Source organism: Arvicola amphibius, chromosome 11 (genome assembly GCF_903992535.2).
Source record: "Arvicola amphibius chromosome 11, mArvAmp1.2, whole genome shotgun sequence".
NCBI classification, from domain to species: Eukaryota; Metazoa; Chordata; class Mammalia; order Rodentia; family Cricetidae; genus Arvicola; species Arvicola amphibius.
In genome coordinates, this window is record NC_052057.2 from 105,932,336 (window position 1) to 106,004,222 (window position 71,887).

The following is a 71,887-nucleotide window of genomic DNA, read 5'->3' on the forward strand; positions in this document are numbered from 1 at the left end:
CTACTGTGCTACTGTTAGTGTACAGAGTGGTTTACACACACGAGCTTGTAAAATCACTCCAATAGCTCGTCAAGATCTCTACAGCATCCTCAGGATGGATGGAATTCATGAGGTTTATAGAGTCCACTTCTTCCTTTAACCACGTTAGCAACTCAGCCAAAAACAAATAAGCTTCGTTTCTGCTATCCCACAATTCCCCTACTTAATGCTCCCTTCTCACAGAGAAAGAAGGCATGAAATGGGAAAGCTATGGGAAGAAAGTCACATATGGGAGCTTGGGGAATCCCTGTGAAGGGTACGATAATGTTCACGGAGGACCACAATCTAGTTATATGAAAAGGCACGTTCCAGCTGGGTGTGGTTGTGCACATACAGTACTCACAACACTTAGGAGGTTGAGACAGGAGGATTACATTGAGCTCAAGGCAAGCCTAGGATGCATAGCAAATTCAAGGTTAGGATGGGGAACGTAGGAACAACCTATTAGAAAGGATAAAAGGAAGGAAGGAAGGTTCAGGACATTATGGAACTGTTTGTACAGAACCTATTATGCTTGCTGAATGACATCAACTACTAAGTGTCAAGGAAATAAAAACACACCCAAACACCACAAAAGCCTCTTGAGAGGCTGTGAAATCTATAAAACAAAAAGCTACAGTGAATAAATGTTGAGAACAAAAATACCATTAAAAAAGATAGGAATGATTAGGTACATGCTGGGTGCTGGCTTTCATTTCAAGGTCGTTGTTTCAAAAGCAGGAATGATGGCTATTTGGCTAAGTGTAAAGATCATTTTCAAAGACTGAAAAGAATGTGTTTAGTCAGAGACCAGCTCCTCTCGCCAAAGGATTGAAAATGGAAAACAGATGGGGAGGAGGGGATGGCTCCACCTAGACAGGACAGAGATGGCCTTCCGTGTACATTAAAGAGGGCCCGGGAAGAGTTTCAACAACGAGAGAGTTTCTGGGTAATTAAAAAAAAAAAAAAAAACCAACTGGGAAAGACATCACAAGCAAGCTGTCCACCCTGTTTCCTAAATCAGGATTTCTCATTAACCTGAAGCTCAACCATTAGGCTGGGCTAACTGGCCCAAGAGCCATAGGGATCCTCTATTCCCTGACTCCCCAGCATTGGAATTACAAGTATATACCAGCATGCTACATGGGTCCTAGGTATTAAGTTTAGCTCCTCATGTTTGCTCATTAAGCATTTAATAGACTTGGCTCCCAGTTTTGTACATTTGATGATGTTTGCTTTTTTTTTTTCTTCCTCCGTTCCTTCTTTCTTTCCTTCCTTTTTTTTTCTTTCTCAATATAACTATATCAGTTACTGTTTTCTCTTAGTAATTGCAGGGTCCCCTGCATTATGGTGGTATTTTGTTTGTGCTGTAACAAATAAAGCTTGCCTGAAGCTCAGAGTGCAGTGCTAGCCACACTAGTTAGCCTTAAAGGCCGGGCAGTGCTAGCACATACCTTCAATCCCAGCACTGGAGAGGCAGGGGCAGATTGGATCTCTGTAAATTCAAAGTCACCCAAGGCTACACAAGACTGAATCAATCTAAAAGAGAAATAATAAATAAAACTCTTATGTGAGGTTTGCTGTTTCTTGTGACTTTGTGGTTTTTCCATGATTCCAGGCTGCCAGGAGACCTTGCTCTTCAGAGCTGTAACGCTTCCCTAGAAGACACTTCCCCCTCAAAGCTGAAACACTCCGGCTGGGGCAGCCTTCCCCTTCCCAGCTGTAACAACTCAATCGCAGAAGCCTCCCCCTCAGAGCTGGAACTCTGACACTCTACCAGCCACACCTGGATCTGAAGCTGTTCTTATACAGAGTGCAACAGCTCTGCAAAACCAGTGAATTTACACTGCAAAGAAAAAAAAAATTTACAAATAGCATTATTAGGTCAATTTAAAAAAAAAAGGAACCTGCACTTTTCCATTTAAATTTTTAAAAAAGTTGTGCTCTGAAGTTTCTTCCAGGAAGCTACAGGTTTATGTTAAATTTGTTCAGAATTTACTTTATGAGAAGATGATATTCTCATTGCAATAGAACGCTCAGCATATTCTGGCAACACATAGATTAGATAATCAGCTGTAAAAGACCAAAAGCTGAAATGGACACCTACCCCTTCCCCAGAGTCCATCAAGGCCTACTGGTGTTCTGGAACATTCCTTCATCTCAACACAAAACACAAATCTTGTACTTTTGTTAATTATTCTGCTAAGCACCCTCAGGTAGTGACTCAGAGTGTTGTCTGATATGGGGCCCACGTGTACGCATCTCCCCCCAAAATGCTAGATTGTTAAATGAGAACAAATTAATTAGCAAATACACGTGATTTAAGCAAACAGCTAGGTATGTTTTTTAGCTAAAGAGAGATAAACCAAGTATATTTGAAATAAATTATGTGTAAAAGTCAGCTTTGCCGGACGGTGGTGGCGCACGCCTTTAATCTCCGCACTCCGGAGGCAGAGGCAGGCAGATCTCTGTGAGTTCGAGGCCAGCCTGGTCTATAAGAGCTAGTTCCAAGTCGGGCGGTGGTGGCGCACGCCTTTAATCCCAGCACTCTGGAGGCAGAGGCAGGCGGATCTCTGTGAGTACAAGACCAGCCTGGTCTACAAGAGCTAGTTCCAGGACAGGCTCCAAAGCCACAGAGAAACCCTGTCTCGAAAAACCAAAAAAAAAAAAAAAAAAAAAAAGAGCTAGTTCCAGGACAGGCTCCAAAGCTATAAAGAAACCCTGTCTTGAAAAACAAAACAAACAAAAAACAAAACAAAAAACCAAACCAAACCAAAACAAAACAAAAAAAAAAAAAAGTCAGCTTTAACTAAAACTAAGAACGCTTTTGGAATGAGGAAAAAGAATGTTGCAGGTTGGGGTCTCAGGGAGACTCTTTTAAACACACTGAACTTTAGCAAAAAAAAAAAAAGATCTATTTCACAATGTATTGCTAATAATTTTTAAACTCTCTTGCAAAACTGATGAGAAAAATCAATTCAAATAAGAAAAAGGAATGTTGAATTGCATAAACAGTACTGTTTAAACATAAAAAGGAGGGATGTCAGGCCTTTGCCCTAGTAACTGTCGATGACATCGTGAAACCCAAACCCATTTACCAAACCTTATTTAGGTGGTTAAACCAAGGAAGGTTGTTTCCAGAATGTTCATGACAAGGCTTTGGTGATTATAAGAGCTGAGATTCTAGAAGTTAAGAATCATGTGTATAAGCCAGACACGGTGGTGTACTCCTGTGATCCCAGCCCTGGGAAGCTAAAGATTAGACGTTCATTCATTTTTAGAGTTCTTTAGCCGGGCAGTGGTGGCGCACGCCTTTAATCCCAGCACTCGGGAGGCAGAGGCAGGCGGATCTCTGTGACACCAGCCTGGTCTACAAGAGCTAGCTTCAGGACAGGCTCTAAAGCTGCAGAGAAACCCTGTCTCGGAAAAACCAAAAAAAAAAAAAAAGTTCTTTAAGGTCTTCCTCAGCTACACAACAAGTTCAAGGCCATCCCGAGTTCAGGAGTTCCTGTCTAAATAAATAGACAAACTATCTGTGAGATAAATATAGACAGCTCAGAGGTCTGTACACTCGTAGATAAACACTAGGAGAAGCAGGAACATTGGTCACGTGGGTTGCTCCTTCAAAGGAAGAGATGAATAACCTGCCATTCACCCAGAAGGCTGGGAGCAGACCTGGTTAATAGCCTAGTGACCTCTAGGCAGTGTGTCCAAGACCACACCCAGCCTCCCCCAGACCCTTACCGTGAGTTTGTTTTGCTCAGCCTGTCTATAGAGCCCATCTCTGGGAAGACGCTCTGTACTTTGCAAAGAGTTTCAATGCAGTCACAGCTGATTGTCATTTAGCTTACTTTGTGCTTTATTGTGCACATGGGATAGTAGTGTTAATAAGCATCAGAAAAACGGACACCAAATTGTTTTATGCTCAAACGTGGCTAAAATAAACGATGCAGGGTCAGACTCCCAAACTTTTAACTAGCACTGGCTCCTTGGTCGTGTTGGGTTGAGCTACCTCCTTGTCTCCCTCATGACCCTGCTGGCTGTTATATACATGCACAACTCAATGACTTCCCAAAACATTGTAACAAAAGTAAATTCACTGCCAAACCATGAAACGCTCCAATCCACTTTGATATCACTGGTAGTGATTAAGTCTGAACTGTTTAATTTTAATGCACACACTACCAGCATGTTTGGATTTGCTTGCTTTGACCAGAGACTACACTTTCTTTTCATTATTAACTGAGCCCTTTCTCTGTCCAGGCCCACTTCTTGGTGTTTAAAGGATGTGAGTGAGCAAAATCCACTAAGATACCTGAGTTCTTGCAGGAAAGATGACATTAAGCAATAGGTGTGGTTGGATGGTGGGGGCGCACGCCTTAATCCCAGCACTTGGGAGGCAGAGGCAGGAGGATCTCTGAGTTCAAGGCCAGTCTGATCTACAGAGTGAGTTCTGGGACAACCAGGGCTGTTACATGGAGAAACCCTGTCTCAAAACACAAACAAAAAACAAGCCGGGCGGTGGTGGTGCAGGCCTTTAATCCTAGCAGAAGTTGATGAATGCAAGCTGCTGTCCAGCTCCTTCTCTACACTTACGCAGTACAGAATCCCAGCCAAGAAATGGTGCCACCCACAGTGGGCGCATCTTCCCACTTCCATCTAATGTAATCAACACACACACACACACACACACACACACACCCTGAGATCTAACCTAGATAATCCTTCATAGGAGGCTTGTCTCCTTGGGGATTTTAGATCCTGTCAAGTTCACAATTAACACCATTACTGAGGATCTGGGGCTTTAGTTCAGTGGTAGTGATTACTTAGCATGAGGAAGGTCCTGGGTTCAATTCTCAATGTTGCAAAGAAACTAAAATAGAGGAAGAAAGAGGAGAGTAAGATAAAGAGAATTAGGAACTTCCGGAGAGGAAGTGTTGTCCTCTGTCATAGTGAAAGGATGATTAAGGTTTGGAGTAGATTGATTGAAAAAGTGGCATTTAAGCAAAGATTGGCAACACAGAGGAGAAAGCAGGTGAAGGAAAAAAGAATGAAATCCCTGATGGGGATGGGTCCACACGGTCCAAGGGACAGAAAACTGTGGAGGGTAACTTGGGAAAGGTGTAGCTTGAAAGCCAGGAAAGAAAGGAGCGGAGAAAGACAAATCTTGGGCCTTCTAGGCAATTTAAAGGACTCCAGATTTACACCCTCAGGGCATCCACTAGAGGTTCTGAGTGAAAGCTAATTCCTTGGATTTACACTATAAAAGAATCTTGGGGAGGGGGAGAAAAAAAAGAAAAAAAAGTAATAATAATCTAACCAGCAAGGTGCATACCTTTAATGCCCAGCACTCAGGAGGCCGAGGCAGGTGGGACTTTGGGAGTTCGAGGTCAGCTTGGTCTACAGAGCGAGTTCCAGGATGGACTCCAAAGCTACACAGAGAAACACTAACTCTAAACAAATCAAATCAAATCAAAACAAACAAACAAAAAAGAATCTAACTGTTGTGTCTGGAATGAACAGTTAGGAGACAAAAGTAAAGCATGATAAGTCCATGAATAGAGGCCATGGCGTGACAGAGACGACATGGGGTCCTACAGCATGGACCTCAGCAACCTGACAGAGCTCCGAATGTCCAACCTGCCACATACAGAAACCAGGACTGGATTTCCATCATGGCAGTCTTCTTGGAGGGGGTCAGCTGATCCCTCTGTGGAGTTACAAGTATGTGTCACTACACCTAGCCTGAGAATTTTGTTTGTTTGTTTGTTTGGAGTGGGTTTTTGTTGTTGTTGTTGTTGTTGTTTTGAGACAGGGTTTCTCTGTGTAAACCTGACTGTCCTTGAACTCATTCTGTAGACAAGCCTGCCTCTGCCTCCTTGAGGGATGGGATTAAAGGCGTGTGCCACCATCATCCAACCCTGACCTTTTAAGGCTAAATTGAAATTGTTTTTAAGTGTATTTTTGAGTTGTGACACTCCTCAGTCTAGAACTTGAGAAGAGGCTTTATGTCTATAAAATGTATTTCATTAATAAATAATCATCTTATGAAATGAGACTTTGCTCAATGGCTAGGCATCTAATTGTCATTATTCTTGCCAATAACAATATTCTTTGTGTTTTAAATCTTACTTACTATTGAGTGTTATGTCCAGATCACAGAATCCCCTCAAAACTAACTAGGAGACTAAGTCCTGTATGTAAAAGCAAAGAGCCTTGGTCTCTCCAGGTTTGTCTGAAGCAGCAGTTGAGAGCAGGGAGGCCCAAATCTAGTCAGGGTAGGGTTTTTATCAGAGTAGAGGTTGGGGGGAGATGATTTCCCTGAAAGACTGACATTTGTCTAGGGGTCTTGGCAAAAGGAGAAGAGGTGAGTCTTGGGCTCAGGGACATCTGGTGGTCTTATCTAATGGTTGGAATGTCAGGCACTTAATTCCCTTTAGATGTAGGCCCTCCCTGGGTGGTGGCAGCTTACAACTTCTTCTGGAACCTTGGCAGCTCTGGAGTCTGGGCCGGATGTGTGGCCAGGCTGCTGTGGACCCCACATGGTCTGGGCCCCATTATGTGTGGCCAGGTTGCCCTGGGCCCCACAGGGTCTCGCTCTAAGAAAGGCCACAAGCCACAGCAGCCACACTCTAGAAGATCCCTGAGGGCAGGAGGACTCAAGTCCAGGTGTGTTGTTCAGGTTAGATACAATGAGATCAAATGAAAATGCAAGAAACGGAGGAAAGTTACTTTTTATAGATCTGGAGAGACTGGGTGCCAACAGAAGACCAACAGGAAGTTGGGGGCACTTGAGCTGGGTAGGCACATGGTAGCGTGTGGGGCTATCTATACTTTTTTTTTTTTTTTTTTTTTTTTGGTTTTTTTCGAGACAGGGTTTCACTGTAGTTTTTTTAGAGCCTGTCCTGGAACTAGCTCTTGTAGACCAGGCTGGTCTCGAACTCACAGAGATCCGCCTGCCTCTGCCTCCCGAGTGCTGGGATTAAAGGCGCGCGCCACCACCGCCCGGCCTATCTATACCTTTGTATAGTCCAGGTGTTAGCCCTCAAGCAGTCCCACAGGGATTCGTTAAAGAAGATCATGCAGGTGCTGATCTGTGTGTATCCTTCGGTTTCATTGGGGCCACTGGCTCTTGAAGCCGGCTTTGAGTCAGTGCGATGAGGAACAAGTGAACTCATTTTCATTCATACGGCTACGCGAGGAGGGGGAGTTTTAAAGGAGAACGAGGATGGAGAGGCGTAACTGGGTTTGAAATAACTTACATCAGGCCTAAAAACCTGACAAAGCAGCCAGCGTATTACACGAATTCAGCTCAGCTTCCGTTTCCCCTGAAGGAGCTCCAGTAAAGGCCCGCTAGGATTCAGAAGGGAATCAGCTCAGCCTTTGCGGGTCACCGCATTGCCGACTGAACGAGTTTTGTCATCAATATCACTATAGCTGAGGAAAAGTTAGTTAAGAAAAGATGGATTTTAGCTGGTATTTTCGGAGGACTCGGTTTGTGGTTGTGTGATCATGTGACCCTGTGTTCCGCGCCCGGGGTGAGGCAGAATAGCACGGTGGCACGAATGTACTAGTATTTAACATTTTAATTAAAAAATTGTTTTGAATTTGGCCCAAAACAGTAGAACTGTTTTTTTTTTTCCCTCTGGCGAATCTCAGGATTAGCATGACAAATGGGGAAAGAAAAAAAGAACTAAGGAAAGGAACATGAGGAAGATTGACTGGTCCTAGGTGTGGTAGAAGGGAGTTTATTGTGGCTATGTGGGAGAACATAGCCAGAGGCAGGGACATCTGGTAGAGTCCAGAGAGACACAACCCTGAGCCATGTGGGAAGGGAGGGGAGGGAAAGGGAGAGAGCATAGAAGGGAAACCAGGGAAGCAGCCAGGAGGCCCAAGACCAAAAGGGTCAGGTGACCAAAATGGTTGGATTATATAGGTAAGGGCAGCTGGGGCAGCTGCAGGGAGGGTAACCTCCAGGTTCCAGGCCTCCTGGAACCAATACTGCAGTGGCCTCTGAGTGCCTGCATGGCTGAATACTTAATCACTTACCTGTGAGTCCCTTCTCAAAGCAGTCTTTCCTGGTTTAAACTGCATATTCCTGTCCCCACCCGCCCCCACACTCACTAAAAAAACTTACTCTGCATTTTGCTCCTAATTCTCACTGTAAAGCTGGCTAAATACAGCCAGTAATATCCATGCCAAAGTCTAAATGCTATACTGTCTTAAATTTCCTTTGCCAAAGTGATCACTGTGTGAATTAAATTTAACATCCCACAAAACTCTCAGGATGTACCTCAGTAAGCAAGTGAAGTATTCTTTTTTGCTTTTTTCTTTTTCTTTTCTTTTTTTTTTTTTTTTTTTTTTTTTTTGAGATAGTGCTTCTCTATGTAGCTTTGGAGCCTGCCCTGGAACCCACACTGTAGACCAAGCTGGCCTCAAACTCACAGAGCTCTACCTGCCTCTGACTCCCGAGTGCTGGGATTCAAGGGGAGCGGCGCCACTGCCAGCGAGGAGAGATATTTTAAATGGGCCTATCTTCTTGAGGTCACCATGCTGGGGGCTGGGGAGGAAATGAACCATGGGCAGACATCATATAGTAAACTTTCCCTTTCCTGACCACAACTGATCCTTTTCACGTACTCAATTATCACCTGATGCGTTATATACTTTTCTCTGGGTTATCTGATTTTTCTTTTTATCCCACTACAATATAATAACTCTGACATGACTGTTTAGTCTCTTTCTGTATCCTTGAAGAACAATTGCTGGCACAAAGAAACTCAAAACTGAGTTGAATGACTGAATGTTTTTCAGGTCTCACACTTTCATCCTGGTATTAAAAGACAGAAAACAAAGGGGACTTGGGAGAGAGAGGAGCACCTCACCTTGCTGGCTAAGAATAAAAACCCCACAAGCAAGACCATGAACTGTTTACAGCAAAAACACCCGCCTTCACTTCCTTGTGGTTTATGTGGAGAGTTTCTTCGAACTTTTCTGACCTGTGTTTTTATCTTATCAGCCCGTCGACCCATGCACTTCACTTCATAAACCATCTGACAATCTCATTTCCCAAAGTAGTGTAGAGAAAAAGAAGAGGACTAAAACATTTTACTTGGTCTTTTTCCTTTAAACAATGACACTTCCAAAGTGTTAGTTTTCAGGCATCTGCACGGCCTGCCCTTGGGTCTTGATAGGATAGGATACGATAGGATAGGATATGTCCTCAGCTGCAGCCACTTAGAGCACCCCCTGTGCACCTTAGCTACGTTCCCTTTGAAAAAGTGGGCCTTGAACACCTCCTATTTCTCTCTCTCTTTTTCTTTTATCTCTTCCGCTACTCTTGTCCCTAGGAACTGGACTCTGCCCCTTCTCTATGCCTTTTTCTGTGCCTTCTCTCTCCTCTTCCAATAACTTCCCATGTGAGTCCTGTTGTGTGGCATGACTTCACTTGGTGGCATTTATTAAATTACAACACAAGCTTCAGTTAAGCTTCGGCTATGTAGTTGAAACCCTGTCTTTTTTTTTTAATTTTTGATTTATTTATTAAGCATACAATGTACTGCTGGCAAGGAAGGCACCAGATCTCATTACAGATGGTTGTGAGCCACCATGTGGTTGCTGGGAATTGAACTCGGGACCTCTGGAAGAGCAGCCAGTGCTCTTACCCTCTGAGCCATCTCTCCAGCCCGAGACCCTGTCTTAAGAACCAAAGCCAAATTGCAAAGTGGTGGTGGTGCATGCCTTTAGTTCCAATATTTGGGAGGTATAGGCAGGCAGATCTCTGAGAGTTTGAGGCCATCCTGGACTACAGAAGAGTTTCAGGACAACCAAGCCTACACAGAGAAACCCTCTCTCGAAAAACCAAAGAAAGAGAAGAAAAAAACAAAAAATCTGAAGTTTAACATATTGGATATTGGGTGCTTCTTTGACTGCTGGATTGTTGTGGGGGTAGGAATTGGAATAAAAGATTCATTAGGAGATTGGCGACTGATGATGTTGTAGAAGTAGAAATGAGGAAAAATGGCTGAACTTGAAGGTACAGATTGGAGAGTAAACTTGGTAAGACTGACAATGGTTTGGATGTGGTGGCTAGGCAGCAGGAGTCAGGGACAAAAGGAACTTAAGGATAGAGGCTAAGCTTTGGTCTGAGTACCTTGAGAGATGGAGATGTCACAAACTTGGGGACACTAGGAGAAAAGAAACAGGTTTGCAGGGGAAAGTCCATAAGGAAGTCAATTGCTGTTTTATTTTGCCCCCCAGCATCCCATTACACTGTAAACAATACTGCTTTTGCCTTTGGCTAACCCTAGGGCTAATGGCAGAGATTCCAGCTACCAGGTTTTCAGAGCAAGGGTTGAGATCACCTGATGACTAAGATTAGCTCCACAGGAAGACAGGAGGCAGAGAATTAGACAGTTATCACAGTGCTGGGATGTACCTCATCAGCTCCGTGGAAGGATTATAGCCTAGCTTCTAGAATCCATGAAAATCCGAACAGTGATACTGTCTCGTCTCGAGGATGCTGGCTCAGAAGGGTTGTTTGTAATTGTCCTCACTGTGGTCTGATTGTGACTGCTTTGTATTCATCTTCACTTTCTAAGTCTAACAGCGGTCACTGAGGTCACTGGGCTAGTAAGAAGGAAGCAGCATACAAGTACCTATGGTATCACTTACTATTCTGGTGACTGGGTGCTTAATACTTGACACCTCTGCACTCCAGTCTTCTTATCTCTGTGTAAAGGAACACGCGGCTAAAGCTAAGTACTTAACTTTAACACTAAGATTTACACGCAGCATCCCACTCTCTCCAGTCACCAGCGGGATGAGTGACATCTCACTTTTACTGCCTGGGAACTAGATTCATGTCCACCCATTCCTCTAATGTTTACCTTGTACCTACTACAACATACTAGGCTAATTTTGTAGGCTCTGGGAGGTATGCTGTGGACAGAACAAAATTCATGCCTTTGTGCAGCCTGGGGGGTAGGGTAAAGGAAGGGATGACACGCATGCTAAATAGACACACTGTAGTCATCAGAAAGTGATAATGTTACAGAGAAAAGTAGACTTGGTCAATGGATTCTGGAGACGCTGCTACTTTTAAGTGGGGTAGGCAGGACAGACTTCACCAAGAAGGCGACATCTGAGCAAAGATGAGAAGGGCCCAAATGCAAAGGTAACCGCTTGGGGGTGAGACGGAGAGCAACTGCTTAATATCCACCAACAACCCCACAACAGGGAGAGGAAAACGAAGCAGTGAAAGGCGTGATACAGCTAGGCCTCCTTCTCAAATCCGCCTATCTTTACAGGTCGGGGATCCCAAGGTTAGTAAGAGAACGCAAAATTTCGCAAGCAAGCAGTCCGGCGCTGGAGTCAGTGTCCCAGGATCAGAGAAGCAACCCGCATTACACACGCCCGGCCCGCGGCGTGCACCCCATCAGGGCGGGCCCCAGGCAATCCATCCACTAAAGCTCCGCCCGCTCCACTGCCCTCTAGGCTCCAAGCCCCAGCTCCGCAGCAACTCAGCCCGGTCTCCACGTAGCCGTTCCCCGGCTACGGATTGCGCAACTCAGGCCGCTAGGCGGAGCCTGGACGTAGGCGGAGCGACCGAAGGCGGGCGGACCGAACCAGGCCGCCCCGAACGCCGCGGCCAGGTGATGTGCGCCTGCGCACGTCCGCAGCGCGCCGCCGGCATTCCAGCCCCGCCCATCGCCCGGCCTCCAATTCCCGGGCGGAGTTCCTGTTGACGCCTGCGCACTGCGTCGCCGCACCCCGCGCCTGCTCAGATCGCCCGGGTCTGGCCCCATCCTCCGGGTTTTCCTGGTGGGGGAGGGGGCACGTCTCGGCGAGTCACGGTGATGGCGGCCACCATCCTGTGGTGAGGTAGCGGATTCTCTGCGGTCGTCGGGGAGTCCCTGGCGCCTCCTGCGGGCCCGGTGGCTGGCGCGTGAGGAAGCACCGCGGCCCGAGCTTGCGGGGAAGGCGGCGGGACCGGCGGCGCGGCTAGGGGACGAGGGGCCCGGGGCGAGCGAGACTCGGCGGGGCGAATGTGACAAGCCCCCACCCCCACCCCCACCGCCTTCCTCCTGAGAGCGCGAGGATTGCGGCCACCCCGGGGCGTCCAGGCCCCGGCGCAGGCACCATGCAGGTCACTCTGAAGACCCTTCAGCAGCAGACCTTCAAGATCGACATCGACCCGGAGGAGACGGTACGCGCGGCAGGGCGAGGGGAAGCGCGGGCCCGGGTCGGAGGTGGCGCGGGAGGGGCCTCCCAGGGGGGCGTGAGGTCACCGCGGGCTTTGTGGGCCAGGGACCGGGAAGGCCTGGAGGCAGATGGCGTGGAGCAGCACCGGCCCGCGTGGACACTGGAGGCCGCGGCCCGGAGCGCGTGGTCGTGGGGCCGGAGGGGGAGGGGAGGCCTGGCGGCCTGGGCGCTGGAGCCTGGCCTGAAGTGCACACACCGGTGGGGGAGGGCGATCCAGGCGTCGCCACCACCCTCCCACGACCTGGTTGGGTGCGGAGATCTAGGGGCCGGTTGGTTACCCAAGGTGATGGCCTTCACTGTACCTGGTTTTGTCTGCACCAAGGAGAGATGGTGGGGGGAAAATGAATTCTTATCCCCTTAGAAGAAACCCTTTTATTTATGTCTAGCTTGGGTAGTTTTTACGTACCCCCCCCCCATCCGCCGGACCCACACCCACAGGTAGATCATGCTCTTAGGCCTCGTTGGTGGTGAAGAATTTTTGCATTAAACCTTCAGATCCGGATTTAAACGGTCTCTCCGTCGTCTTGGGAACCTGCACGCTCCTCGGATTCCCAGAACAGTAGTATTTGAAGGAAAGGGAAAAAATATAAAAACTTTGTGTTCTGCGGTTAAAGCCGGTTACACTTAACAAGTTCACGTGATAAATTCCGATGCTGTCTCTAGTTCTGCCTATAAAAAAAGATGTACTATATTGAAGTTGATACAACTTTATGTCAGGAATCTAAAAATGCTATGCGTGTAAATTTCCTCATGTGCTATGGAATTGTAGTAAGCCAGCAAATGACTGTATATTTGTTTTGTTTTATAAATGACTGATCCTATTTTGGTTGAAGATCCACTGACGTGGTGTTAATTAAATAGAGCCGAGTTCTGTTTGTGGCGCTGTACCTCGTTTACTACGACGTGGACAAATTACCCTGCTCCATTTCTGAAACAGGAATAATACCAGCAGAGATGTGAGGATTAAATGGCATTTAGTTGGTTCATAAATGGGGCCTACTATGTAATTAAAGTATAGATACGTGTCTATGAAGACAGTGTTAGGTTTTACCTATCTCATCGAATATTCTAAAGTCTCCTACATCTTTAATAAGAAGCCGAGAATTCTGACATTTTTGAAATTGTGGCACGAAGTGATTCTATATGCAGTAATTCTTGAAGGTACAGAAAATACCACTTACATATGAGAACTCTGCCGTCTCTTCAGAAGCAGTGGTTATAAACCTAGTGGACTGTGGCCCAATAGAATAAAATTCTTACCAGATTTTCCTTTACTACTGAGAGTACTGAATAGTAAATGAAGATGAAAGTGTGGGCTTGGAGAGATGGTTCTGCGGTTAAGAATACCGGCTGCTCTTCCAGGATCAATTCTCAGAACCCACATGACAGCTCACAACTGTCTGTAACTCTAGTTCCAGTGGCTCTGATACCCTCACACAATATATGCAGGCAAACGCCAATAATGCACATCACGTTAAAGAAAAGGCCGGCAGTGGCCCACCCTTGATCCCAGCACTCAGGAGGCAGAGACAGGCTGATCTCTGTGAGTTGGAGGCCAGCCTGGTCTACAGAGCAAGTTCCGGGACGGCCAGAGCTGTTACACAGAGAAACCCTGCTTAAAACAAAACAGATGAAAGTGCAGGGCTGGGGAAGCAAGCGTGTGTGAGTCCCCAAGGTCCATTACCAGACCTTGAAAAACATGGCAGCACAGTTGTCAGCTTAATGATGTTAAGCAAAATATGTAAAATGCCTACTTGGCTTTGGTTCATTGGGGGTGATAAATGATGGGATAAGTCATGGTAACTTTTTTTGTGTGTGTGGTTTTTTGAGACAGGGTTTCCCTATAGTTTCTAGAGCCTGTCCTGGAACTAGCTCTTGTAGACCAGGCTGGCCTCGAACTCACAGAGATCCGCCTGCCTCTGCCTCCCGAGTGCTGGGATTAAAGGCGTGCGCCACCACTGCCCGGCCTCATGGTAACTTTTTTGAGCTTAAAATACTAATTTGTTCCAGAATCACTAAAGCAGAGAAAAAAGTTTTACTTTATTTTTTTATGCCTGAATTTGTTGTAATTTTGTAGTAACTTCATAACTACTGAAATAGACGTGTGCACGTGCGTGCGTGCACGCGCTATATAAAATTTGTACCACACTTTAGGCCTTCCACGTGTCTACTATTATCTTGGAGCCAGTGCAGTATGAAATTCCTAACTGTGCTTATTATTTACAAGTTTATTTCCAGGGGATACAATATTTTACACTTTTAGAAATACATGTTTGGTGAGTTGTTATTGACTTATTCAACTTTGGTTACTAGAACAAATGATTTGTTGATGTTAATGTAATAAAAACCAGTATTGCAAAAAAAGTTTTTTTTTTTTTTGGTTTTTCGAGACAGGGTTTCTCTGTGGCTTTGGAGCCTGTCCTGGAACTAGCTCTTGTAGACCAGGCTGGTCTCGAACTCACAGAGATCCACCTGCCTCTGCCTCCCGAGTGGCAAAAAAAGTTTTTTCAGGCATGTTTTGATTCCATATTCCATGCTGCCCCCTTTCCTTTGTGCTGCTAATCCAGTACAGGTACTTTGGGCTTTATGCACACTAGACAAGATTTGGACCATGGCCTCTTTATTTACATCTATAGTGAGTTTGATTAGCAGACACACATTTTCTCTTTCCTTCCTTTATTTGTTAGTTTATTCATGCATGTATTTGAGACATTGTTTCACTATGTGGTCCTGACTGACCTGGAACACACAGAAAAACACCTGCTTCTGCCTCCTCTGCTGGGATTAAAGCTATGTGGCCACTGCCCAGCAGGGTTTAGAGATTAGTTGATATCATTTTGTTTTGTTCTGGAGACAGGTTTCTCTGTGTAGCCCCTTCTGTCCTCACTTTGTAATCCAGTCTGTACCTCAACTCACAGAGATCTGCCTGGCTCTCTGCTTTTTCAGTTCTAGGACTAAACGTGGGCACCACCACACACAGCTCAATACAGTGTTTTAGAATTTAAGTATAAATAAAAGTGAAGATTATTTTAACAGTGGATGATACTAAATACTTTGTTTCAAAAATGTGACCAGAAAAAGTAAATCAGCTTGGGTTTTATAAGTAGATGGGGCAGATAAAAGTTCCTAATGACCTAAATTCAAACCCCTAGGCCTCTGTGGTAGGAGAGAACTGAGTCCCGAAGTTTTCTTCTGACAGCTCACTCACTGTTTTGGACACTTTAGCACCCCACCCCAATGAATGAATGAATAAATGAATATGTTTTAAAATTAGGATTTTAGGAATGTCTACAATTTACAGTTGTCCATGGAACTGGTTTCAGGTTTGCCCTTAACTAGTTTTGATTTAGAAGGGACCGAGGAAATTACGTAATTTAAGGTGCCTTATTCAGGAACTCTTGGGAATGCCAAGCATGGTACCATTAATCCCAGCACTAGGGAGGCAGAGGCAGGTGGATCTTTTGAGTTCAAGGCCATCCTATAGTCAGAATTTTTGGCTCTTCTGTCAGCTCCCAAATCATGAAATAGAGACTTATTAATTATGAAATTTTAAAAAGTATTATTTATTTATTTTGTATACAGTATTCTGGCTGTATGTTTTTGCCTGAACACCAGAAAAGGGCACTAGATCTCATAGTAGATGGCTGTGGCCACCATGTGGTTGCTGGGGATTGAACTCAGAACCTCTGGAAGAGCAGTCAATGCTCTTTACCTCTGAGCCATCTCTCCAGCCCCTAATTATGAAATCTTAGTTTTCATAGGTTGGACTATCATTGTATCCTTGGATAAATTCCATTTAGCTGTATTTTTTTTTTTTTTAAGACAGGGTTTCTCTGTACCTTTGGAGCCTGTCCTGAAACTAGCTCTTGTAGACCAGGCTGGCCTCAAACTCACAGAGATCTGTCTGCCTCTGCCTCCCGAGTGCTGGGATTAAAGGCGTGCGCCACCACTGCCCGGCAGGAATCAGTATTCTTTTTCCACCATGTGGGTCCTGAGGATCCAACGTGGATCATCCTCAGCAAGCACCTTTGGCTGCTGAGTCCTCTTGCCAGCCCCTGGTGCAATGTCTTAATGTATCACTAAGTGTTGACAGTATGTAGCAACAAGTTAATACTGTAGTCTGCTTATGCTTGATGCTAGTTAAATATTTTGAGTAAGATGAGGTAGGGTGCATGGACAGAGGACTTAAATCTGTGATCTTCAAATATCAGAACTTTAGTGTGAGTACATTATAAGTAATAATAAAACTATGTATTTGTATTTTCTTTTGCTTTTCAGTTTGTTTTTTATGTATGGTGCACACATTGTGTTAGGCTTTTAAATTATTTTCATTGTGTGTCCATGGAGAAGTGCACATTTCACTGTGTGTGTGTGTGTGTAGATCAGAACTTTGGGGAGTTGACTCTACTTTTGTGGGTTTTATTCTAGGGATAAGACTCAAGTTCGCTAGGCTTGTGTGCTTTTATCTGCTGAACCATTTTGCCAGCATTTGTGTGCTTTTGATAAAATAACTAAAGATATTTATATCTCTAAATTGGTAGTTTGCTATATAGTGATTTACAAAGAATTACCTCCCTTTGTGGTTATTGCATGATTTTGGAGGTTATTATAAAATAACTGCTTTAGTTTTTATTCTGTATACAATATTTGCTAGCCATTACTTTTAGTGATTTCTGTTTTGGTTTATTTATTCAATAATCAATGTTTTCTAGATTATTTAGACATGAATAGTAAATATGTTGAATTATATTACAAGGGTTCTTAGCATATAGATAGGGAAGATACAGTAAAATTAGAAAATCTAGTTTGGGTTTTCTCACAGCTTTTACTTTCTGTGCTCACAGTAGGCTTTTTATTTTCCTTATGCATTCAATAAAGATTTTCACTGGTGGATACATTCTACTTATAACTGAAGTGTGACATTGTGTGTGTGTGTGAGATAAGTGCTTTGTAGAAACTGAAATTGGGTGAGATGGTGGGTGTGATTGATGGTCCTCGACTAGGTGGTACTTCACAGTCTGTAGGTCACAGAAAGGCCTTTGTGGAGAAGGTGATGTCTGAGCAACAAGCTGAGATCTGAACATAGCATGTTGTAAGATAAGGAATCTTTTCTATGGAGAACCTTTAGATTACAGACTTTAGGATTTTAAGAATGTGTTGGGAATCTAAAAGACCCAGTGTTTTTGAGGTAATGGTGAGGAACTGAGAGTTAGACAAGGGCTCAGAACAATTACGCTGTTGTAGGATGGGATTTTTCAAAGATAAGAAGCATTTTGAAAAATTGTGGGGTTTCCTCTTGGTTTTTTTGTGCCTAGTCCAGCCTCAAACCTATGGCAGTCCTATTCTACCTGAATGTCAAGAGTCATATGTCTCCTTTTTTTTAAGGTTATCTGTTCTTGTGTGGGAAATAGGTAGTGGAGTGGACAAGAAAAAAAGCAAGGTAGGGGCTCTTGAGGGGCTTTGCAGTAATTTTAAGCAATTGAACCTTTGACCAAGATTGGAGATGGACTTGATAATTTAATTTTGGTTTACAAGACAGTTTCTCTGTAGCTTTGGTGCCTGTCTTGGAACTAGCTCTTGTAGACCATGCTGGCCTCAAACTCACCAGAGATCTGCCTGCCTCTGCTTCCGAGTGCTGGGATTAAGGGTGTGCGCCACCACTGCCCGGCTGGGCTTGATATTTTGCTAGGTAGAATTGGAAGAATTTTTTTTTTTTTTTTGGTGTATTGACACTGTGAATTTGGTAATGTAAATTGTGTGAATACTTCTATTCTTTCCAGAGATGTGGAAGACTGAAAAGAACAGACTTGGGGGTTGATGTAGGAACAATGAGGTGGAAATGTCATTTGTTGAGGCTGGATTACAGAGAATTTTAGATGGGAGATAGCCATTGTGCTCCTTCCTTTAATTTATGTGAGTAGATGAGAGCTCTGTTGTCATTGCAGGGCCTAGTCTTTGAGAAATGTGAGCGGTATCCTTATGTTATCCTTTGTAAGTCATGGTGACTGAAGCCTTGGTAGATAGAGATGCTGCAATAGTAATAGCATGGAATTTAGGATTGGATTCTGGCATGCAATAGTAATAGCATGGAATTTAGGATTGGATTCTGGCATGTCTTAATATGTGGAGAAATAAAGCTCTCTCAGAAAAAAGTCTGGGACAGGAATAATCTTAAGAGTTTTGGTGTTTTCAGACAGGATTTCTCTGTGTAACAGCCCTAGCTGTCTTGGAACTAGCTCTGCAGACCAGGCTGACTTACAACTAATGGAATCCACCTGCCTCTGCCTCCGGAGTGCTGGGATTATTAAAGGTGTGTGCCACCATGCTGGCTAATGTAAGAGTTTTAAGAAGAAAAAGGGGTCAGTTATATCTGTTTCAGAGATGAAAAGGATAAAAACAGACCTGATCTTGGTTTGGGTGGTTTGCAGGTCTTTGACCCTAGTGAGCACTATCCTGGTAGAAATGGAGCTAGAAGCTGTATCGAAGTGGATGTCATGTGCAGAAGTAGAATAGTAGCAATGGACAGATAGTATTTTTTATCTTTGCCATTATCCTTTTCCCTAATTTGTGGTTTTAAAAACATGAAGTTGAACGTAGTACTTCTCAGCTTCATAACGTGGAGGTAGGCATTATTTTAAAAGGAAACCCACATTGCTGAAAAAATGTGGTTAATATATGTCATGAAAAGTAAATGACCGTTCATTTGATTATCTATGAAAGATGTCTTGTACCTTGGCCTTTTATTTGTCTGTCTTGTATGCAGTGGTCTGTATTCTGTCTCAGCTTCAGTCCCATTATTAGCTCTCCACATTCCTGGTAACTGCCACTTACCCCAACCCTAGTGTATTAGTTACTGTCTGTTGCTGTGACAAGATACCCATAAGGAAGAGATTATGGAAGAGAGTATTTTGGTTTATATATAGTTCTAGAGGGAGAGTTCAAAGTGGCCAGGGATTCCTGGCAACAGAAGGCCAGAGCAGGAAACTGAAAGACAGACCCCAATTCACCCCTTGCCGGGAGAGAGTGAACTGGCAATGAAATGAGGCTATAACTTTTTCCCCTCAAGGCAGGGTTTCTCTATAACACTCCTGGCTGTCCTGGAACTGTTCTGTAGACCAGGCTGGCCTCAGTCTTACTGAGATCTGCCTGCCTCTGCCTCCCAAGTGCTAGGATTAAAGGTGTGCGCCACCACCGCCTGCCTAGGCTATGCTAACTCTTAAAGCAACCCCCAGAGATGTACTTCCTCCACAAGGTTCCTGAAGGTTCCATAACCTCCACAAACAGTACCAATGCCTGGGGACCAAGTGTTCAAATATCTGAGCGTACGGAGCGTTTCTCAGTCAACACTACACACCCAGTAATGTTTTTAGCTTTCCACTCTGTTTTGATTTCCTGAGTCTCACTAATGAGATTTTTTTTAAAGGATAGAAATTTCCTTTTCACTGCCTCTCAGACCTTTATCTTGTCACTTCTATGATTGCTTATCAAGAGCTGGTCACATACTTGGAAGACTCAGCACAGGGCCCAAACTGAGTTGGGGTGCTGCCAGGTAGCTGATTTGTGACCTTGGATAGGTTACCCCCCTGTGTCCTCTGTAAAATGAGGACAACAGCACGGGAAGTGTTACCTGATAGCCTTTTGAAGATGCCGTGGATTTGAAATAATATGTATATAGTTTGATGTCAACAGTGCTGGGCAGTATGGTCCTACTTCTACACCTTTGTTCTCTATTGGGAATTACAGAAGCTCTAAAATTCACTTTGATGTTTCCACTTGGACTTGTGAAGTCAGACAAATACCTAGTTGCATGAACTTGTCTCAGACTCTTGAATGTAAACATCAGTTCTTACCTGACAGTCATTGTAATCCGCTACCTCTTCCACTGCTGCAGGAAGATTTCATTTTCTATTCATTATTTTCAGCTGAAAATACTAGTTTTTTTCATATTGATATTTTTGATAGTACATCTACTTACTTGTTACTGGTGGTTTTCTTTTTAAATTGTAGGTGCCTGTCTATTATGGATGTACCACGTAAGGTTAATCTGCATTTTTCCCACTGTATTCTATCTTCTTTCTTCTGGAAAGGACACATATATTAGGCACCTTATGTGACGGTGACCACATATATCCAAGAGAGCAACAGCAGCATAAGGAGGGGTGAGATATTTCCTCCATGGTTTCAGAGGGTTCATCCCATGGTTACTGGGCCTCATGTACTTGGGTAGAACATCATGGTGGCTGGAGCTTGTGGAGAAGGAAGCTGTTCACCTCATGGATTCAGGAAGCAGAATAGAAATGTCCCCAGTGATTTTCTCCCTCCCTCCCTTCCAGAATCTTCCAAGATAGTGCTGCCAGTAACAGACTGTTTTTTAACATGTGAACCTGCTGGAGCATTTCATACTTGACCCCAGCATCTCTGCTTCTTTGGGTTTTCAGTTTTAGAGTATGCAGATGTCCATCCCCATCATAACAAAACTCTCCTTCCCCTTATCCCCTTTGAACTGTGGCTCTATTTCTTGGTTTCCACCTTACAATAAAACTCAAAGAACAGGGCTGGAGAGATAGCTCAGCGGTTAAGAGCATTGCCTGCTCTTCCAAAGGTCTTGAGTTCAATTCCCAGCAACCACATGGTGTCTCCCAACCATCTGTAATGAGGTCTGGTGCCCTCTTCTGGCCTGAAGACATACACACAGACAGAATATTGTATGCATAATAAAAAAAACTTCAAAGAACGCGTTCTGTTTCACTATTTTTATGTCTTGCTCTCCTCCTAGTAGTGCCCTAGACAGTATTCTTAGAGAAGTGTGTCTTACTCTTGCTCTCCTCTTGTGCACTTGTCTTTTGTCAATGACTATAGTGTTTTTTTAAAAACATTTTAGAAAGGGAATATTATCAATTACCTGCTTGCTTTAGAATTGATATGAAAATCAGGTAATTTGGTGCCTAAAAATATATAGGAAAGTGTGGAAGAAGTTGTGCTATGTTTAAAATAAAAATCTACTTTCATGAATTTTATTTTGATCAATCTTTCGTTATCTTTTCTATGAAAAAGCTTGTGTAAATGATACTCTTTCAACTTTACATTGTCAGTGGCTTTGAAAGGCATAAGCTAGAACCAAGGTCTTGCCATTTCAACTTGAAAATTACATTCCCCCTCCCCCCATAGGCAATGCATGAAATTTGCTTTTTAAAGGAGTGTGTTAAACTTAGACCTCCTATAGCAGGGTGAACCCTGCCAAATGATGCTGTACCACCTGTTTCTTATAAACACCTGGGCAGTGAAGCCAGTTTCACTGTGAATGAGTTCTGTAAACTCTTTAATAACATCGCGTAGGCTCATCCAGGCAGTGGAGGTGGATCTGCTCTCATGACTGAAAATTAATCTGTGTGTGTGTGTGTGTGTGTGTGTGTGTGTGTGTGTGTGTTGGTTGGCACCAGCATGCCCTGGTGTGCATGTAGATATCAAAGGACAACTTGTTCTCTCCTCTTACCTTGTGAGTCTCTGGGATCTAACCCAGGGCTTGCGGTTGACCACTACATCCTTATTTGCTGAGCTATCTTTTTGGTCCAGGCAGGGTCTGCTACTATTTGCAGGTGTGTTGCACACTCAGGCTAATTGGCCTGTAAGTGCTTGTGTGTGTGTGTGCACGCTCGTGTGCTTGCACATATGAGAGAGAGAGAGAGAGAGAGAGAGAGAGAGAGAGAGAGAGAGATTAATTTTCTTACCTTCCCCTTCTTACAGTAGGAGTGCTGGGATAACAGACATGTGCCCACAAAGTAGAACTTCTGTATGGATTCCAGTAATCCAAACTCACATCGTCAGGTTTGAATTCAAATTATACTTGTGTAACAAGCAAGTCCTTTTACTCTCTGAGCCATTTAATGAATGCTATTTTAATTTAGATTTTTATATAGTGGTAGTTGTCTTCTTTGCCTACTCTTTTTTTTTCTTTTTTTGGTTTTTCGAGACAGGGTTTCTCTGCAGCTTTTTAAGAGCCTGTCCTGGAACTAGCTCTTGTAGACCAGGCTGGCCTCGAACTCACAGAGATCCGCCTGCCTCTGCCTCCCGAGTGCTGGGATTAAAGGCGTGCGCCACCACCGCCCGGCTCTTTTTTTTTTTTTTTTAAGATTTATTTATACAGTATTCTGCCTGCGTGTATTCTTGCAGGCCAGAAGAGGGCACAAGATTTCACTCATTACAGATGCTTGTGAGCCACCATGTGATTGCTGGGGATTGAACTCAGGACCTCTGGAAGAACAAGCAGCCAGTGTTTTTAATCTCTGAGCTATCTCTCCAGCCCCGCCCACTTCATCTTTTAATCTAAAAATGCAATATTTTTTTGTATATTGTTAATAAGTATTGGTAAGCAATACAGCATTTTATTTCAAGCTTTAGTTTTCTCTTTATTTTTCTTTAAATTTTTTAATTTTGTATACAATATTCTGTCTGCGTGTATGCCTGCCAGCCAGAAGAGGACACCAGACCTCATTACAGATAGTTGTGAGCCACCATGTAGTTGCTGGGAATTGAACTCAGGACCTTTGGAAGAGCAGGCAATGCTCTTAACTGCTGAGCCATCTCTCCAGCACTAGTCTTCTCTTTAAGTAATCTAGGCTTGTATAGTAATTTAGGTGCAAGCTTTTTTCCTTAGTTGAATTACCTTTTTAGAATCTCTTTCAAGTAGTAATCATCACTATACTAGGTTTGTTTTCTTTTTTTCCTTTTCCTTTTTTCTCTTTTTTTTTCTTTTTGTTTTTTGAGATAGAGTTTCTCTGTGCAACAGCCCTAGCTGTTTAGGCCTCGAACTCACAGACATCCGCCTGCCTCTGTCTCCTGAGTTTTGGGATTAAAGGTGTGTGCCACCACCTCCCAGCTCTAGGTTTCTTTTCAAAAATAAATTGTGCAGCTACTAGGTTTTTTCCTCTCACGATTTTGTAAATGTTTCTCATTTACTCAACACTGCACAATGTTCTAATGAATGTTTGTAATAATTATTATTCCAGCTTGATAAGTGTTTAAGTTTGTTTTCAGGTTTTAGTGACAAAGCTGTGTATGACTGCCTTGGAAACACAATGGGAGAATCTCATTTGCATTGAATTACTGGCTTAATGTTAGGTACATTGCCTTTAAAATGGCTGTGTCAGTGGTCATAAGTATTAGCAGCATGTTCACAAATACCTTCCATATGAGTACTTGCCCACTGGAGGAGGATTTTTTCCAAAGTGGCTGCCTCAAATGGCTAACTCCTTGATGCTTGCTATTGACTAGAAACTTCAGTTTCTTCCCATATCCCATACAAATCTCTCCTGGCTGCTTGGGTGTCTTCAGGACTTGGTGGCTTGCTGCCATTTAGCTAGCCCAACTGGAGATGTAGTGTAGGTGAGAAGAGCTAATTGTCGCCTAGCTCAGCTATATGCAGATAGTTATTTCCAGACCACTCCCCAGCCCCAAACAAAAATTCTCCAGTATATAAGTCCCTCCTTAGATGAATCTCACTGATGAACATTCTCCCTGTACTCTAAGTCTCGAGATGGCTTGAATACCTAGTGTGATAAATGCTCTGTTGGTAGTGGTTATACTATGTTCTGTGAGAGTAGAAACAACTATTTTAGTCATGGGAACCTGCAGGTGTAAATGGCTGCCTTGTTGTGGAGCTCTGCCCTGACTCATGGCAGGTTCACCACTAGCTTAACCAGATTTTCTGCCCTGTCATTGTACTGTTTCCTTACAGGTGCAGGACTATTTTGTACTGCTTCTTCATTTGCATTCTTTATTTTCCTGCTTGAGTTGCATACTCAAATGGTCGTTTTTTCTTTGTTTAATGATGAAAGTCTTTAGTATTACTCCAGTTGTTTTTGTTGTTTGTTTGTTTTTCTGTTTTGGTTTGGTTTTTTGAGACAGGTTTCTCTGTGTCACTTTGTTGCCTGCGCTTGTACACCAGGCTGGCCTCGAACTCACAGAAATCCTGCCTCTGCCTTACTCCAGTTCTTTCTACAGCTAAGTGGTTTAGTGTTTTTGTAAAGAACTTGCTACTAGACTCTTAATTTTTAAATTTTTTTTATTTCTTTCAGTAAGTTATTTAGCAGTAAATAATGAGCCCTCTTTTGGTGTATATGCATATACAAAATTAGAAAGGAGTTTATTTCTTAGGCCTTTAAAATACATTCCACGGTCTTAGTTTTTAAATATTATGTTGATCCAGGAAATAAAAATATAGTTTCTAGCCTGACGGTGTGGCACACACCTTTATAATCCCAGCACTCGGGAGGCAGAGACAGGTGGATCTATGTGAGTTAGAGGCCAGTATGGTCTAGAACAAGTTTCAGGACAGGCTCCAAATGCTACAGAGAAACCCTGTCCCCAAACACAAAACAAAAAAATTTCTTGGGCTAATAAGATGACTCAGTCAGTGGGTTAAGAGCTTGTCTTAGTCAGCATTGCTGTGATGAAATGCAGCTCACTGATTGATAGCTGACAGGATTCCAGATGAGATTACAGGTGTGCACCTCTGTGCCTGGCTCTATTTACACCTTCAGTTCAATTGCTCAGAGTAGTAGAGGGATAGCTCAGGAGTAACGAGCACTGGCTAGTCTTCCAGAAGACTAGGATTCTATTCCCAGCACTCACATGGTGGTTCACAACAGTCTTTAACTTCAGCCCCGAAGGACTCTTAAGTGCCCTCTTCTGGCTCTGGTGAGTTCTTCATACATACGGTATACAGATAATACATGCAGGTGAAACACTATTACACATAAAAATAAATTGCACAAAGAAACTCTTGCTTATCTCAGATTGAGCAAAGGATCACCAGCCTAGACAGTTTTCAAAAGTATTCTAGGAAATTGAAGTGAATGGAATCTCCAGGTTGATCTTGTCCTTGATTTTTGTGTCTTTAATATAGTTCCACTAAGGTATGAGGAGAGCCATGTTTGTCTTTTTAACTTATAAGCCTCTCTGCTTTCTGGTCAGGTCAAGGAGTTGGTTAGATTCGCTTTCTAGTTCTTGAGCCTGTGGCCACATAATTTTATGAATTGAAATGCTGTAAAGTTCACCCATTCCAAAACTCCATTACAGATGCAACTGATACTGAGGGAGGCCAAGTTACTTATTGAGAATCATTTAAGTAGCCCAGTGGCTCTCAGCCTTAGTTAAACTTGGAAACACCTTCAGGTGGGCTTAAAAACACTGTACTTGAGCTGGGTACTGGTGGTGTACACCTTTAATCCCAGCACTCAAGAGGCAGGCGGATCTCTGAGTTTGAGGCCAGCCTGGTCTACAAGAGCTAGTTCCAGGACAGGCTCCAAAGCTACAAAGAAACCCTGTCTTGAAAAGCCGAAAAAAAAAAAAAAAAAACCCACTGTGCTTGGCTGGGCGGTGGTTGTTCTTTCGTTTTTTGTTTTTGTCTCAGCTCTCGGGAGGCAGAGAATCTCTGTGAGTTCGAGGCCAGCCTGGTCTACAGAGTGAGTTCCGGGACATGCTCTAAAGCTACAGAGAAACCTGTCTCAAAACCACCCCTCCACACACACAAACCCAAACAAACAAACAAAAAACTAAACCTGTGCTAGGGAAATGATGTTATGTTGCATTGGTCTTCTGATTGGTTATAATGAATCATTATAATATATTTGCCTACAACATCGATGATTCTTATTCCAACTGAAATATTTTATTTCTTAGAACTCTTAGGTTAAAAGACTTTTGGTTTTGATCGCACGTTTTGTTTCATTTGCATGTTTGTCATGAGGAGTTCAGAGAACAGCTTATGGGAGTCATGTCTCTCCTTCCATGGGTCCTGGGGATTAAACTCAGGTTTAGCTGCAAGAGTCTTTACCTACTGAGCCATTTTGCCAGCCCCAAAAGGTGCCCTCTCGCTCTCTCGCTCTCCTCCCTCTCTCTCTCTCTCTGCAGGGCTTTATTATGTATGCAACTCCAGCTGGTCTGGCACTCACTTTGTAGAGCAGGCTTGAGCTTTGTCTTAGGGTTTCTGTTGTCATGAATATGAGCAGAAGCAAGTTGGGGAGGAAAGGGTTTATAAATTTGGCTTACACTTCCACATTGTAGTTCATTGTCTAAGGGGGTCAGGGCAGGAGCTGAGGCAGAGGCCATGGAGGGATGCTGCTCTGGCTTGCTTTTCATGGCTTGCTCAGACTGCTTTCTTATAGAACCTGGGACCACCAGCCTAGGGAACGCCCCACCCACAAGGAGCTGGTTCCTCCCTCATCAGTCACTATGAAAAAGCCTATGGAGACATTTCTTGATTGAGGTTCCCTCCTTTCAGCTTGTTGGTCAAGTTGACATGAAGCTAGCCAGGTCAAGCCCCTAGCGATCCACCTGCCTTTAGAGTGCTTTACCACCATGCCCTGCAAGAAGGCATTTCTGTTTTGTTTTGTTCTGTTATGTTTTGAGAGAGGGTTCTCTGTGTGACAGCTGTCCTGGGGATTTGCTTTGTAGGACAGGCTGGCCTTGAACTCATTGAGATCTGCCTTCCTGTGCTGGGATTAAAAGCTGCTGAGCCACCATTAGACCTTTCTTAATCTAAGTGATAAGTTTATACATTTTATGACACAAAGCTTCAGAATCTTGGAGTTTTTATTTTAAGTTGGTTAAATTAAAAAAAAAATGACTATTTGTGGTTTTTCTCTGGTGCTGGGGATTGAATCCACCTATCACGCATGCTTTAGATCTATGTATGTGGAACATGATACAAAGTTCATGCCAGAGGCACCTAATAATTCAGGGTAGGTCTTTGAGTAAAATATTGGGAAGACAGAACCTTTGAAGCACTAATTAAAATGTCAGCTGCTATGTGGATGCCAGGATTTGAACCTCTCAGTCCTCTGGAAGAGCAGCCTCCTAACTGCTGAGCCATCTCTCCAGACTTCTGCACTAATAAAAATGTATTAGAATTTCTATCTTGCATTCTGTTTTCAGTGTATATTTTAATTTTTAAATTTAGGCTTAATTTTCTTTTTATTATTTTTAACTTTTCCTATAGGTAAAGGCACTGAAAGAGAAGATTGAATCTGAAAAGGGGAAAGATGCCTTTCCAGTAGCGGGTCAGAAGCTAATCTATGCAGGTATTAATGCAGTTCTGAAATTCCACTGCTTTGCATATTTGACACTTTAGAAATGTTATCTTAATGCCGGGCGGTCGTGACTCACGACCTTCATCCCAGTGGTGGATCTCTGTGAGTTCGAGGCCAGTCTGGTCTATAAGAGTTAGTTCCAGGACAGGCTCCAAAGCTACAGAGAAACTCTGTCTAAAAAGAAGAAGAAAGGAAGAAAAGAAAGAAAATTGTTATCTTAGAAATTACAGTATTTTTGAATTGACTTTGTCAGAAACATGATCGTATAGATAATAGTGGAAGTAGTTTTTAAATTATGGTTTGATATTCAGTCTTCTCTCTGCACATTTGCCGTCTGTGTCCATGGAGTGATTGTGAGTACTGTGACTGACACTTTCAGTCTGTTAAGAACTTGTGCACTAGTTGACTAATATATACGAAAGTTGGAGAATGAAGGCTTGTTTCATACATCAGAAGATCTTCATAATAGGATTAAATGATAGGAATCCCCCCTAAAATTGAAAAAAAGATTATATAGAGTATTTTTAAATTCGTAAGAAAAAGAAGCCCCAATACAAAAGCACCCAATTACAAATTTAATTAGCCTCACTGACACTCAGGAAAATATGTTAAAAATACTCTTGATGGCAAAATTTAGTAGAGGAAACTCATTTGTTCCCTTGAAGGTATCAGTCATTGTAGATATCAGTGAAATGTGTTTGTTTATTATGTATACAGCATTCTCTGTGTGTATGCCTGCAGGCCCGAAGATGGCACTAGAACTCATTACAGATGGTTGTTTAACCACCGTGTGGTTGCTGGGAATTGAACTCAGGTTCTTTGGAAGAGCAGGCAATGCTCTTAACCGTTGAGCCATCTCTCCAGCCCAGTGAAATGTGTTTTTAACCTGTTTGTTTCCTTTCATGGAGCTTTTGTAGTTTTTGCATTTTCAAAGCAGGGCCTCTCTGTATCCCTTTCTGTCCTGGAACTCACAATCAAGACCAGGCAGGCCCAGAACTAATGGAATTATGCGTGCCTCTGCCTCTCTAGTGTTAGGATTAAAGGCGTACATCAAAAAGAAAACAAACAAACAAAAACAAGGCGGTGGTGGCTCAGGAAACCTTTTTTCAATCCCAGCACTCTGGAGGCAGAGGCAGATGGATCTCTGAGATTGAGGCCAGCTGTTCTACCGAACAGCTACCTGGGCAGCCAGGGCACTGTGGTGGGCATGTTTCCTTCTAGGAGAGACAAGGTGAGAATGATCGCACACTGATCTAGCTCCATTGTTGTCAGAATTCAGAAGCCAGAAAAAGGGGATGAATTATAAGTCTTGGTGCATAGCCTCTTAATTTCATTCCCACTCTTTTGTGCAATTCATACTGATTTTTATGCAATAGCTTTTTTAGAATAGAGAACTAAATTCAAGTGAAAGGAACCATTTAGGAGTCCTGACCTGAGCATAGCTTTGGTCTTCTGCACTATGCTCACTGAGTTTCGCTGTTCTCTTTTCTTTTTTTTTTTTTTTTTTTCTTATTAATACAGTATTTATTTGTCTTCTCTCTGTCAAACCCTGAGCCAATCACTTTCCCCAGACTTCCTGGGGAGGTACAGGAAAAGGAACATACAGGGCAGACGGGACACAAAAGAACTATGGGAGGTGGAAGTGGAGACAGCTGCTTCGCATGGCGAAGAGGATGAGAAAGGCCACCATTAGGCAAAAGAGCCCCATGGCCTCTGAGAGGGCAAAGCCCAGAATGGCGTAGGAGAAGAGCTGTTGCTTCAGAGAAGGGTTCCTGGCATAACCAATGATGAGGCTCCCAAAAACAGTTCCAATCCCAGCCCCAGAGCCAGCCACCCCAACAGTAGCAGCCCCAGCCCCAATGAACTTGGCGGCTGTGTCGATGTCCCTGGAAATGACACTGGTTTGGAAGCTGCGGCTAGGGACAAGTGAGGTCAAAGGACGAGGGACTGCCAAGCTGCTGAGGGCCTCATCTCTCCGTGTCTGTGGGTTCAGCTCCAGTGCAGACAGTGGACGACTCAGCAGCTGAGAGGTGCTCCTGACCAAGGAGCGGGTAGAGATGAACCTGGAACAGGCATACATTTTCAGGGGTGAGGGGCCAAGGCAAGAGAGCTGCTCCCAGGGTAGAGAAGACAGCTGTTCTCTTTTCTTGTATGTTCTGCTGTTTTTATGAAAGGTTTTGTTCACTTGGTTTATTTTGGTTTGTAGTTGTTTTGCTTTTAAAAAAACATTAAGAGCATGGGGCTGGAGAGATGGACTCAGTGGTTAAGAGCGCTACCTGCTCTTCATAAATCCTGAGTTCAATTCCCAGAAACCACATGGTGGCTAACAACAATCTATAATAAGATCTGGTACCCTCTTCTGGCCTGTAGAGAATACATGCAGGAAGAAACCCTGTATCCATAATTTAAAAAATAAATCTTAAAAAATAACATTGGAACACTTCTGATTCATTAAGTGTCTAGTGTTTCAAAAAGGAAGTTGCTCATCCCTTCTTTCAGAAAAAATATACTTTATTTTCGAGAAGGTGACAAGGCAATTGAAAATGTTTAATTTTCTTTGTCTTTATGATTTCCCTATTTGTAGGACTGACTTCAAATAAGTAGTTAATAAATTAAAAATCAAATCAGTTGGTGTTTTATATGCTGAAGAGATGTTAGACATTTTTTCATCAGATGCTTATGCTTTTAAAGAGGTGCCTGTCCATTTATATGTTTATTAGCTGGATGCTAAAGTTTTTATTAGACATTTTACTTGATAGAATTAATGTTAAGAGTAATTTTTTTGTAAGAGAGCTTAATGTATTCTTAAATAACATTTTCTCCTGAATTATTAGGCAAAATCCTCAGTGATGACACTGCTCTCAAAGAATACAAAATTGATGAGAAGAACTTTGTGGTGGTTATGGTGACAAAAGTAAGTTTTGTCTTCCCACTGTACTGTTATGCATGTGAATCATCAAACAGTGGCCACTCCCCCAGCCGACAAGTTGTGTGCATTTCTGTAGCCCAGCATGTGTGGTACATAGTGTGGGTACTTAACTGCCTTCCAGAATATAGGCAGATCTACCATGGTCCCCTGTAAGGCTGATAATTAGGTATTAGTAGTTCTAAACTCATTTTATAAAACAATGTGTCTTATTTTTAAAGGGGCATAACTCCTTAAAGCCCGTGAAGAGTTATCATCTTTCCTTAATCTATGTTCTTTATAAGAGGTGCTAGAGTAGTTAAGTCACCACGTGATTATTTAAAATTAATGTCCTTAGCAATCAAATTAATGTCTTTCATTCTGTAGCTTTCAGTATATTGTCTTTCAGGTACTAAATATTTATGCTAGACTTGACAAACTCAGGGCAGGAAAAAAAACATGAATTGAGTGCGAGTTTAGTTTTCAGTGAGAAGAGTTTTAAGAAATAAAACGACAGCTAAAGAAATGATGATTTTTGTAAGTAACTTTTGAGCAAGAGCTGTTTTGTGATTTACTGATGTTGAAATATATTGGGTAATTTTATGAAAGCAAGCTTTTTTATTTATTTGTATATTTGTTTGTTTGTTTTATTTTCCTAAAATAGAGCTTGAGAGCAGGGGCAAAACATCAGCCAGTAAAGTGCTTCCTTACTTTGCAAGCCTAAGAATCTGAGTTCTGTCTCCAGAGCCTTCACTAAAATGATGCCATCACATGCCCTTAGTGTAAGGTCAACGCTGGGAGTCAGAGTTAAGCATAGCCCTGGGACTCGCTGGCCTTATAGTCTAGCAAAACTTGAATTTCAGCCAATGAGAGACTTTTTTTTCTTTTTTAAATAAAAGGTGGATGGCTTTTGAGAGGGTCATCTGCCTCTTGGCCTCCACATGCATGCCTGCACACATTTACAATCAGAATTTGAGCATGCAGCCCCAAATAATCACACAGAAATCATACTATTTACAGTATTGTTTGGACAATGGCTTAAGCATATTTTTGGCTAACTCATATCTTAAATTAACCCATCTTCATTAATCTGTGTATCGCCACAAGACTGTGTGGCTTAGGGGCTGGAGAGATGGCTCAGAGGTTAAGAGCATTACCTGCTCTTCCAGAGGTCCTGAGTTCAATTCCCAGCAACCACATGGTGGCTCACAACCATCCATAATGAAGTCTGGTGCCCTCTTCTGACCTGCAGGCATACACACAACACAATATTGTATACATGATAAATAAATATTATAAAAAAACTGGCTTACCAGGTGAAGTCATGGCATCTGTCTCCTGCAGGGCTACATGGCTCTTCGCTGACTCTGCCTTTTTCTGCCAGCATTCAGTTTAGTTTTTCCTTCCTACCTCTATTCTGCAACTGAGCAGGCCCAAGACAGTCCTTTATTAACCAGTGGTATTCACAGCATATAGAGGGGAATCCCACATCAAATTCTTAAAGAGACTGCTTTGTACACTTGCTTCTTTAAAGACACGTGACCCGAGAGAGCAGTGTATTAATCATCTTCCCATCGCTGTAATATCCGAGGAAGAAGTATGCAGTAGTAAAAGGTTTATTGTTAGCTCTGACAGTTTTGGAGAATGGAAGTCCAAGTAGCATGGGGAAGACCACACAAGGACCTCTTGTAGCTGTGTTGTTGTGGTGGGATATGTCTATATTTCTATCAGTGTATAGTTTTCTTTTGTCCTTATAAAGTCACCAGAATTATTCATGAAAGCGCTCTTGTGATCTAGTTTTAAAGGCCCTACCACCAATATCACAGTCAGAATTAATTTCTACCCATTTCATATTGGTTTATCCTAAGACTTTAGGTTTAGGGTTTGTGCTAGGCATGGTGGCACACACATCTAATCCCAGAACTTTGGACACAGAGACAGGCAGATCTCTGAGATCTATGCCAGCATGGTTTTCTTAGTGAGTTTCATATCAGCCAAAGACAACCTCAAAACAACAACAAATGACTTTAGGGCTTAAATTGCCTGAGATCAGGAGGGAACAAACATAGCAAGCGCCGCTCTTCTTGTAATAATGAAAGTAATGTTTAAGTGGATGATCGGAGTTGGTTCATCAAAGACTAGTAGTGGAATAAGGGAGTTTTCCCCAGAGTTACAGAATAATAATAGCAGTAGGAAATAGTGAAATGGATGATTAAAAATCTGGTACATATAAAATGAAGTGTTATCTCTAAAGAAAAATAAAGTCACAAAATTTTCAGGAAAATAGAGATGTTAAGTGAGGTCACATAGTCTCAGAAAAAAATGTACATTCTTCATTAGTGATGATAGCCTATTATGTACACATGCATATATGTGAGTATAGTTAGCATGTAGAAAAGCAAGAAAAAAGTGTAATAACAAAGATAAAATTCGTGTGCATTAGCTTACATGTATAGTCCATATATCATGTGAGTCCTCAAAGTATAACATTTTAAACGCTGTGTCCACATGTAATTCATGTGTTTATATTATTTTGATAATTGTCTTATGGGGTATGGCTGTGGCAGTGAATTCTTATAATTAGCCCTCGGAAGTTGAGATAGTTGAGACCCTCTCTGAAAATACACACAGAATAATGTTCTGTTCGCAATTAAGAATTAGAAAAAGAGCTGGACGGTGGTGGCACACACCTTTAATCCCAGCACTCAGGAGGCAAAGGCAGATGGATCATTGTGAGTTAGAGGCCAGCCTGGTCTACAAGAGCTAGTTCAAGGACAGGCTCCAAAGCTACAGAGAAATCCTGTCTTGAAAACGAGGGAGGGAGGGAGGGAGGGAGGGAGGAAGGAGAAAAATTAGGAAAAGAAAAGGGAGCAGGCTTCAAAGCTACAGAGAAACCCTGTCTTGAAAACCTAAATAAATAAATAAATAAGGAAAGGGCCGGGCAGTGGTGGCGCACGCCTTTAATCCCAGCACTCGGGAGGCAGAGGCAGGCCGATCTCTGAGTTCGAGGCCAGCCTGGTCTACAAGAGCTAGTTCCAGGACAGGTTCTAGAAACTACAGGGAAACCCTGTCTCGAAAAACCAAACAAACAAATAAATAAGGAAAGAAAGAATTAGGGAAAACAAGAAGGGAGTATATGCTAGCAGTGTTTTAAAGTATTTTAAAATGCACATGACTTTTTTAGCTTCACCCAACAGCTCAAGTTAAGCAAGACACAGTTCAGCTCATTGCTTTTGTAGTTTACTGACTTGGAGTGTGGGAGATTTTAAACCCATCTTTTGTTAAATTAGTAAACTTAAGTCTACAGAAAAGTTTTGGACTGAATAGACTGAATGTAGGGTTTAGGTAGAATAAAATTCAGTATGACTTTTATTTGTGTAATTGGATTTGCTGCTTGGAAGGCTTTATGGCTGTGCTCTTAGTTCAGAAGTACAGAATATATACATCATTTTGCTCTGTGTGTGTGTGTTTGTATTTTTTTAAAACTTCAGTGTCAAAAACTTATTTTGATAATGCTTTTAAGTGGCAATATAGTCTTCAAAATTATAAACAAGGTGCATAAGTAAAGCTCTAGAAAACTATATGGTACTTTTGGGCATTTAAGACAGTGATTTCTTTGTTCTTTTTTATACTGAATTGTTATAAGGACAGAAATGAGTCTAATGTTAAATGCACTTGATAGTTAAGATAATGTAATTTATCCTAGGAGCTCTGAGGAGTAATGAGCGCTTTCATTTGCTAATGTTGATCATTTATCATCCAGTTACAAAATGATGTTTAGGTTACTAGTTATTAGACTGTCCTTGTTGTTGTTATGTGAGTGATCACATAATACCTTATATTTACTTTGCTTTTAACACATCTAGCCCAAAGCAGTGACAGCCCCAGTGCCGGCGACACTCAGCCATCGAATGCTCCCACCACGGCTGCAGTTAGCTCCTCCACGGCAACAGTTGTGGCTCAGGCTCCAGCCCCCACCCCCGCTTCAGCTCCCACTTCCACACCTGCATCTACTACTCCAGCCTCAACTACAGCATCTTCTGAACCCGCACCTGCTAGTGCAACTCAGCCTGAGAAAGTTGCAGAAAAGCCAGCACAGTCACCAGTGATTACTAGCCCAGCACCAGCTGACAGGTAAGGACTATGTTTTAAGAAATTAAATAACAAAGTAGCCATATTTCTGAATTTGTAAAAGTCAAACCATGTCACATTATTTACTTATTTTTTTAATATTTTATTTGTATTTTATGTACATTGGTGTTTTGCCTGCACGTATGTCTGTGTGAGGGTGTCAGATTCCCTGGAACAGGAGTTAAAGACAGTTGTGAACTGTTATGTTGGTGCTGGGAATTGAACTCAGGACCTCTGGAAGAACAGCTAGTACTCTTAACCCCTGCGCCATCTCTCCAGCCCACATTTTTTATTTCTAAGTGAACTCTGTATCATATCCTTATGTCTGTTTTCTTGCTTGTATGTACATGTGCCATGCTTGTGTATTTAGGACACAGGTTGATGTACTGTATCTTCCTCTATTGCTCTCTACCCTGTTTGTTTGAGACAGGGTCTTTGGCTGGATCCAGAGCTTGCCAGTTTGGCTAGGCTGTCCAGTGAACCTTTGGGATCCAACCCTTAACACCCTCACAGTGAAGAGTTACAAGGGCATGCCACTGCACCCTGCTTTGTCGTGGATCCTGGAGATCTAAAATCAAGTTCTTGTGCTTGCTCCTTTATCAACTGAGCTTTCTTCCCAGCCAGTTTGTGACTACTTTGATTGTTTACTATTAAGAATATAGGTATATAATCCTATCATACAGATTTCTATGTTTTGAGTTTTTTTTAAATATGTGTTGAAAAACTTCTGAGGAGAGATGTTTAAGAAATATAAATTTCAAAAAAAATAATAATTGTAAATAACATTGGCAGCCAATCATTTTTATTTGTTGTGATTGTTTGTGGCCATTGTTATATATGTAACAATTGCATCCTTCCATATCAGTAAATAATTCAGTTGCTGTATTGCATTGTATTTTGTTCTGACCTTTGTTAGCTCTTATGATTTAAGAATAGCATTAAGGTCTTTGGACATTTTCCTTGTCTATAAAATGGAGGTCACACTAAGATAATCTAAGGTGGAAAGTGCACAGGTGCGGTGACTGCCAGGTGAGATCAGCAGTAGTTGGTGTTACCTGCCTCCTTTGTTGACCCAGCACCTGGAAACACCAGGAGATAGATGCCTGGTACCTGCAGCTTTCGCAAAGACTCTTGGCTACAGCCTCAGAGCTTCTTCCTCATTCTTACCAAAGTCACTGCTCCTCCATGAAACCTGGTGAATCAAATGAGAAGGATCAGGAGGAATTGCAGGTTTTTTTTTTTTTTTTTTTGTTGTTGTTGTTTTTTACAGGATTGTGGGGTGATTTGGGGTGGTGTTCCTTCAGTGATAATACTATGGCCAGAGCAAATGCTTTAGTCATAGTAATTTTGGCTGGAAATCAAAGGGGTTTCCTGGGCTATATAAAATATGAGTACTATTACAGCCAATCCAAAACTGGATCTTAGCTATAACTTGGAACACGAGTAGAAGGAGTTATGTGAACTAGGAGTCAGAGCCAGCCACTGCGGAAAACTGGCAGTGATTGGAAATGCTTTGAAAGCAGGGAAAGCATCTGTGGGGTTTCTGGCAGTATGTACAGGTTTGCCCCGTATACAAGGATGTGTTCCTGAAACCACACAAAAGGGAACTCTGTGTATTCGTTTTTTTTTTTTTCCTAAATAAACATGCCCTTGGTAAAGCTTAATCTGTAAATTAGGCATGTAAGAGATTCATTACTAATGAAATTAGAATGTGAACCAGCTCTTGTGGTCATGATTAATCTGAGTACTTCAGAGGCCGAAGCAGAAAAGTTGCAAGTTCAGAGGCAAAATGGGCTTTCATAGCAAGATTATGTCTGAAAAAAAAAAAATGTTTCTTGAACTAGGTGTAGTAGGCATGCCTTTAATCCCAGCACTTGGGAGGCAGAGGCAGGTGAATCTCTTAAGTTTGGGGCCAGCCTGGTCTACATAGTGAGTTCCAGAATAGCCAGGGCTACATAGACCTGTCTCCAAAAATAAGTCTTTGAGGTGTACTGTCTTAAAATGTATGATGGTCCTGTAGATGTGCTAGTCTGTACCCCTCCACCCCCAGTTAAACTGAGAGCTTTCAGTCACTAAAGAAAGCTTCTCCAGCATATTTCATTCCTAAGCATCACTACTCTTGCATTTGGAGGGCATTATTAAAATAAAGCTTTCATGAACACTATACTGTGACATCTTAACAATGGCTCTGGTGATTAAGACTTGTTAAGGGACCAGTAGGCATTGAAGTAATGAACAAAATGGTGGGTTCATGACTTGGGTAGAAGCTGGCAGCACACAGAATTTTGTCATGCTGCTCAGAATAACCCACAGCTTGAAACCGGTTCTGAATGCTTCTTCCTGGAGGTTTACATATTTTTAGATGATAAGGTTTGGCATGAGTTATGAAACCCCTTTGTTGTAGGCCCATATTTTTACATGGTGTGACATCCAGGCTGTCAAGCCATAGTTAGTACCTGAAGTGGTCACATAACCTTCCAGACAGGCTGTCGCTAACCTGAAGGTCAGGATGTTGCTCTGCTCCTTCTCTGTTATTTGGAGGATGCCTGAAAAGAGGTGTTAATTTAGCCTACGTGACAGCTAGCAATACATGTGAGTTGTGTCTTTTCCTGTGCCTTCACGCCAGTCAAGAGGAAAATAGTTTATGTTGGGGACTGGTCCAGAGAAATAGTTTATAGTCCTGGCTGCCACTGGACCCTGACACTTTGCTTTAGCGTTTTGCCCCTTAATGTGGCTTCCAGGTTTAATGATTCTTTTCTGTCTTGCCAGCCAGCTCTCAAATAATGACACAAAGACTTCTAATTATGAAAACTTGGCCTATAGCTTAGGCTTGTTCAACCAATTTGTACAACTTAAATGAACCCATTTCTATTAATCCATGTCCTGCCATGTAGTATTACCTCTCTTCCATCTTGCACCTCCTGTTTCCTCTCCGCTTCTCCTGGCACCTCTCCATTTCTTTCTTCCTTCTTCCCTCTCCTGAAGTCCTGCCTATACCTCCTGCCTAGCTATTGGCTGTGCAGCTTTTTTTTTAACCAGTCACAGTAACATATCTTTACACAGTGTAATCAAATACCTTGTGAAACCATGTCTCATACAATCAGCTGTATTTTGGGCGAGTGTAGAATCTCCTGCCCATTGCTAAGAAATAGCACAAAACTTAGGGAATATATTTCTTATGTTAACCTAGAACACTTACCGCTCCCCCCCCATCCCAGCATCACCATTGTCTAACTTAAACCCTTTCTCCCCGTGTACATCTAGAATGCATTCTGCTCTTACACAGAATCAGCTTAAACCGTCGTGTTGAAGTCTGTGGGAAAGGAATTTAGAGGGGACGTGAAGGTGGGAGGGGGAGAGTTGAGGGACAGGTAATAGCAGAGAGTTGAATGGATATTATGAAAGAAACATTAACTACATATTACATGTGTATGAAATTGTGTGAAATAGCAGCAGATGGGTGGATATGGTCATGATATCATACAGTGAATACACACACACTGAAATTGCCAAAGAATAAAAATTTTAAATTAACTTTTTAGATCTCCAGAGAGTCAATAAGTTAGAAAAGGATGGCTAGTGATCTAGGAAAGCAGACTTCATCTGTTTGGGTTTGTTGAGATGGAGTCTCTCTGTGTAGTTCTAGCTATCTTGAAACTTACTTTGTAGACCAGGCTGGTTCTTAAAAAGATGCACATGCCTCTGCCCTCCTGAGTGTACTGAAGGTGTGGTGTCACTATGTCTGGCTAACTGTAGACTTCTTAGTTGGACTTATACACTAGTTGCTTAGTCTCGTTTTTAAAATAAGGAACACCACGAATTTGCATGTCATTCTGCAGTGCAGGGGCCACGCTCTTCTCTGCATCGCTAAAGTGTATATTTGGCCATTCTTTTTTTTTCTCAAAATAGTGTAACTTTGGAGAGAATGACAGGTCAAGAAGGCAAGATGAATGTGTCCTTTTAAATTACAACTCAGCGAATAGGAGTCAGGAGGTACACTGAAGGCTTCTCTATCACTGCTGGTCAGACATTTTTTGTTCCTGTAATTTGTTTTTTCATGTCAGTTTTGTTCTTGATAAACTACCTGTGAACAGTGCAGAGGGTGCAGTTGATGATTGTCATAAAGAAACTGCACTTGTGGGCTGGAGAGATGTTGCATGGGACCTGGTTTCACTTCCCATTTCCCATATGGTGGCTCACAACCATCTGTTTATTCAGGGGATTTGACTCCCTCTTCTGGCCTCTGCTGGCACCAGGCCTATATGTGGTACATAGACATATGCAGACAAAATACAATAAATCTCGGAAGGAAGGAAAGAAACTGCACTTATGCTTTGTGAGGTCATTGTTGTTCAAGGACACATTTAAGTCCGTCCGAAATCTGTTTTGCCATACTGTCGTTGAACTTGGAGCAGGCCCACTACTGAGTGCTGAGACTACAGCAGTGGTCCGCCACACCCAGTCAGGACTTTCCACTGTGTGACGGGGCTGTAGGACAACATGAGAATATCTGTGTGCGTACATGCACATCCATGGCATGCGTGTGGAGGTCGAGTATAGCTTATGGAAGGTTTCTCTCCTTGTACCATGTGGTATGCAAGGAATCAGACTCAGGTCCTCCAACTTGACAGGCAAGTAGCTGCCTCTGACCACTCTGGTGTCTGGATATGCCTTTTAATGCATAGAAAAAAATGTGATGATCTAATACACTCAGTGATGAGTGGTTTGTCCTCTGGTTAGGAAGGAGAAATGGTGAGAAAATCAGGAATGAGGAATTGGTGTTTAAAGTACACTACAATTTTAAGTTGCTTAAAGGGATTTATTGTAACATTTTAATATTAAATATTTTTAATACTTTAAAGCTAGAAACTATGAAGACAAAAGGGCAAAATAATGTTTTGTTTTTGATTTTTTTTTTTTAATGACAACCTTTTTATCAGCATTGGAGCCTATCCTGGAACTAGCTCTTGTAGAACCAGGGCTGGCCTCAAACTCACAGAGATCTATCTCCTTCTGCTGCCTCCATGGTGCTGGTGAAAGGCATGCGCCACCACTGCCCAGCTTAAAATAATGTTTTTTAATTAACCAAACTACGTAGAGCTTAATTGAGTTTAGTTTGCCCCACTAGATGGTGTATGCACCTGTACGAAAATATTGACTTAGACCTGGGCATATTGACATAGAATACATTTTAAGTTAAACTAAAGAAACTAGTAGGGAGGGTATGTGTGATGATGATGTATGCTTACAGTCCCAGCCCTTGGGAATCAAGAGTTTAAGGTCCTCCCTAGGGAATATAAAAAATAAAATAAACATGAAACCCCATACAAAAAAACTAAAACATAGTTATTCCTTAAAATAGAAACTGGTATCTTTTTGTTTGTCTCTGAGGATAAGGGCCTTGGGTGGGAAAATTATTTTGATTTTTATATATTTTGAAATTTTACCTTCTTCACATCCTTATTGTTTTAAGAAACTAAAAATTATGCCATATTACCGTTTTAGTTCTGGGTATGTTACTAGCAGTAATCGTACCCTAATACTTGGAGTTTATATGAGTTAATATTGACCTTATGGTATTTGTGAAACCAAAGCTTGAAATGTCTTAACTTGGGATGTGAGTTCTTAATTTCATCTGTAAGAACTAAATTATGGTGTGTGTGCGCGAGAGCTGAATTATAGTTTGTGTGTACATGTGTCCGTGTGCCTTGTTTTATCTCAACTATGTAGCCAGGGTTGCCTCTGACTTGGTGATCTACTATGCTGACTGTATTTTTCTTCTTAAAGTTGCTATGAGGGCTAGTGAGATGGCTCAGTGGGTAGAGGCCCTCATTGCCCGGCAAGACAACCTAAGTTGATTCACTTGCTCACTCACACGGATACACATTTGCACACAAGTTCATTTAAAAAAATGTAATTTAAAAAAGCTAAAGTTGTTATGCAGTATAAATATATGGAGAGCATGTAATAATTTACTACTGCTGTCACAGCTGGAGAGGTGGCTTAGCTGTCAGGAGCTCTAGTTGCTCTTGCAGAAGATCTGGGGTTCAGTGCCCAGCACCCATGATGGTGGCTCACAATTGTCTGTAACTCCAGGTCCAGATCTAATGCTTCTTCTGACCGCCAAGGCACTTCACATGTGCACATGCTTGCATACACTTAGGGATGCACACATACACTAAAATAGAGTAGAAATTGTAATTGCTTTGTTACTTAGTATTCATAAATATATATTGTATACTGGGCAAGTCTGTCCTATAACTCCACCCCCTTTCATTGCTCCTCCCATTTTCTGTCTTCATTCCTCTAGATCCCGCTAGATGGCTTCACCTCTACTTTGTCATACACAATTTTGTGTATCCACTGTCAGAATTTCTGTGGTGTTTTATAGTCTTATATGTCAGCCTTTTATTTTTAACTTAATTCTGATTTCCCAAACAAAACAGAAACATGGGGATGCATATGTGCATGTGAGTGGATTAGTTGGGGTTAACCCAGGACCTTATACCTCTACAATTGGTTTCCTTTAGGTTAGAAAGAGCTGCAACCTCTACCTGCCGTTTTCTTTCTTTGTGTATGCTATATTACTTAATTTAAATGCTTTCTTTCCCTATCATTGTTGGAAATTTACTCAGAGAACCTCGCTGTGAAAGACTCGCCAGCCTCATTTGGTTTCTACAGGTGGCTACTTTTATCATGTACTGCTTTTGGTATTTTTTCGGCTATGACTTGATTTATGGGTTATTCTCATATTTCTTAGAGCATACTTTCTTTAAAGGCATTGTTTTATATCTTTTTAATGCTAATTTAGAATGACAGAATCCCAGAAATAGTCTTACAATTGAAAATTTTTCCTTAACCATAAATCCTACAGGTAAAGCTTTGGGTATAATCTCTAAGAGACTGACTTACCTGTAGGCGTTGATACTTAAAAAATTCTTTAGAAATTAGTTGCTATAATAATTTAAATGGATTTTGCATACTTTTTGAAATGTGATTTTTCTAAAAACCCTTTACAGTACACCAGGAGATTCTTCCCGGTCAATCTTTTTGAAGATGCAAACAAGGTGCCCTTGGTAAGTGTCTAACTTACGAAAGAAGTCATCAGACAGTGCAGTTTCACCTTCAGGATCACACTGTAATCAGCTTCATGGTCACTTCCACATGACTTATTTAGATCATTTGTCATTGAATTGTAGTACTAGAGACTTTGTTTTCCATATTAAATTCTTTAAAATCTCCTCTTGCAGTTAAGTACACTCCTTTGAAGCTAATTATTTTCCCATTATGAATTTTCTATGTATGTGGTCTTAACAAGTTTAGTCTGTATATAGGCTTATTGCAGAAGTGAGTGCCTTTGGAGGGGTTTGCTGGTTTCTCTTATGTGTTTCACATTTGTTTAAACTCCAGCTTTTATTCAGTGGTGCTGGCTTTCTGGATTTCTGGCTGCATCCTGTTGCTTATGTGGGGCAAATAGCAAAAAGGCTTTCTTGCCCCAACCTTTGATTTGACTAGTTAATAGTCTTCCCCTTTCCCTTCATCTCTAATCTGTCAGCTTTTCTTCTTCCTATTATTAAACCTCTGGTACAGTTCCTGTTTTTATGTTTATTGGCTGGCATCCCTGTTCCTTTGTAGAGGGAGGGCTGGGATAGGTGCACTCCCTGTGTGACTGGCTTCTGGGTCCCTAGGAGCAGCAGCAGCACAGCAGCAGCAGCAGTTGCGTTCCTGACAGCACTGACGACCCTTGGGATTACAAGTTGGTTCTGAGCTAGTTGGGCTTTAACTCTTTGGAATTCTTGTTGTATTTAGTGACAAGAGAAAAATGTAGGTGTTTTAAATAGTCAAACTAAGATTTCCTGGGTGTACCATATTCAGAATTTTATCTTTTGACTATCCTGGACAAATAATATCATAGAGAATCCCTTCATGAGACTAAGACATACTATTTCATACATGGAAAGCTGTAAGTTGTAGAGAACTGTTTACAAAAGGTTTGGGAGAACTAGAGAAGAAGATTACATAGAGAATGCATAACCCTTTTGTAGCTTCAGAGCCAGAGCCATTTGGCACTTGTGTCTAAGTTTATTGGAGATTCTGGCTGTTACCAGTGTTGCCACAATAGAGTGTTTTGGTGCTGTTGAGCAGGAGCCAAGTAAATTATGCCTTTTGCTGCTGATACTGCTATGTCTACGTTTCTGGTGGTAGTATTGATGATTTTACTTACATTTTAAGGAGAGACATAACATAATTTTGCTCATGTTTTAGGGTGCAGGAAGCAGAACAATTTATGACTTGGTCAAGAAGTCAACAGATAGGAATGCTAGCACCCTTATATTTATGTCTTTATGTCACCTAGATCATTCTCAGCTTTGTAATTCCAGAATCTCTTTGCTCTGCAGTCTTTGCTCTGTTGAGTCCCCACTTCATTAGCTTCCCATTTGGCTTTTGTGATACCTCTTTTCCTGGTCTGTGTCTTGAACCATTTTCTCAAGCACTCTAGTGAAGTTTCATTATTCCTGACTCTATAATTATGTGTTTTCTGTGGTTCTGCTTTAGGCCACAGTTAAACATTTATACTATGGGAATGGCTAAATACCCTGTGTGTGCTGTAGGGATTCCCCACTGTAATTGTGCTACTCATCTTCCTCTGAACTTGCAGACTTGTTTATTTAAACGTCCAAACAGCAAATCTACAGCCTCTACAAAAGTCTGTACCCTCACTCGTTTGCACCAGTGTGCTTGCGTTGTTTACTGGTGGCATATGGCTGCTGGTCATTTAAACTAGAGGGCAGAGTTGGAGGTGAAGAATTCTGACGTGGTAAGAAAGGCAGTGGTACCCAGAACATAAATGGAAAAGATAGTTTTAATAGAGGTGAATTGAATGGGTGTAGCTTTCTTTAAGGCAAGATAACATCCACCTGGGAAGATTGGAGATTGCCTGTGCCCAGTGACTCACTTAAAATACAAGTAATTCCATCCTTGGGTGTGAAATTGTATCTTGCTAACTTGTTCCACATCAGTTTGAAAATACAAAGTGTCAAAAGAAAAAAATAAAAGCCAATCTTATTACACCAGACTTGATTATTTGAAATATATGCAAAAAATGACTTGTTTCTTGGTTTTTGTGAGCTAGAACTTGTCTTTATGTCCCATACTACCATTGAATTTCTGTAGACAAGGCTGACCTTAAACTCAGAGCAGTCTTTCAGATGGTAAGATTACAAGAACAACCCACTTGTTTATTGTCTTGGGCAGGTTGCCTTCTCTGACCTGTGAATTCTTCCTTGTATTTGTAGGTAATATTTCTACTCTGCTTATAAAACCACCTAATTTTCTGTTGCTTTTGTAAGTTACCACAAACTTAGTGGTACGAAACAATTAGTTTTCTGGCCATTTTTGTAGGTCAGAATTTTTGACACTGTTTTGCTGACTGATATCAAGAAGTCAATAAATTTTTTTTTTTTTTTGAGACTGGGAGAATCTAGTTCCTTATCACTTCCAGATTTTAAAAGCTTGCAAACCGGTTCTCCACCTGCAAAGACAACAACAGAGCTCTCATTCTGTTTTTGTCTTCATTGTCTCTTACCTTTCTGTCACTCTTTTTAAGAACCATTGTTGATGACATCAGGCCCATCTGCTGGAAAGACAGCTGATAGGCAGGCCCACTTCCCTTCGTCACATAATCTATGTATTTTGTAGGTTTTGGGGATTAGAGTACAGGGATTTTTTTTTTTAATGGGAGGGCATCTGACTACTTGTTGACTTTCATACTGTTGTCTTTGCTCAACACGGTAGTATATGAAACAGTATAGACATCATACAGTTAAGAAGTGTGGAGAGAATGGTTTTTGAATGTTCATGTACTTTTCCTTGTCCCCCACACACCGTTTAGTGACAGGTCAATCTTACGAGAATATGATAACTGAGATCATGTCAATGGGCTATGAACGAGAGCAAGTAATTGCGGCCCTGAGAGCCAGTTTCAACAACCCCGACAGAGCTGTGGAATATCTTCTAATGGTGAGAAGTGTATTTCACTTTTTCTCTTTAATATCAAATTCTAAAGAAATTAAGATTTTAAAAGATGAGCTAGCAATTTAGTGGCAAATACTATATGCTAGATAGTTTGCTGTTAACATTTTGTGTTGATAAAATGTAACCTTTGAAAAGATTCTGAGGTGATTTTCATTAGAAAATGCCATGGCGGTAAGTAATGAAGTGGCTCTTTGGGTGGTGCCTTCCACACCTGTGAGCTCTGGAGAGGGTGTCTTTCTAATAGAGTAGACTGACATCTTAGTAGATTTTAGTTGCTCACATAATCTGTTATGAATTATTTAGTGCAAAAGAACCATTACCATTTCTGTTTGACAATTTATGGAAATTCTGGACCCTGGACCTGCCAATAGTCTTAGCCTTCAGTGACTCCACATCAAGAGCCAGACCTGTAGTGCAGGTGCACCGTTAGCCACTGCTCACTGCTTGTCTTTCCTAAAGTGGGTTTGCCTTGTGTGTAATAGGAAATGGACTTACCACCACTTGTTAAAGTCTAAGACTGATGGATTTTTAAATAGCTATAATTACCATTTGTCTAATCTTGTTTATCAAAATAAAAACTCTGTACTTTTAAGCTCTAATAATTAAAAAAACAAGTGCTTGAAACATACAAAAAGCATGATTTGAAATTTAAACTATTGAAATTTATTTTATACCTATTTTGCCAATTTTGAAATTTTATATATGGCACTTTCTAGATGATGCTTGGCTCAGAACCATGAGTCAGTAAGGGAGTCGTTTTTCCTTGGCCAGAGTTGCCTGGCATTCATTCGTCAGACGCTTCCACCACCAGGAGTCCCTTCAGAGCTGTCACTCTCTTACCCTAAATGTTCTAATGCTATGTCGCTGAGTGACGACTCAGGAAAGTCGTCTGGGACCCCATACAGAGGGAATGCCTAGTTATTAATATTCTTAGAGTTTAATTGGGCATGGGTTGTGGTTGTTTCTGAACAGTGCATCTATTACTGTAGAAAATCCTGTTAACTGTGCTGCCTTACATACAGTACATGCACTCAGCACTGAGCTCTACAGTCTCAACCATCTAAGATTAATAACCCTTTATGTTAGATATTATTTTACATGTAGACAATGATGTTCAATAAGCCACAAATTATACTGTGTATAATATTTAGCCTGTGTGTTTGTGATATGTCTGAAAGCTTGGAAATTGTGTTGCAGGGAATCCCAGGAGATAGAGAAAGTCAGGCTGTGGTTGACCCTCCTCCCCAAGCAGTGAGTACTGGAACTCCTCAGTCTCCAGCAGTGGCAGCAGCTGCAGCGACCACAGCGGCAACGACAGCAACTAGTGCTGGAGGTAGTGACTGTTTCTGATGGCAAACGATCCTGAGTATAAGATTGTTTGATCTGAAGCGCTTCGGTGGTGTTTGGATACGTCTTACGTCATGTCCTCACTCACAGAAGAGAGATTCAACCACGTGTGTGGTAGTGTTGCTGTGTTGTCAGAGCTTACTTCACTAGTTGATTCTTCACAGTTGCTTCACAGTTTGAATTTACTGCTCATTCAGAATGGAAGGCTCACTTTATAAAGATGCATAAGATGCAGGCAGGGTGTGGTGGTGTGTGCTTTTAATCCTAGCACTGGGAGGCAGAGGCAAGCAGATCTCTGCGTTTGAGGGAACCTAGTCTACACAGCAGAATTCTCAGAGAGCCCCAGGGGACAGACAAAGAATCTCTGTCTCAAGCGGGGACTGTACAATTTCAAAGCTACAAAAACCTTGATTAGACTGCTAATTTTGAAAAGGCTATGTGGGTTTCTTGCTCTCATTTTGGCAGCTAGGACTCCATGTTATATAGTGAAAAGAGGCACAGCTCTGGCTCAGATTTCAGTATTTCTATTCATCACCTGCTAGGTAGCTTAGTCTCTGAGTCTCACTTTAATATGACACATAAATAGGAATAATACGCATATATGTGATGTGTGTGTGTGTGTGTGTATTCTTGTGAGCTATCACAATAGCATGATTACCTTTTGATGCGGGACACCAGTTGCTTGTATTCTCTGTAATGGTTCACAGGGCATTGTGGGTGAATTTGCTTCTTAGTGTTCTGTCCTTTTGCTAGTAGTAAAACTTTCAGCAGAGCAAAGGAGCACATGGGGGTTTAGAGAGTTTGTGACTTATTTTCTCAACTGCCCCTGAGAACTCAAGTCATTTTCATTTGAAATATTTTCTGGGGCTGGAGAGATGGCTCAGCGGTTAAGAGCATTGCCTGCTCTTCCAAAGGTCCTGAGTTCAATTCCCAGCAACCACATGGTGGCTGACAACCATCTATAATGGGGTATGGTGCCCTCTTCTGGCCTACAGGCATACACACAGACAGAATATTGAAATATTTTCTGTCTGAATGTATGGATTCACTCCCTCTTTATTATGTATTTACCACTTTTATTTTAAAATGTATTTCAGGTCACCCCCTTGAATTTTTAAGGAATCAACCTCAGTTTCAACAGATGCGACAAATTATCCAGCAGAATCCTTCCCTGCTTCCAGCTTTGCTACAGCAGATAGGTCGAGAGAACCCTCAGTTGCTGCAGGTGATCCTTGTTAATTTGGAAAATGGAGTTGTAATGTTGTGTTGTTTTTGTGCTACAGAATTTGCATTTTCTCCATTTACCTCTCAGAACTATTTTGTTTCTTTAATGATAATGTAAAAAGTCATTTTCCTCTTTTTTTCCCTTTCTGACTCGAAAGGAAAGGACTAGCCCTAAATTCAATTTGTTACTGGATTCAGGCAAGCCTAAGATTCAGTGATCATTCTGCCTCAACCTCCGTGAATCACCATGCTTGCTGAGCTTTTTCTGTTTTTATTTAGAGTTGTCTTTTTCCTGAAGACAGTTATGGTTGGTGTGTTGATGGTGTGTTTTTGCTTGTATTTTTCAAATCACTACAGCAAATTAGCCAACACCAGGAACACTTTATCCAGATGCTAAATGAACCGGTTCAGGAAGCAGGTGGTCAAGGTGGAGGAGGAGGTGGCGGAGGCGGAGGTGGCGGAGGTGGTGGTGGAGGTGGCAGCGGAGGAATTGCAGATGCTGGAAGTGGGCACATGAACTACATTCAAGTAACACCTCAGGAAAAAGAAGCTATAGAACGGGTGAGTTGAAGTCAAAGTAGATTTGAGTTCCTTGGTAACCCTAGCACCTGGGCTGGTGGCTCCTGCTGGGATGCAGCTGCAGCATTTCTGTACACCAGAAACAGTTCCGTTTCCTTGCCGTAGGGACTGCAGTAAGGACTCGGTGCCCCACCCCTTGTGCTTTGTGTTTGTGCCCTCCCTCTCTACAGCAAAGGGCCTTCTTGCATAAATCAGATGTACATATTAATGGATTATATTTCTCATTGATGTAAAACACAAGACTATTGAAGCATTATACCTAATTCAAAATAATTACAAAATTTACTTCACTACTGTCACTAAAATCTTAAATATCTATGTGAATTATACGAGAGTGGTATACAATAAGCATCAGACACTACCTATTTTAACTATCTGTCCTGAACAATGGACCACTGCAGGTCTGAGCAATGCAGTAACCTAGATTTTGTTATACTGTGATCAGTAAACCTAGCTCTTCCGTCATTCTTACATTTGTAGACAGGAAAGTACCATACTTGTCCATTTATTGCTACAAAGTAGTTTGAGCTGGAAATCAGATGGAACTCTACACTTACATGGTCACAGAGATCTGCGGTCTCTGCCTGTCCTTCCAGTGCTAAGATTAAAGGTGTGGTGCTCCACCCGCCTGGCTTTCATTTTCTTTTGAGTCTAAACTTAAATTGGTTTCTCATTTCTGCATTGTAGATAAGCATGGTTTAATCCAAGTGAAAGTAAGGCATGCTAATTTTCAGAAAGAATTCACAGATTGCTCTTATGTGTAGGCCTGTGATCTATCTTGTGTTCTTTTATTAATGAATGCGAGTGAGATTGAATGTGAATATCCATGTATTCCAACACCATTTGCTGAAAAGACTTTGAAGTTATGTGTTTCTGTAAAAAATCAGTGGTACATGGATGTGTCGGGGTTATTTTTTAAAGTTAGTTTTGATGCTATGAGTCCATGTTTATCCATATGCCATCAAGGCCAGTACCACCTCACTCCTCGCTGCCCTTACTTAAGGCTTCTAAGAAATATGTTGAGTGCTCCTATTTTCTTTTGTTTTCTTTTTTCTATTTTATTTTCCTAAAATTGTTGTTGATGTTCCGGATCTCTCATCCTGTGTAAATCTCAGGATCAGCTTGTCCAGTTTTTAGGGGTGATTAAAGATGGCTGAGTTTAGAGCCTTTATTATGTTCAGCCAGAAGACGCATTTGAGAAATCTCCGTATCTTTTTCGGGTGTGTGTGTGTGGAGGGGTTGTCATTTGAGGCAGTCTTGCCTCAAATCCTGTGCTGGCTTTCAACTTGATATGTAGATGAGGGTGAACTTGAAGTCATGATTTTTCTGCCTGCATTTGCAAGTGCTGGCAGTGCAGCATGCACCACTGAGACTGCTGTTCACAATCTTAAGTCTGGGTGTGATGAGCAGCTTGTGATCCCAGCTCTGGAAGGTGCAATTGGAAGCCTAGACTATGTAGTATGATCATCTCTAAACAGAGGACAAAACAACTTAATTCTTACTAAGGCAGTTCAGTGGTGTAAATAAAAATATTGTACTACTTTTGAGTTATTCCTAATATCTATTTTTTTATTCTGTTGGGAATTACTCTTTATTTTTAAAATGTTTATTAGTAATTACAAAGAAGAACAGTTTTGTGTGTTGAATTCATTTGTTAGTTTGTTTCCGTGGCGTTTTCGGGTTAAGGAAGATGCTCCTCTGGTGTCAGGTTGTTGAGCTTTTGTCATAACAAGTGGTACATTTGTTTGTTGCTTTTCTCAGTTTGTCAGGTGATCGTCTTCTAAGAAGTACTTTATTGTGTATATTGAGTTAACAGTGCATTCTTGGAACAAATCTCACTAACCGTTTGATAATGTTGTTTGATTCAGTCTTCTGGGGTTTGGTTGAGGGTTTTTAGGCCTATATTCAAAACAGCTGCTGCTTCGTAGTTTCCTGGCGATAGGTGTCTTCTATTGTGAGGAATTGTGACTCCACAGAATGAGTGGAGAGTGTTTTTGGAAAGAATTTAAGAATTGGTCTTGATTATTTGAAGAGCTGATAGACTTAGTCACCATTCATCCTTCATGTTCCTTGGGGGTTGGTTATTTCTGTGCTTACATATTTCATTTTGTGTAGTTTTCATTGTCAAAAAGGCAGTAATGTTATATGAATTTTATACCTTACTTTAGCAATTTGAATCTTGACTTTTTTCCTGACCATTTTAATTTGTCAGTTACTGATTTTTCAGTGCTTTTTATTGAAAATACTCTCTAATACATCCAGACTACATTCTCCCCTTCCTTTACTCCTCCCAGCTCCCTTCTTTCATTTTTGTTAAAGCTACTGTTTTTGTCATTTGGTTTTTTTTAATATTATATCTCTTGCATTTCTTTCTAGTCTTTATTATTTCCCCGCTGGTTGACTTTGAGTTAGTTTTTTGTTTTGCTTTTAAGGTAGCAAAACATTAGATTTTTGATTATATATCCAGGCTATATAGAACTTAATGTCAGTCAATCAAAAAATAGCACTTTCTCTTTTTCATAAAATACCTGCTAAAAATATATCACAGGTTATCTTGTGAAACCTTTGTGTACACAACCATAAAACCACAGTTGAAGGTGTCCACAAGGATGGGGCACTGTCTATTTTCTGTATTCCTGTTCTCCAGCTCATATTTTTGTAGGCTCAGGAAGCTCCACAGGCTCAGATGCAGCCCCAACCACCATTGTGCTCATTACCTACAGGGAAAATTATGAGTGAATAAAAGAGCCAGAGGAACAGTTCCCCAGCGAGTCTACCACCTAGGACTGATGCTGGGTGGGGTTCCATGAGAGTCTTGAGCTCTCTAACTAAAATTATTTAAGTAACCCTTCCCCTTCAAAAATGCTTTGGGTTGGTTTTAGTCTCTTAATTTGTTAAAGTAGGCATTTAGATCAGTAAAGGACCCTACCCACTCACATGCACACACTCTTGGTGGGTGGGATTGAACCCAGAGCCTCACATATTCTTGAGCACTGAGTCCTACCCCTGCAGGGAGGGCCTGTCTATCTTAATATGAATTGTATATAGCTTTAGGCCCATCACAGTCTCAGAAATTAGTTTGCATAACTTCTGGTCTTTAAACTTAAAAAGTCTTGTTTTAGGGCCGTTCTTTCTGAAACACATCGTGTACATATTTGAGACTGTAATATGCTCTTGTTAAACATTTTCCAGCTGTCAAGGCTACTTGCCTTATAGTGCTGGTTAATTCCTTTGATTTCCTTGTTGGTATTTCTGATTGTATCTTGTTGCTGGTACTGATGGCATTGGAGTCTCTAGATAACAGCTGAAATGCTGATCCCTCTCTCCAGTGATACTTCTTTTTGTTTTATATATTTTTGGCCTCTTTCTACATATGTTTATCATGTCTTCTTGGTCCCCTCTTAAGTCATAAAAACATCCCTCTTCTGTGGTAACAATTAAGTTTGTCTCATTGAAGAATGTAGTTGGATTGTCCCATCTCTTGATCTGTTACTTCAACTACTCTTGTTTTAGTTTGGACACAACTTAGAAAACACGTTCATGTGGAAGGAGTGTAAATTTGGATTGGTATTTATTTTTAAAGGAATAAAATAAAATATTAATTAAAAAAAGAAGTTAGAGCTAATGGACCAAGCAGTGATTTAAAAAAAAAAAAAAAACGTACATGCTTTTAGTTTTTTCTACTTTGATTGTTTTGTTATTTAGTTGGTTAGTTGATTTGTTTTTGTTTTTTGTCTTTAATAATTATCTTTAAGTACTGTGCAATAGAAAGTTGTTGACGGTTAGGGAAGGTATTCATCTGACTAAGAAGTAATAATCATATGTAGAAAAGTAAGCTGTTATTTGACTTGAGTGTTTGAGTATTGGGTCTCAGGTAATTTTAATAAGAGTGTAAGACTAAATAGCTTAGTGTTTCAAAAATGCTACATAAGTACATACGAATAGGGAACATTGTGTCTTTATTGCAGAATACATCGTGTAGTGGTACTATAGTTGGTCACCCACTTTCCAATATAAAGTGTTTAAAGATACAAACTATGTTAAGAAATGAAGTATTCATTTTTACAAAAAGTTGATGTGCACGTTAAAGTCTTTTCCTGTGCTTTCCCTCCCCCACCTTCCTTTACTAAAGCCATTTGATGCCCAGATTTCTACAAGCTTATTTACTTACTTACTGGTTTTTAGTGTGGGTATCAGAAGGTGTTTAACATATTGTGCCTGTTGATTTAATCTCATGAATTTGAAACAATGTGTAAAGAAATTTTAGGCATTATTAAATGTTCTCTCCACCATCTGAGTGTTGAACAATGATAATGATCTAGATTCAAATGGGTTGAACTTACGAATTTTTCAGGAGCATTTTCTGTGGTACTGTTTGTTTGAGGTGTTCAGTGGCAATGCTACAGTCCTACTATAGAAAGCAAACTAGACATACCATAATTGATGAGTTGTATGTTTAATTGCTTTCTTTTCTTCCAGTTAAAGGCACTAGGATTTCCTGAAGGACTTGTGATTCAAGCATATTTTGCTTGTGAGAAGAATGAGAATTTGGCTGCCAACTTTCTTCTACAGCAGAACTTTGATGAAGATTGAAGGGACTCTTTTGTATCTCACTCACACCAGTGCATTACACTAACTTTGTTCACTGGATTGTCTGGGGTGACTTGGGCTCATATCCACAATATTTGGTATACGGTAGTAGGTTGGTGGGGGTGGGAGGGAGGGAGCTAGGACACAGGGCAGGGATACATACCATGCATGTCTGCTTCAGTTAGCAGATGCTGCAGATCCACACAGTGTAAAATACTAGACAACCAAACATCCGCCTTGGCAGGTCTTTATTCTTCTAAACAGTAGGTAACATTTCTTGGGTTTCATTCTAGTGTATTAGATCCAGAAATTTAGTGTGATGCCCTGCTTTCTCTTTTCTTTGACTTAACATTGGTTTCTGAATCTTTGCTACCTAGAATCTATAGTCTGTTTTATGGCAACACTGGATAATGGCTTTTTGAAATTGGGGAAAAAAAAATTGGAGCATCTGTAAACAGAAATGCCAAATTATTGATGGTCATTGTTGCTGCTTCACACAAATATGAAATTGATGCAAAAGGAAGCCCATTCTTTATGTTCAGTACTTAGGGTAGGGAGGGTAGAGGGGGACTTTCTTAAAATGAAAATAATTACTGCTATTTAAAATTTCCTGATTATTGAATGTGAGACCCTCTAACATGATTTGAGAGACTGTACACATATAGGCAGAGTTATTTTCCTGTTTACATTCTTTATTTGTTTGGGGGAGATTGGTAGGTGTCTAATTACTGTTTACTTCATTGTTGTATTGCAGTAAAAAATTTAAAAGAACCATTGCATGTTTGCTTTTGATGTATCCCTTTGTGAAATTAGCACTTTTGGGGCCAATGAAGAAACGCATCATTCAGTCTCTTTCCCCCTCTTCTTTCTTCCCCCTCTTCTTTCCTCAGTAGGAATGATCAGCAGGTCATGAGTCAAACTGCTGCCTTTAAAAAAAGAGCCACAAAATGCTGATTCAGTTCAAAATTAGCAAATCTTTCAAAATTGGGCTTCTGATACTTGTGGATGTCTTTATTAGATAAGAATGTATTACCATTAAATCTATTAGTATTACATTGCTTTCAAAGAGAGAAGGTGGTTGGGGCTATAATCCAGCATTTAGAAAAGCATTTTAAAAAGTTTACTGCATTTAAAGACGGGCGAAAACTTTTGTATGATTGGGAGATACAGCTGGAAAGACCTTTGGAAAATATACAATCAAGATTATCTCGTGGCATATTAAAAGAAAAATCTCAATCACAGTGTTGGCTTTTATTTGAAATTTGCTCATCTCTGATTTTCTTTGGAAACCCTGCCATTAGTATTGCTGTTTGATAAAGAGGGGCCATGTGTCATATTGTTGAATTTGTCAAGTCTTCTTTTCCTGAATATAAAGCATTGAAAGAAGTACTGTTTCCCACCATCTGATTCCATGTGGGAGGGAAGATGGCTTTGCAGACCCTGCTCAGAGTCCTGCAGTGTGCTTAGCACCACTTGGTGGTGACTCGCTTGCTCCTCATGCGCTCAGAGCCTGTTTCATGAAAATAAATGAAACCATGATTTTCCTTTACAAATTGCCATGCTTAATTTTCATGTATTTATTCCGTAAATGTGGTGGACTGTTGAAAGGTGTGTACTGCTGGTGTGGTTTACAGTGGATCATGCGTGAAGTCTCCGGAGAATTAAACAGGACTGGGAAGTGCACTGCTCTGTCCAGGCAGAGCAGCGGTGGGTTGGGGAAGAAGGGCGACTCATTTCCAGTGGGGTAGGGAGCCCTTCCCTTTGCTTCGTGACTTCTCTGTTCCCTCATGGCTCAGGATATTCACGTAAGACTGGCCACTGAACTGGCAAATTAGTGGCTGCTGATTCTTTGGAAAGTGATGTGGCACTTGTGTCCTTGGACACAAAACTGCAAGTTGTAGGAGTAATGATTTCCAGAGGACAGCTTGGGCCAATGTGACCGTTTCTTCCTCAACCAAGACATACATGAGGGAAGTGGGCTTTCAAGTATGTTGCTGTTACTATTAAAAAATTACAGGTAGTTTGGGGTAAATCTCTTGATGTGACTATTGAATTTTGATTCTTAGCCCCCTTAGTATTTTTATTGTTTAGCTGCTCTGTAGAAAATATGAGGAAGCCTGAATTTATACTTGTAAAGTTATTTTACCGTCTTCTAGTCAAATATTTTGTCTCATTGTTTAAAAGTACTGAAATGTTCTACCCTGTTATGTTTTCCTTGTACTAGATGGCTAAGATTCTAGGGAATTGATTATAAAGTATTTTCAACACACCCGACATGGCATTTCTCATTTTTTAAGATTCTTATATACAAATATGGATGGGAAGTGCCATGGCTTCCATCACTAGCACTTGTTCTCATCAGGAATTGGTTGATGGAACTTAGGAGGCTAGTGGCAGGGTTCTGGTTCTCAGCCAACACATGGACACAACATTGGGATACCTGACAGGCTGTGACTGAAGTTTTGTGAAGACACTTTCCAGTACCCAGCTTAAGCGTGGTGTACGGGAGAGACCAAAGTGCAAGCAGTGGTTGCTTTCTGAAGAAACGGGTGAGTGAGCACTTCTGGCTATGTCCTTTATGGCTTGTTCTGAATCAGGCCACAAATAGTCTTCATATTTTGTTTTTCGAGACAGAGTTCCTCTGTGTAACCTTTTAAACAATTTAAAAGTCCATTTCTGTGGGGTAAAATACATTTCGTTGTCCCGTTTAAGTTTTGCTGTGAACGTTTAGTGGCTATGTCTGCAGATGAGGTTTGCTGTGGGTTGAACAAACTGAAAGCTTACAAAGCCTAAAAGTAGCTCCTGGCTTGGCACAGAGAGTGGTCAGCCTTCCCTGTTCTCGGGCCATGCTTCATTTGCCACGTTATATTTGCTTCCCGCCTTGGCATGCTGGGACACTTGGCTTCAGGCCTTCACTTCGTTTGCTTCTCACATGGACATCGCAGTTCCTAAAGCCTTGCCTTCTCCCCTGGATCAGCTCTTGCTGTTGTGCTAGTCTTCTGGCCTCGGGCTGCTTTGAAGTTGTCCATTGCTACATAGTTCTCGGAGTAGGGCAATGAGAATTAGTCCAGAACACACTGGCATAATGAAGGATGTTAGTGGGCGCATCAGGAAATTGGAGGCCTGGGGTCACGGGATGAGAGAAAGGAGAGCAGGCTTCCGGGTCTTTTCCCAGGATCAGTTTGCTAGGGAAATGGTCAGGGCAGTGATGAGGCAGGGAACAGTGGGCGCTGCAAGGAGGCTCATGACTTCCCTGTCAGTCTAGTTTGCATAGTTGTCTCAGATGATGTCCTCACAGCACAGATACCAGTGTGTAGTGTGGTCTCTGCCATCCTAAACTCATCCTCCAGAACAGACGAAAGAGCTGTCATCCAGGCTTGTGCCTCCTGCCTCAGTCAAGTTGTTTCCTGTTTACTGCTTTGAAATAACTTTGTTTTCAGAGTTTCTTTCCGTGGGATTCAATAGGTAGCATCTCCCTGCGTGTTACACGTCTTTTCTTTATGCCCATGGGAAGTTGCTTCTAGGATCTCCCTACTCCAAGAATCCCAAAGTCTCTAGATGCCCAAACCCCTCATAAAATATCTGTGTATAAATTGTTCATTGCCCATGTTTTATCTGCAGATGACTTTCAATATCCAATACAATGGTCTTTAAATAGTTGTTACACTATTAGGTGACAAAATGTGCATGGTCAGCTCAGGTGTAGCTTCAGATGAGGGTGAGGAATGAGTCTGCCCGGCCTTTTACCTGACATGTAGTCTGCGGTGGCTTTGTCTCTATTCCAGCTTAGAGTACTTTTGACCTGCACTTAGTTGAGTGTGTGGATGAGGAATCATGGACTCGGGAGGACCAACTGTTATCTTGCTATGGTGCAAAGATTGGGAAACTCGCCCAATTCTCCGTACCTCTTAAGAGGACTTGTGTGAGTGAGTGCTCTCCAGAAACATGGGACCAGTCAGCTAGATTGGGAGAGATGGGGATGAGAACGTCTGCGGACTGATGAGTGGGAAAGCTGGTGGGAAGCAAGGCTGGAGACCTGAAAAGGCTGGTGTGCTGCATTTGGGTTTTGCTGGTGCGCAATGGTAGTGCTGATAGGAGCTGGAGAGAGCTGATGTCTCTGCTCCGGAAAGCAGATTGTCCCCGCACCTGCCTGTCTTCCATCCAGGTGCATGCTGCACTTGGGATGAGCTGGCAGCAAAATCAAGGGTTTAAGACCAGCCTTGGCTGCATAGTAAATCCAAGGCCAGCTTGGGCTGTCCAAGCACCCCCTTCTGGAATTAAAAATCAAAAACAGATTTGATGATAGCTACCACCATTGCTGAGAGCAGTCAGTTTACTCCTGAATTGACAGATTCTGATTGCCAAGGCCAGCGGCTCTGAGCTCGTGCGTCTGGGGGTTAACCAACCCTTTCCTTTCGTGGCAGTTACCATATCAGATATCCGGTATATCAGATATTTACATTACAATTCAGAGCAGCAGAATTACAGTTTAAAAAGTAGCATTAAAAATAATTTTATGGCTGGGGCTCACCAGAACATGAGAACTGTCTTAAAGCTGTGCTTCATTAGGAAGGAAGTGGGAGCCACTGGCTTAGACCCGTAGGCACACCCAGACAGTGCTCTGCTGACTCACATTGTAACTAGCCCCTGCAGACTGCTTTCTGTGGATAGCCCTCCATATTACGTAGGTCCTTAGAGCTGAATTGGTACTCAGACGCTGGATTAGGTTATTAAGAGCTCCCACTCCAATTTCAAATGCGAATTATTTGAAAACTGCTTTTCTTTTTATTGTGTTTTCTTGTTTTTTGGAGACAGGGCTTGTGTAACTACGTCTGTAGGCCAGGACTGGACACAGGACTGTACTCAAACTCATAGAAATCCCCCTGCCTCTGCCTCCTGAGTGCTGGGATTAAAGGCAGCCAGTGCCAGGCTCTGAAAACTGCTTTCAAGTTTTACAGAGGCTGGTACACATAGCAGCACTTGATGTGACCTCAAAACAGGGAAGTGATGCTTTAGACTTAGGTGTGGGCTGCTGTGCTCAGTTATTTTGTGAGCTTGGGTAACTTCCCAGCATTTTCTCATGTGGAGAGTTTTTTCTTTTCACATACCAAACCTTGACTTTTATTACTTAAAAAAGCTGCACATTTATTTCACTCTCTGGCTGTGTGCTTGTGCCTTCAGCACTTTCACAGTTCTGTTCCTCAGTAAGGAAAGCCCGCTTGAACCTTTCATGGGCATGCTTGGCACACGGGACCCACCTGCTGACATGCGCTTTGTCTTAGACGGTTTCATAAGGTCTACTGCCTGGGCATACACCGCATGCGGATTTAGGTGCTTTCCAACTTTTCTGGTATAAAGGTATATAATCCTGTTGCAGGGGTTTGAGGCAGCCTAGTTTTGTTAAAGGCTGCATTGCAGGAAAGCCTATGATGGTGTGTCAACAATGGGCCATAATGAGTGCTCCTGAGCACCTTCCCTGAGGAGCTCGTGTGTTCAGATTTGAGGGTTTTTTTCCTAGATTTTTCTTTTGGTCAATTAGATTTATTTGATCATTTTGGCTGATACACTCCTCCAGTTCTAAAGAAATTAAAATTTACTCAATTAGTCATTCATATTTCACTTCCATATTTTTTTTTGAGTTTTTACGGCACATTTATTAACATTGAGAGAGTGAGTACATGCTGAATAGTTCTACTTAGAATCACTTCCATATTTTTGAGACCAATTTTATTATGTAGTTCTGGCTGTCCTAGAACTTGTGTAAGTCAGACTGGCCTCAAACTCAGAGATACACCTGCCTCTGCTTCTTTGATGCTTGGACTAAAGGTGTGCTAAAGGTATGCGCCACCGTGGTCCATGATTCTTCTCATTCTTAACGACTGCAATTCCAAGTGGCTTTTATAATTTTACCCCATTGTTCAATGCACTATCAAATGTGTGTGTGTATGATTAAACAAGTTTAATGATATATAATAATTAGATAATATTTAATTTGCAAAAAAATGGAACTGAACAAAGAACTCTCATAACCTCATGTCTTCTTCAGAGAACCCTTTTCAGTTTTACTACCGCAGTAATGTCCACTAGCCAGAGTCCTAAATAGTTTATCCTTTTCGATGCAGACTCTTCTTTGATCCTTGCGACTTCAATGCTTCCTATTCCAAGGCAGCTGCCGTAAGCTGTCCTTGTCACTAGACTCAAGGAACACCTGTAGGAGAAAAACCAGGAGTGCTGATGTGAAATAACCAGTTTGTCTCTCTGGATGCCTCTTTGCCAGGCTTCTGCCCTGAAAACCTGACCTGAGTTGTAGTTAACAGATTAGCAGATGGTATGGCGGGGTATGCTGCTGGTGATGGTCTCAGTGTATTCCCAATTTGTCCAGTCCTGGTGAATCTCCCGCTGCACCAGATCCTCCTGTCCCGCCATGACTGCCGCCTGAGGAAGAGTTGGTCCTCAGAATTTTACTCTCTACCCTGGCACATGGAACCTCTCTGGTTCATAGACAGTCATTTTGATTTAGAATGTCTCCCACCTTTTTATATCTAAATATGTAAAATGACCCCTTTAGGGAGTTCTTCCTTTCATTTCCACCAGGGCCCCACCTCTCCCACGACAATTCAGTGCCTGCCGTAGAAGTAAACCCCGACTCCAGAGCTTTATTGTTTGGCTCATTAGTACTGGGTAGTGCTGTGGAGCCCATGCTAAGCCTTTCGTGGGATGTTGACCGAGCCAGTCAAGGACTACACAGAGGAGACTAATCAATCCTAGATGACACTGTCTGGTATGACAGCCTTTGCCTTTGCCGTGGCCTTGGACTCCTTGCCTTTTCTACTTAAACTCTAAAAGGCGCCAAGAAGTTGGAAGAGCAGGGTCTGAGGAATCAGCCCATTAAGCGAGTAGTAGGACTTAGATGGTTGCTGGCTCCATGAGGAGCTAGCCAGTCTCACAGTACAGAGCTGAGCAGTGCCACCAGTGTCCTGCCCCAGTGCTGCTCAGCTGCCGACTCCTCCTCCTTCTCCTCCTCCTCCTCCTCCTCCTCACTCTGCATGTCCTCTGATGGCTTTGCAGACTGCTGTGCACAGAACCAGAGGAGCAATGCCGGGTGGCAGGAGAGCTTCCTGCTGAACCCGAGTTCAGTCTCGAGAACCCACAGGGTGGGAGGAGAGAATGGCCTCCTTCCAGCTGTCTTCCGACTTCCACATGTGTGTACAGACATGGACATCCGTACCCTCATTCCTTCACACATGCAAAATTAAGAGAAAATGAGGTTTTTGGAAAAGTGCTGGTGTCTCTCCCTGACTACTTGCTATCTGCTGGTCAAATCCCCATGTTGAAAAAACCAGAACTTGGTCCAGTAGAGCTAAGTTTGTAGGACCGCTTCTCCATTTTGATGAATACCCAGGGCAGGTCTGAGTGTAGAAGAAGCTCTCACCTCCCTTGTTCTGGGAATCATGCCTCTATTAATGCAGCTTCAATTTGGCTTTGCTAGCTGAACAGTCGCATTGCACAGAAACCATAGATTCTAGTTAGGTGTGTGGTAATGGCAAATTTCAAGATTTCCATGCATTTGGGACTCAACCTCACTTGCGTTCCAGAAGCAAATACAGGCTACCACAGACTGATGGACTTTCATCACTGAAACAGTGGCATTCTGACCACACAAAAGGTTCCTGGCGGTTACAAGTCTAGGCCCTTATCTTGTGCTTAGTGCTTTGCTTATAGGCAGTAATGTTATCATTTTATGGACAGACACATTGAGGTGAGCCAGGGCAAAGCTTCATAGCTACCACATGACAGAGCTGGGGGCAAACAAAAGTGGATTGGCTTCTGATCCCTTGCGTCACCGCTGTCCTGTAGGTCTTGTCCCTTGCTCACTCTGAGCTCAGCCTCCAGCACTCTGGCATGTGTTTACACTTTCTGCTGCACAGTGGCTCCTGCAGAGGAGGAAGTGAGGACCCCTCTTAAGGGTGTCCACAGGGCTAACGTCAGAACACCAAGGCTCAGCTGTCTTCAGAGCCACTCATAGTTTAACGCATATCTCAGAGGTTGGTGAAGTGATGTCACAGTCCCCTGAACAGACCCAGAGAAGTGAGCCTCGGCCATCCTTGGAGCTAGGAGGCAGCGAGATCGGCACAGCTCAATGAATGCTGTTCTTTACTCCCATTATTTGAAAATTGTTTTTAAAGAGATTGGTTTATTTGGATTGTAGGTGCCTGAGAAAACCAGAAGTGTGGAATCTTATGAGCTGCTAAACATGGATACTGGAAGCCAGTCTTGGGTCCTCTATAAGAGTCGTGTTCAGTCTTAACTACTAAGGCATCTCTCTAGCCTCTGCAAAAGTCATTACTTTTATTAAAAGACACTTTTAAATTTTAAATATTAAATTTAAAAACCAGGAGTTCCAAGGCAGCCTGGACTCTGTTTCAAAACAAAGAAATAGCCGGGCAGTGATGGGGCACACCTTCAGTCCCAGCACTCGGGAGGCAGAGGCCAGCCTGGTCTACAAGAGCTAGTTCCAGGACAGGCTCCAAAGTGTCAGAGAAACCGTGGCTCAAAAAACAAAAAAATAAAAGCCAACACTTTTTGGTGTTTAAGTGAAAACTGACACGAATGAAAGCCTTGTGTTTCTTGGTGAATTTTAGCGACAGGAGGGCTCTAGGACCCAGAAGTTTGAGCGTTGCCATGGCAGGTGATGGCTTTTCCATTTCAGACTTAAATGACCCAGAAAAATGAAATGTTACCTCTTGTCTTCAGAAGTCTGCTGGAAGATGGGATTCTGGGAGCCCCTGGGATGCTCCTTGCTACAGGACCCTCCTTTCCACCCCCAGGAAAACCTCAAAAATGTTCTGCTAGGGGCCAGGCGATGGTGGCGCACGCCTTTAATCCCAGCACTCGGGAGGCAGAGGCAGGCGGATCTCTGTGAGTTCGAGACCAGCCTGGTCTACAAGAGCTAGTTCCAGGACAGGCTCTAAAGCCACAGAGAAACCCTGTCTCGAAAAACCAAAAAAAAAAAAAAAAAAAAAAAAAAAGAAAAGAAAAAATGTTCCGCTAGGCTCCCCCACCCCTAGTCATTTTCTTTTTGGAGAAGTGTTAAATATTCTTTCCTTGGTACCGACACACGGTATATTGAAATGTGCTGCAGTAAGGGAAGAGCTGCACCTGTCAATGCCTATGTTCCTGGGTAGGGGATGGGGTGGGGTGCATGTAGGATTTTAATTAAATTGGTATAATCAAGGCAATGCACTTTTTTAAAAAAAATATTTAACCATAGTCTCTGGCTAATAAACACAGATTGAGACAAGTAAGTTTTGCCTCTGAGATTTTGGCGAGAATCTTCCAGATCCATATAAGTAGCTCTCTGTAACTAAAATCCAAGCTTCCACAGATTCTGAGGTGGCATTCCCTATCTTTGTGAAAAGTTGGACATTGGTAATTAAGTCCAAACAACTCTAGAAAGGAAAAGCACTGGCAGTATTTATAGACCTGGAATTTTTTAAAATTTAGATCATATCACCTGTGATAACAAGCTAATTTTACTTAAACCAGGGTCAACAAAAAACCTCGTTTGCCATTCATCATCTGATCTGAATTCTGGTCCATGCGATAGATCATGGTTCACTAAAAGCAAGGAGACATCGTGTTGCTATAGATGAGGCAGTGTCTAATTGGTGGCCTTTTTAAGACGAGCCACTAAGTCTGTCTCTTCCTCCTGGTGGAGGTCATTTCTGTTCCTAGGATGCACTGCTGGACTCTGCAAGGCTCCATCCACGTGTCCTCTCTTTAACTTAGTGTGTACGAGTGATGACCTAGAACTCAGGGTTTTCTGTCTCGGCCTCCTCATGGCTGGGGTCGCAGGTATGCACCACCATTCTCAGCTAATGTCCATGGGACCAAGCCCAGGGCTTTGTGCGTGCAGGCAAGCATGCTATCTGCCTAGCCACGTGCCACCCACTGCTTGGCTTTCACGCTGGCCCGGGCTTATTCATCCAGGTCTTTGTACGCTTCAGCATATTTATACATACTAACTACTCCCGCCCAGAAATGCTCCTGTAGTCCTTTCTCTGATGAACTCCTATGCGCCCTTAAGATCCCACTTGAATACTGAAGGCTTTGTTGGGGACTTTTGTGTCTAGTGCTGGTAGAGGATTGTTCCCTTGGTGCTCTGAGGGACAGCCACATCTCTGATCACAGTTCTTTATTTCCATGGTTTTAGGAACATTGTGTCAAAGTAGAAAATGAAAACTTGCCTTTTCAGTTACACGGGGTGGGGGTGAGGTGCTGAGGACCCCAGGAATTGTGACTTGAAGCCTTTGAATGCTATTGGGTTGGGTTGGTTTGTCTGACACTGAAGAGGGCTAAATTACCCTCAGTGCTAATGAAAACCATCTGGATGCTGGGAACCAAACTCATATTTTTGGTTGTGAGCCTAGCATTAACGGTGGAACCATCTCTCTACAAGGATATTTGTTCAACTATGTTCATAGCGGCATTATTCATAATAGCCAGAACCTGGAAACAACCTAGATGCCCCTCAACTGGAGAATGGATAAAGAAAATGTGGTACTGCTCAGTAGTAAAATCAATGACATCTTGAAATTTGCTTGCAAATAAATGGAACTAGAAAAAAACCATCCTGAGTGAGGTAACCTAGACCTAGAAAGATGAGCATGGTGTGTACTCACTCTCAGATACTGGCCATAAAGCAAAGGATAGGAAGTCATAGTGCATGATCCCAGAGAAGCTCAGTAACAAGGAGACCCTAAGAGAAACATACATAGAATCCCCAGGAAGGGAAAATAGACAAGATCTCCTGAGAAAATTGGGAGCGTGGGAGTTGGGGGAGAAGGGAAGGTGGAAGGAGAGGAGGAAGGGGAAAAGGGGAGGGGGGAGGAGAACTGAGGGAAGGGAATGGTCAAGATGGAGGGAGGACAGAGATGGAGAACGAGGAATGAGGTATCTTGATTGAGGGAGCCATTATGGGGCTAGTAAGAAACCTTGCACTAGAAAAATTCTCAGGAATCCACAAGGATGACCCCAGCTAAGACCCTTAGGAGTAGTGGAGAGGGTCCCTGAACTGGCCTTGCCCTGTAGTCAGATTGATTATCATAAATGTCACCGTAGAACCTTCATCCAGCAACTGATGGAAGCAGAGGCAGAGAACCACAGTGGAGCATTGGGCTGAGCTCCTAAAGTCCAATTGAAGAATAGGAGTGAGAATATGAGCAAAGAGATCAAGGCCATGATGGGAATACCCACTGAAACAGCTGACATGAGCTAATGGGAGCTCACAAACTCTGACCAGACAGCGAGGGAACCAGCATAGGGCCAAACTAGCCCCTCTGAATGTGAGTGACAGTTGTATGGCTGGGGCAGACTGTGGAGCCACTGACAGTGAGACCACGATTTATCCCTACTGCTGGTACTGGCTTTTTGGAACCCATTCTCTATGGAGGGATATGCTAGACTTTGTTGACTTCCCATGGGAAGCCTTACTCTAAGGAGTGGATGGGGGGAAAAAAGGGGGTGGGAAGGGAAAGGTAGAGGGAGCAGGAGAAAAGGAGAGGGTGAGAAATGGATCTGGCATGTAAAATGAGAAAAGATGGTTTTTTAAATAAATTAAAACAACCATCTGGGCCGGGCGGTGGTGGCGCACGCCTTTAATCCCAGCACTCGGGAGGCAGAGGCAGACGGATCTCTGAGTTCGAGGCCAGCCTGGTCTACAAGAGCTAGTTCCAGGACAGGCTCCAAAAGCCACAGAGAAACCCTGTCTCGAAAAACAAAAACAAAACAAAACAAAACAAAAAAAAAAAAAAAACCATCTGGAAAAGGGGAGAAAAACTATTCATTTTGCCTTGGCTCGCCCTCTTGTGGTGAGGGGGAAGCTTTGCAGACTCTCAGGTGAGGAGCACCGGGAAGGCCCAGACAGGTGAGGGAGAGCTGGCTGCTCTGGAGTCTTGGAAAAGCGGGGTTATAAGTCGGAGGAAGGATGCTGGCCTGAAGACCTGGCACACAGCAGCCGGGGATGCCCAGGCTCTACTGTGGAAGGGCGGTGGAACTGGGCCTACAGCGCTGCAAGCTGAAGACCGCCCTGGCTTGCGCAAGGAAACCCAAGTTGAGAGAGCAAGCCAGCTGTTTGCGCTGGCTGTCCTAATTAGAAGCCACAGATGGTGGGTGGGAACTCACCCCTGGCTCCTGGCCTCTACTTCATGCTGCTCTGTGGAGAGAAGTGGGGGTCAAGGAGGCAGTGGAACTTCCTTTTAGTCTTTGAGATGGTCTTAGACCTCTGCCCTTACACATGCCCGGAGGGAAGAGCACACAGACGGCTAATGAGATCTGGAGTCTAATGGACGCTCGCTGGCTCGCTCACAGCTCTCTTGTTTATATTGCCGTAAGCTGGCTGCCAATTTGAGAGGGCTAACCTGTTCGTCGTTCACGTTTAAAACTCACCCACAGTGACTCAGATCTCATGCAGCCAGGGGGCGGGTCTTCCAGCTTTGGTGGAGTGGGCAAGAACTCAGGACCAGATCCCCCGTCTGACCTGTGATCCCACTGAAAGCCCCCTCATTCCCATTATCCATCCCTGGCGCAGCCCAGGAGCTGCGTTCCAGCTGGAGCAATAGCCCTCTCTAGACTCTTGATTCTTCGGGGAGAGGCAGCTGTTGGGCAAGGGTGGAAGGAGGCTGAGGAAAGCGAACTCAAAACACTTGCTGCTCTTTCCTACATCTTCATGCATCCAGTAACAGTACTGGGCTTGCAGCAGCCAGGGAATAGGAACTAGGCCTTGCTGTGGGCTCAGACTGTGCACCCCCCTTCCCCCACCCCCACACTCATACAATGCAAATGGCAGTCCCTCTGTGTTTCTTTTTTAAACATTCATTTGTGTGCATGTGTGTCTGTGAGATCTTGGGGTGACAGACTGTTGTGAACTGTCAAGTGGGTGCTGGGGACTGAACCCAGGTCCTCTGGAAGTGATTGCTCTTAACCGCTGAGTCATCTCTCCAGCCCCGTTCTTGGTGTGTTTCAAGGGTCAGAAAAACAGGACTAGCCTTTCAGAGGTTTGTTCCTCTGGACTCGCCTCAGTCTCCCAGAGGGCCGGCTCGCCCAGCTATTCCTTCCCTCTCCCCAGCTTTAGCGGCTCTTTCTCTCCCCCAATGCATTGGCGCTTCCCATGACCAGAGCCCCATGCAGGATGACCCAGGACCTGAACTTGGTTTCTCAGGCATGTGCAGTCTGCTCTACCTGCTGAGTCATCTCCTCAGTCCCTCTCATACCTCTCTTGCCTGGATTTTTTTTTTTTTGGCTCCCCCCCAAAATCAATGATCAAGGATTTTAAGTAACAGATTAATTACATCCATGAAGCCTTCTGTGACCCTCCCTTTTCATAGTAATAAAAAAATAAAATAGGTGAGCGGCTTTTATTTTCCAAGCCCCTGAAACGAAGGGGTGAATGTTCTGACCAAGTAGCTGTTCATTTAGCTGTGAACACTTGGGCAAGCTATTTCATCTCCATAAGCCGTGTGTTTCAGTTACTTTACTGTTACAACTTAAGGGAGAGAGGGTTCAGTTGGCTCTGGCTCCGAGTTCAAGGTATACAGTCCACCATTGTGCTGGTTGGTTTTCTTGTCAATTTAACACAAGCCAGCATTATCTGGGAAGAGGGAACCTGCACCAAATTGATCTAACTGTAGGCATGTCCCTAAGGGCATTTTCTTGACTAGGGATTGAAGTGGGAGGAGGCGCCCCACTCTAGGCAACGCCACCCTATTCTTGGGCAGGTAGTCCCGGCTTGTATAAAAAAGCAGGGTGAGGAAGCCCCATAGAGCAAGCTAGGAAGCAGCATTCTCCACGGACTTGGTTCCAGGCCCTGCCTCCAGGTTTTCCTTTCAGGACGGATAGCGAATGGGGCGTGTTGTAAGGCAAATAAACCTTCCCATCCCCAAGTTACTTTTCATTGAGGTGTTTTACTACAGCAATAGAAAGCAAATTAATACGACCCCCACTGTGGAAAAGCCAAAGTGACCCAGCTTGAAGCCGCTGGTCACATCAGATCCACCACCAGGGACAGAACCATGAGTGCACTTTACATTATAATAAGGCCATGCGCCTGTGCGACAAGTGTAGCTTATGGGTTGGTCATGATGGAGTAGAGTCAAGTTGATACGGGTGGAAAGGAAGTAAGTGGTCAGGGTTAACTGTCAAGTTGACAGAATCTAGACTCAACCGGGAGGTGGGCTCCTGGGATTCTCTTGACTGCATTAATTAGTGGCTGGGATGCAGGAAAGCGAGGGAGGGATCTGAGTGCTTGCACCTGTTCATTGAGGGCAAGGGGACCGAGTACTTGAGTGTGTTCATCAGGGTAAGGGGACTGAGTGTGTGCATGGCTTCATCACTGGGGCGGGGGATTACTTGCATGGGCTCATTGCGTCTTGACCGTGGATGTGATGTGATAGCAGCTTCAAGCGCCTGTCTCCTGGACTCCCTTGAACTGAAGAGAAAAATGAGCTTTTCCTTCCTTCAGTTGCTTCTGTCGGGGTATTGTCCCATAGCCACAGGGGAGGAAACAGAGACCCCTTCGTTTCCTCTTCTGAAAACAGGGAGAGGCTTGTATTTGCCCTTCAATAATCTGATGAGCAAAACTTACCCACACTGAACAACTATTGAATTGAACTATTGAGTGTTACAGCAACAATTGAATCTGGAATTCAGTAGATGCTTAATGAAAATATGTCCGTGGACATAGCCAGTCATGTGGCCTGTTTATGATGTCTTCTATTAGAGTGGGAGCTCTATCTAGTCTCTCAGCCACGCTGGGCCACCCTGGGCCATCCTGGGCCATCCTGAGGCTGCTGGAGTGATGTAGCCAACTTTTATGTCTGCAGAGAGTTGCTGGGTGTTTGATTCTCCTTGACTTGAAGAAGAAGCCAGCCTCTAGGTTACCCTGTGGGTGGCAGATAATGATGAATAAATCAGCACCCGGACCTCTGAAAGGACTCCTCTTTGGGAAAGGGACTCGAGGTGGTCTTTGGGACATTGCTCTGGAAGAGCAGTCAGTGCTCTGAACTGTTGAGTCACCTCTCCCAGTCCTGGTAATTCTAAGTTCATATCCTTAGCTCACTTAGTGGTTAGTGAGAAATTATAAAGTCACAGCCAGAGACGTTACACAGTACAAAGGAAACAAATGGGACAAAACCAAATTCCCGACGGCAATTTGGCAGCAAGGCCATTTAGCAAGCACACAATAGCAGCATCTGCCCTAGGGCCTATGACCTCCACCTATAGCCATGGGCCTTTAATTAAGATTATAACACCAGGCCCGAAATCCCTCCCATGGAGCAGGCTTCACATTCAATCATAAAGTGTCCTGTTATCCCATAATAGTCCTGCCCACTGTTGTACCAGGGGGCACATTTTGCCTGGCAGCTGAGTGTTACAGCATGCAGGGGCCGGCCCTGGATGTGACCACTGATGTCCTTTCTCCCTTAGCAGCCTGCTTGGCACATTCCGGCTCTATGAGCGCTTGCCAGAAGCGAGGACATTTGCTACCTGCAGTCAGTGTGTAAGCTGTCCGGGTCAGAGGAGCATCTTTTGCAGTGGGAAGCAGTCAGTACAGAGATGTCCAAACAGGCAAAGCACTGAGAATAAGAGGGTGCTTAGCCCACGAGCTGCCTAGTTTTACAACTCAGCACCAGCTAGAGTTATCTAGGAGGGAGCTTCAATTTAGAACCTACCCGACTGCATTGTGGGCAATAAACTGCAGGTCATTTTCTCGATTGATTGATGTAAGAGGGCCTAGTTCACCGTGGGCAGGTGGTCCAAGCCATGCAGAGCCAGCTGTCAGCAGCATCCCTTTGTGGCCTCTGCTTCCGTTCTTGCTTTCTGGTTCCTGCCTTGAGTTCCTACCCTGACTTCCCCGGGTGATGGACTACAAGCTCTAAGATGAAATAAACCCTTTCCTCCCCAAGCTGCTTCCGGTCACCGTGTTTTTTATCACAACAGCAGAAAGCCTAACTAAGTCCTAAACAGGATATCTTTATTAACCCCTGAACCACCAGTGCTCGGTGAATGTCATGGAAGAAGAGGCTGAAAGAAGGTAAGAGCCGGAGCATGGGGAGGATGCTGCGAGATGCTGTCTTCTGGGCCTGCCATGGCCTTTGTACTCAAGACTTCTCGGCAGCTGTGGTTATCTGCACAGCTAACCAGAATTCCAGTTTACGTGAAGGAGGTGTCTTCCAGGCTCTGCCGTTTACTCAGGAGCTATTGGCAATGATACCTGCTGGTGTGGGAGTATCATTTTTTTCTGGAGGCTGTGGATTGCCATGCTCAAGTGGATGGCCCACTCCCACGCACATATGACCAGCACTAAGTGGACCTAGTAGGTTATTCACAGAAGAAAGAGGCATGAAGTGGGGAGTGCTGGTGAGAATGTAGAGGGAATTGCAGAGGGGGAGACTGTAGTGACATTTTGTTTGTGATCTAACAAATAAAGCTTGCCTGAAGCTCAGAGTGTAGAGCTAAGCCAGGAGTTAGCCATAGAAGCCAGGCAGTGGTGGCACACACCTTTAATCCCAGCCCTTGGGAGACAGAGACAGACAGGTCTCTGTGAGTTCAAGGCCACCCTGGGCTACACAAAATTGAATCTGTCTAAAAGAGAAGCAGAGCTCACACAAAGGTGATCCCAGCACTTGGGATCTCATGCCCTTAATCCCAGCACTAGGGAGGGGGAGACAGGAAGCGTTAATGCTGGGCAGAGAGAGGAATATAAAGCGGGAGGAGACAGGAGCTCAGTGCAGTCTGAGAATTCAGTCTGAGCATGCAGTCTGAGGTTTCATAGAGACAGGATCACCCCTTCAGTCTGAGCATTGGTAGAAGTAAGATCTTTCTAGTAGTTGGCTGCTTTGCCTCTCTGATCCTTCAGCTTTTACCCCTGATAACTGACTCTGAGTTTTTATTATTAAGACCAATTAGAATTCATGCTACAGGAGATACAGGTAGATATGATCATATTTCAGTATGTATATTATAAAATCACGAGTGAAGAAAAAATGAATAAAAAAGTAGAAAATTCCTTTTCAATTAAAATAGTTAAATAGCCTTGCATGTATGTATGCACATGTTTACATGTATGAATGTAGGTGCATGAGCTCAAAGTTCAGAGGAAACCTTGCCTGTGGGTTCTTACCTTCTCTTTCATTTAAAGCAGGGCCACTGTCTATGCCATGCTCTCTGGCCTGCAAGCTTCTAGGGTTTCTCATGTCTCTGCCTTTTGTCCTATAACAGCATTGGAGTTGCAGAAACCTGGTGTAGCATCTGGCTTCACATGGACTTTGGGGATTCAAACCCAGGACCTTTTGCTTGTGTGGCAAGTGTTCTACCCACTAAGCCATTTTTCCCCTCATATCCCTCCTTTTTTGTTTTTGTAAGATAGGATCTCAGGTAGCTCGGCAGGCTTTGAACTCACAATGTATCTGAGAATGATCTTCAATTCTTGGTCCTCTTGCTTCCACTTCTCAGGTACTGGGATTACAGGTAGGCATCACCATGCCCCATTCCAGAATACAAAATTTTAAAATAGCTCTATGCATAAATGATAGAAATGATATAAAAATCAGTGGTTCCTAAAAGACATATTTATAATAGCAAATGGATGTTGATGAAACTGACTCCTATCTGGCCCAAAGGAAAATCATTTAAACATATTTATATCTTTACACTTATTTATTATTTATTTAGTATGTGTGTAGATGTTGTATGTTGTAGATGTGCCACAACATCTGTGCAGAGGTCAGAAGGCAGCTTTTGGGAGTCGGTTTTTCTTTACCATGTGGGTCCCAGGAATTAAATCCTGGTCTCTGAGCTTTGAGGCAAGCATATTTACCCACAACATCATCTTGTTGGCCTTAAAATAATTTTTTATGTGTGTTTCTCATTTGTTATCTTTGTTTGGCAAAAGTCCTTACTGTAAAAGGCAAAACTACAACACAATAGGGAAATTATTTTGGCTTCAGCATAGAAAAGACTTTCAAGACCCTAGCTAGGCTAGATCCCTAGTACCTAGAAAAAAACATTGTAACAATTTTTAGAATAATTCAAGATTTCAGAAAATGTTGCAAAAAGGATATAGAGAATCTTGAGTACTTTCTCACAGTTATCCTAAATTAGCACATCATGTAACTGGCACATTTGATACAGTGAAGCTAGCATTGACATTTTACTATTAACCAATAGTAAAAAGCTAGACAATCTTTGGGTTCCCACTGATACTTTTTGTGATTTTTAGGTCTGGGAAGATTGGTGCAGGAGAATTGTCTGTATTCTGTCAATCATGTTTTAAATAAATGCTGATTGGTTAATAGCCAGGCAGGAAATATAGGTGGGAAACCAGACAGGAAGTAGAGGTGGAGCAATGAGAACAGGAGTATTCTGGGAAGAAGGAAGCTCTTCCCCAAGTCCTGCCCAGATCACTGAAGAAGCAGGATGTGACCTGCCCTGCTGAAAAAGGTACTGAGCCATGTAGCTAACATAGATAAGAATAATGGGTTAATATAAGCTACAAGAGCTAATAAGAAGCCTGAGCTAATGGGCCAATCAGTTTATAATCTTATGGAGGCCTCTGTGTGATTTTCTTTGGGGCCTAACAGTTTCCGGAACCAGGCAGGATAGAAACCCCCAAAGAGCAGGCCCTCATGCTACAGGAGATGGCTCTGTGGGTACAAGCATGAGGACCTAATTTGGATGCCCAGACTGTGCATTAAAAAACAAAACCAAAAACAGGCAGGGTGCACACTTTTAATAGCAGCACTTGGGAGGCAGAGGCAGGTGGGTCTCTATGAGTCCAAGTCCAGCCTGGTCTACACAGTGAGTTCCAGGCCAGCCAGGGCTGCATAGTGAGGTCCTGTCTCAACAAAACAAACAAAAGGACAGCTGAGCGTAGGACATTGGCAACCCCAGTACTGACAAGTGGGTCCTAGGAACTCGCTGGCCAGCCACTCTAGAGGAAAAACTGGGGACTTGGGGCCCAGCAAGAGACCCTGTCTGAAAGGGAGGAGGTGGAGAAAGACAAAGCGAGGCACCTGGATATCTCTGGATATCCCCTCTGGCCTTGGAGCCCTGTCATACATATGCACCACACACACACACACACACACACACACACACACACACACACACACACACACAAAATCCAAGCTACCACCTTCCCTTTGGCCTCTGAAGCTTTGGACTCAGGTGCAAACATTTGACCCTCTGTCTTACGTTGTTATGTTTTCCCTGAGAAGTTATTCTGGTCGTAAACTATTCAGGTGTCACTTGCTCTCGTCCCAGGTGTGTGTTGGGAGCTTCAGAACATGATTTGCTGACTGGGTCATTGTTGAATCCAGAATGTTTCCTCTATGCTGGTAACAGCAGAATGCTCCCACTAGCCCAGACTCAACTATGGCTTGTGTTTGGTTGGCCCATCCATCGAGCATCCTTGGGTTCTTTGTTGTGCATGTTCAAGTGGGTGACACGTGGAAGCTCCCAGTGAAGTTTAGACTGGATCCTTGACTAAGTGAGAAAGCCCTCCTGCTGCTTGCCGGTTACCCTCACTCCAGCCTCATGGATGCTGCCTGAAGCGAGGAGAAGCAGGTTTGCCCTTCTCACTTCCACACCACCCAGCTTCACACGGACTGCAGAAGTTTGCTCTGTGTCCTGACTCCGCAACAGCTGC

The 71,887-nt window shown here is 42.7% G+C and overlaps 2 protein-coding genes across 2 annotated transcripts; one reads left to right on the plus strand and one right to left on the minus strand.

Annotated features, from left to right (window-relative positions):
- Window positions 1–11,830: 11,830 nt before the first annotated feature.
- Rad23b (RAD23 homolog B, nucleotide excision repair protein) lies at window positions 11,831–53,418 on the plus strand. Its single transcript, XM_038347336.2, is given in 11 exon segments — window positions 11,831–12,226; window positions 27,281–27,362; window positions 30,206–30,285; window positions 34,143–34,170; window positions 34,173–34,410; window positions 41,427–41,452; window positions 44,270–44,427; window positions 45,640–45,775; window positions 46,887–47,014; window positions 47,371–47,574; window positions 52,072–53,418. Coding segments are annotated over 11 exon segments (1,260 nt in total). The 5' UTR covers window positions 11,831–12,160; the 3' UTR covers window positions 52,186–53,418.
- LOC119826216 (ATP synthase F(0) complex subunit C2, mitochondrial-like) lies at window positions 28,873–29,499 on the minus strand. Its single transcript, XM_038347335.1, has one exon. The coding sequence runs from the start codon at window positions 29,449–29,451 to the stop codon at window positions 28,999–29,001; it is 453 nt and encodes a 150-aa protein (XP_038203263.1). The 5' UTR covers window positions 29,452–29,499; the 3' UTR covers window positions 28,873–28,998.
- Window positions 53,419–71,887: the final 18,469 nt, after the last annotated feature.

What these genes read in the sequence shown, in the direction of transcription:
- LOC119826216 (XM_038347335.1), bottom strand. Translation starts at nt 29,451, where the DNA reads ATGTATGCCTGTTCCAGGTTCATCTCTACCCGCTCCTTGGTCAGGAGC.